The 60948-nt window shown below is 40.6% G+C and overlaps 2 protein-coding genes across 2 annotated transcripts in view; both read left to right on the forward strand.

Moving 5' to 3' along the window:
• LOC117480819 (neuronal acetylcholine receptor subunit beta-2-like) overlaps positions 1 to 10665 on the forward strand; it is an 18594-nt gene extending 7929 nt beyond the window's left edge. The window contains 6 exon segments of the mRNA XM_034128307.1: positions 88 to 197; positions 2566 to 3092; positions 4080 to 4450; positions 4453 to 4572; positions 8038 to 8180; positions 9722 to 10665. Of these exon segments, the coding sequence (XP_033984198.1) occupies positions 88 to 197; positions 2566 to 3092; positions 4080 to 4450; positions 4453 to 4572; positions 8038 to 8180; positions 9722 to 9737 (1287 nt within the window). The 3' untranslated portion in view covers positions 9738 to 10665.
• A 12705-nt stretch (positions 10666 to 23370) lies between these two features.
• Positions 23371 to 53955, forward strand: chrna6 (cholinergic receptor, nicotinic, alpha 6). The gene is made up of 8 exons (XM_034130643.1): positions 23371 to 23621; positions 36270 to 36409; positions 38727 to 38771; positions 42246 to 42355; positions 43917 to 44124; positions 46839 to 47450; positions 49395 to 49667; positions 53237 to 53955. The coding sequence occupies exons 1-8, from the start codon at positions 23564 to 23566 to the stop codon at positions 53360 to 53362; spliced, it is 1572 nt and encodes a 523-aa protein (XP_033986534.1). The 5' UTR covers positions 23371 to 23563; the 3' UTR covers positions 53363 to 53955.
• The last annotated feature ends 6993 nt before the right edge of the window (positions 53956 to 60948 follow it).

Consider the following 60948-nt stretch of genomic DNA (forward strand, 5'->3'; position numbering starts at 1 on the left):
TCTAGCGTGCCCAGTGCACACACACAGTGTTCAACATACAGTATGTGGGTGAGTCAGTGACATCATTTATTAACACTATCTCTGCAGGAGTGGAATGATTATAGGCTAAGATGGGACCCAGAGAAGTACGAAGGCATCAAGAAACTGAGAATACCATCCAAACACATCTGGCTTCCGGATATAGTGCTTTACAACAAGTAAGTATGTGCACGTCATCCAACGAAAGAGGAAACCAGTTTATTTGTTCATCTAGTTCTATTATGTTGTTCTAAAACCAGTTGAATGGAAAAGTAAATATAACATTTTCAGCCTGTGTGCATTTGTGTGTGGCAGCCTCTTATTAATGGATTACAGTATGGTATTAGTGGATTTACAGTATATCATTAAGAGGTTTTCCAAAATTGCCATCGGCCGTTAAAAGCAGAAAATCCACCGCCAAAATAAGCCTGTTTTTCTATAGGGATTTTGTAATTAAATGTTCAGCATTCTCTCTCTTCTAAGCCTAGTCTGTTTTTAGTTTTTTTTTGCTGAGGTGAAGGGGATTAGGAATTGCTTAATCAACGTCTGCTTTTAGACAATCATGGGGGAGAGTGTGGGTTTGTTTGATTATTATAATTGCAATGAAGCGAAAATAGATTTTCCTGGTCTCCGGAAAAATATCGTCCCCATACAACAGAACAGCATTATCAATTACGCCTCTAGGGAAATGTATTTTGCCCCAAATAGGTTTGTATTTGTGTTTTTATTCATCACATATAAGCTTTGATTTCAAAGTCTGCGGAAGTTTGTGTTTTGAGGCTGGGTGGATTGAAGAGTCATACAAAGACTTTACCCCCGTTTGTGTACTGTTGTAACTTTAATAACGGATCGTAACTTATTTTAAGCCATGCATTGATCTTTGCACGTTCAGCCACAGACTCATCCCTCCTCGGACAATCCTTTGTGCCTGTAGCCATCAGGCTGCACAACAAGGGGTCAACAATGTGACACAATTACTGGACATAAATACACACTTTCATGTAAAATATATCTAATATGTATATATGACCCAATATGTATACTGTATATGCTCATTTTCATTTTCATTCATTTCTTACTTCATAGTTTTTCATGATTTTAATTTGTATCTTTGATTTGATCTTTAATTGTATTAACCTGTGTGAATCTGTCCTGTTTTTCATCCTTGCCTTGTTGCTGTTGGAACTACTGAATTTCCCCAGGGTTATTAATAAAGGTCCATCTTATCTTATCTCATCTTGCTCAGCCTAGCCAACTATTTTTGTACTTTTGTTTCATTTTCATTGTTATGAATGTGATTGAAACTAGGGATGTCCCGATCACCTTTTTTTGCTCCCGATCCGATTCCGATCATTTGATTTTGACAATCTGCCGATACCGATTTTTCCCGATCCGATCTTTATGCAATGCATTAAGAGAAAAAAAAAAGGAGAAAAGCATTCAAGTTGTCCCTTAAACCCCACGTTCTCCACCACAGATAACGGCTGGTCATCCAACGCGATGAATTCAGCTATCTTGGCTGTTATTTTTTTGGCCTTTTCACTGTTCTGGGGCAGTTTCTCTTTCCTTTTAAAAGTCTCTGAAAGTGTCGGTTGTTTCAGTGCCGTTACCTGAGTGGCCGCTGTGTACTCGTCGTGTTGTTGGTGGTGTTTGTATTAGATTGGTCGTGTTGAACGTAGCTCTGTTCTTTCCACCACGCGGAGCCTCCGCCTTGCAAACATTGCATCTGGCTGTTACACTGCCTTCGCTTTCAATTTTATAATACTTCCAAACTCCTGACATTTTCTCTGTCCCGACTCCCGAGTCACCAGCTGAACGTAGCCTCTTGTTAGCTTACTGCTACTATTAGACACTGCGCCCACTCTGTTGCCAGATTTGAGAGAAATAAGCAACCAGGTCTATGAAAACAAGCCCAAAAGAAGCAACACATACATGATGTTGTGTAATTTTAAACCAAAACTAAGGCCTCAGGATGACTTTAAGACGTGAACATGGTCATTTTTGTTTTGTAACATTAAATAAAATAAGAAAAATATTTTATTAAAAAAAAAAAAATTCCGATCCCCAATTCTTTTCTCCCGATTCCGATCTTTTGAAAATCACGTGATCGGCTCCGATCCCCGATCACGTGATCGGATCGGGACATCTCTAATTGAAACTGCTACTGTAATCCGGGAGAAAGAACATCACCCTTGAAAACGTTAAAGATAATGCCCATTGAGCACTTTTCCATTGAAAATAGATGCAGTAGTGGTATAACGTCTCTAATTAGACGCTTGCATTAAGACAATATTTCACCAGGATTTGCCATAGTGGAGTTTTGTCTTCTTTTACATTGCGCTATTGATAGCATACCATCATCATCGAGCCTTAATAAGAAACCACATCCATATTTCTCATCCAGTATTGCAAATCCTGTAATTATTTTGAAAGTCACTGTTACTTTATTGACAGTTAGCTGACTTGAAATAGTTCATATTGAAAGTGTTGCATTTAAACTCTGATTTCACACACTCTAATCTTACATCTTCCCACAACCTCTTACAGTGTTGACGGTGTGTACGAAGTGTCCTTCTATTGCAACGCTGTGGTCTCCAACACAGGAGACATCTTCTGGCTTCCGCCCGCCATCTACAAGTCGGCCTGCGCCATCGAGGTGCAGAACTTCCCCTTCGACCAGCAGAACTGCACTCTCAAGTTCCGCTCGTGGACCTACGACCACACGGAGCTGGACCTGAGCCTCACGAGCGACTTCGCCAGCCGGGACGACTTCACGCCAAGCGGGGAGTGGGACATTGTCTCGCTCCCCGCGCGCAAAAACGAGGATCCCAATGACATCACCTACCTGGATATAACCTATGATTTTGTGATCAAGAGGAAGCCGCTGTTTTACACCATTAATCTGATCATCCCGTGTGTGCTGATCACGTCTCTGGCTATCCTGGTGTTCTACCTGCCGTCAGATTGTAGGGAGAAGAACACGCTGTGCATCTCAGTGCTACTGGCCCTCACTGTGTTCTTGCTGCTGATATCAAAGATAGTGCCACCCACCTCTCTTGCAGTGCCACTCATAGGTAAGTCATATTTGCGTGTGTCTGTGTGCAACAGTATATAGTTAGGGGTTTGAACTGTTAGTTCAAGATGCATTATTGGATATGTAAAGGGTGCCTATTATGCTTGTTGGGGGTTTCCCTTCCCTGTAGTGTGCAGACCATTTGCATGTTAATGGTCTGCAAAGGCTAAAATCCCAAATTTCCCAAAGTCTCTCTCCCACACACACTCTGCCTGAAACACCTCGTTTGGATTTCATTGTTTACTGCGGGGACATAGTGACATCACTATGTCACACGTGCACTTCTATTGGCTGGCACTCCAACATATTTTATGTTATATGCTAAGGGGCGGGACATATCCTACACATCTCGGAGCGGAAAGAGCGGTAAGAAATATTTCGGCTGATTTTGGTTGCCTCTGCATAGAGCTAGAAGGCCTAAAGATTGCCAAAGTAAAATTTACTGCAAATGTCAAACTAATAATTTTTTTAATGTATTATCGTAAAGAAAACACTTCTGCAAAGGTCCTTACAAACAATTATTTGTGTTGAGTGTGAAAAAACTGCAAGTACGATGAGTTAAGCGACAGACCTTTATTCATTATTATTACCCCTCAAGTATATCTGATATATACATATATCCCAAAAATAAGATTGGCTGCTTATTTCAACTAGCTATTGATACTATTTGCTGTTAAAGAAAACTCACATTAGAAATCTTAAAGGGCATAGTCCCTCCTTTTCTGATAAGCTGTGAAACAGACAACGACAACTTCACAGCAATCAAATAAATACTGGTAGAAGCCTTTACAATTGCTCAGTAAATATTAACAGTGTTGATGTTACAATTGGAGCCTCAGAGCAGCAAATGGGTCATTGTGAAATTGTTCTGTTGTTGCAATGATAGAATTAGTGGCCTCATACAGACAGACCTTTTTGACACTGAATGATATAAAATATAGGCCTTATTCATTTGTTCATGTTGGCATCTTGTCTTTCTCTCTCTAAGGTAAATACTTGATGTTCACCATGGTGCTGGTCACTTTCTCTATTGTGACCACCGTCTGTAACCTCAATGTGCATCACCGCTCCCCATCAACCCACCACATGCCAGAGTGGGTCAAACATTTCTTCTTAATCCGCCTCCCCGACATCCTCTTCATGAGGCGCCCAGGCTCTTCCAACAAATTTGATAAACTTCGCAAGAAGTACGCCACCAACCAGACTACCGTCGGGAAAACCAATTCCCAAAGCAGCACAGGCAAGAGGCAGTATTCCAACGTCAGACTTGGAGGGGTTCGAACAGATGCCAACTCTTTCTACGTGAATGAGGACTTGGCAAACAAGTTTTGCTGGAAGGTGGACGACGTCCCAGATGGGGTAGTGGGTTTTCAGACTTCCAGAAGCCCTTGGCTTCTCAGTGGGATGCAGATGTGGAGGAGGCAGTGGATGGAGTGAGATACATCGCCGAACACATGAGGACAGAAGACGACGATGACAGGGTGAGGAGATAAAGCTGTGGTTAAAAGAAACATATGAAGGATGATGAACAGGAAGAGATAGGATCAAAGGATGAAAGGAAAGGAGGACAGAATTCATTATTTGAAAGAAATAGGGAAGAAAAGACATAAAGAGCAGATAATAGAGATGGGTGATGACAAAGATGCAACAGGGAGGAACATCTGTACAAAAAATGAAGATGTTATCAGTGCCAGATAAGAAGACACGGAGCACACCATGTCTTAAATAATTTAGTATTTGCTTTTTGCCCTTCTGTGACATTATTTCAACCTCTCAATTATTTATTTTCTATTCTGAAAACCTCAGAAAACCCTTAAACACAAACTGACTGTCCAACCCTAACCCCAGAAATGTGGCTCCAGGCTTCTAAACCAAACTCCCACATTTAATAAATATTACAAACATTTTTTGCAGCTGTAAATGCTCATTGCAAATTCTTCATCAAGCTGCCTCCTTTCCTATCGTCTGCAGTCCGTTTAAAACTATTCCCCAATATGCATTAGGTTTCCTAGAGGCTTCCGTACTTGCATTATCCCTAATGTTACCAACTATTATTTGTTTTAATCAAGTTAACAGTCATTTGTTAGATGCCTGTAATGTCGTCCTATCGACTTGTTATTGAATTGTTTGCCATAAGCTGACATTGATGTATTTTATGTCCAGAGTTAAGCTGCATGATAGCGAAACACATCTTAGACCTTTGTCGTTTTAACTTTATATTAAGGTAAACTATTTGATTCATCTGATTTCTGGATTTTAAGTTTTTATTGGAACATAACAACGAGGCGGAAGCAATACCATCGGCGTCAATCATCGCTCAAAATGTTCCCCAAGCAATGTGCTCAAAGTTTAAATTATTTAAACTTTGAGCTCATTTTCTGCTGACCTTTGGATGCAAAACCATCATGTGACAGCTGTATGGAATGGCGCAAGCTAGCAGGGAACGTAACCATACAAATTAAACCAACTGGCTATTTTCTCCGCGCCAGACCTCGTGAGCTAAGAAAAAACCTTGTATCATGTGAATGCACCATAATCAAAAAAGAAGTAAGAAATCCTGGCCGTAATAAATATCTACATACTCTGCAACTTTAAAATGTATTAAACTTACTTACATTTAAGATGGTTATTATTGATAATTAGTGCCTAAAGGCGGCTTCAAAAGTGTTTTCAGGAGAATTTCAGGATGTCTATTTTAACTTATAACCCCACAACTGATGGCTGCATGGAAATAGGCTATTTACTGTACTGTACAGATGCTAAGCTATCATTGGGCAGCCGAGGGAGGGAGGGGTCTAGCCAACAATCAATTCTAAAATATGGAATGTGAGCACACAAACCTTTAGAGACCCTTCACTGAACTCACCTTCTTCCAGTGTTGTAGTCAAGTCACCAATTCACGAGTCCAAGTCACTCTCGAGTCACCACTCTTCGAGTCCGAGTCCAAGTCCGAGTCACCAAGGGAGAGTCGTAGTCGAGTCCGAGTCCAAGTCCGAGTCACCCAAGGAATGTCCGAGTCGAGTCCGAGTCCGAGTCATCATTACCTGTGTTCGAGTCCGAGTCCAAGTCCGAGTCACCCAAGGAGTGTCCGAGTCGAGTCCGAGTCCGAGTCATCATTACCTGTGTTCGAGTCCGAGTCCAAGTCCGAGTCACCTAAGAAGAGTCCAAGTCAAGTCCGAGTCACAAGTCTTCATGTATTAATCTTCGTGGATATATGTGTTGAAATGTAGCTGCTCCTCTACATTGCTTTTATCCTGTCATGTTATACTAATCTGTCTATTGAACTGCTGTGAAGCGAGTTTGGCTACAATTCTTGTAATAGGTGCTATACAAATATAAAGCTTATTACTAATATTAATATTATTATTATTATTATTATATATAAACTATGTTTAAAATGAGTTACCTTTTAGAGAAGTGATTATATTTGTATGCCAATATTTTCCTATGGTAAAGTTTTCGTTTTGCACTTTTATTTTGATAGTAATAAGATCGGGACTCTTATTTTGAAGGAACTTTTACCGGTTAAATCGGTTTACTGATAAAGATTTAGCCCCAGAAAGCACATGGCTACTTAGCATGCAAAATGACGTCATTCTGCATGTTAAGTAGCCATATGCTTTCGTGTTATCGGCTGAATCTTTATGTATTGATTAGATGACGTTACTCTGATGATAGTGTTCAAGACAGCCTATATGTCTGAACTCGATGTTTAGAGTAATGTGTTACGGAGCCTTCTCTTCAATATTGTTTCCACATAGAGCATTTTGCGCTGCTCTTTTCCAATGTGGAAGCAGAATGTGTGAAAGCATACAGCACGATGCGGGGTGTGTCTCTAGACATCTTTAGACTGGAATAGCGGGGCCCAGTACGTGAACTCGCCTCGCAGCCGGTGCACACGCCAGGATAGAGGACATCAGACTCCATAGAAAACTTGCTCGAGTCCGAGTCCGAGTCCAAGTCGGAGCGTCAATGTACAAGTCGAGTCCGAGTCATCATGGGGGGAAAAATTCACGAGTCCGAGTCCGAGTCCAAGTCAGCGTACGCGATAATTCACGAGTCCGAGTCCGAGTGCAAGTCATCGTGCGCGAGAATTCACGAGTCCAAGTCCGAGTCGCGTCAATCAGTGCGGGAGTCCGAGTCGAGTCACGAGTCCCGAAAATCGGCACTCGAGTCCGACTCGAGTCCGAGTCCAGGACTCGAGTACTCCATCTCTGCCTTCTTCTGACTCAAATATGTTTCCCCAAAGGTCTGTTCCTACTAGGGATGCTCCGATCGATCGGCCGCCGATCGATATCGGCCGATCGATGGGTGCTCTCTATAAATGTCGATCGGGAGAGCCGATCACATGACGTAAAATACATCAGACTTTTCTCTGTGCGCGGCAAAACAAGCTCGCCAAAATGGCTTCACCAGTCTGGCAGTATTTTAAGGTGTCCGAAAAAGACAGTAAAATAGCGGTATGCAACGTGTGTGAAGCAGAAATCCTGCAGCTCCGCCCGCTGTGACGGACCGGTGAGCGGAGCAGAACACACACTAAGAGTTAGACCTTACACACTTAGCTATTTGATCTACCTCTGGAACAAGCTAAACTAGTTATAAATATGTTTATTCTTCACTGTCGGGTCACTCATTACTGGATCAGTGAGCTGCATGAGACGATACTGACAGGCTGTCAGGGGAGAGAGAGAGAGAGAGAGAGGGAGAGAGGGAGAGAGAGAGAGAGAGGAAAAGAGGAAAAGAGAGCGCTTCCGCTAATTTCTCCCGTGTTATTCTCCAAAGTTAATGTAAACTTGAATAATGTCGGCTGATACTGATTCCGGCGATCGGCGATCGACGACAATATTGGCGATCGGAGCATCCCTAGTTCCTACACATACCACATAGTCTTGATTTGATCAGTCTTAACAACCTTTAACGATCGCATCTTGTTGATTTGGTTCCAGATCATACAAGACTGGAAGTACGTAGCCATGGTGATTGACCGTCTGTTCCTGTGGATCTTTATCCTGGTGTGTTTGACGGGAACGCTGGGGATCTTCATGCAGCCGCTGTTCCAAGGCCACAAACCCAACTCTGATGACACAGAGTGAGTCACATACACATGACGTTTGCTTTGCCAATAACCAATAGCATGACACTTCACTTTGTATTCTAGCAGTTTTTCTGGTAGCACGCCATATTTGAAGAGTTCATTTGCCAAACATATCAGGGTCATGTCATACTCAAAATGAATAATCAACACTAGTTTAATTGATATATCCTAGACCAGTGCTTCTCGAAGTGTGGTCCGCGTGAGTATATTGGTAAAATTTCACATTTGAAATAAATAAATACATTTAAGTTTTCCGCACTCTCGCGGGAATATCTCCGCAATGGAGCGAGCTTAAGTTTCAGCGCAACACCTTCGTCACACATGTTGCCACTTGTTTGTACCATTTTCAGGCAATTTGTAATCTGTTCTAGAAAAACGATGTGTTTTTTTTATTTATTTCAAGAAGCATATAAAACAAACAATGGATGTCTTTTATGAACATGTATCCATGCTGGAAGTAGATTTAGATGTGTTAGGAGTGAGATAGAGATTATTATCTAATATATGTATCCAATGAAGCATTGCATGAAGTCTGTTGATGATCAGAGGCTGTTGTTGGGGCTGCATAAACGTTTTTTTATTTTTGTTTTGTAGACAGACCATGCCCGATGGTCACCAAGGTTCATGTTTTAATAGCATTTTTACAAAAAAATGGCTTAGACCTCAGAGAGTTAAACTTGGGCCTGCGACCATAGTTTTACTGAAAATCCACAGCGGAGGTTTGTGTCGTACTACATGCGGTGTATTTTGCATATCTCTCAGTAGCCAACGATCTGTGAGTCTGTTGGCTCGGACATAAACTCCGTAATAAATGTAGTCTACATTTCATAAGAGGTGTAAAACCTGAGAGCATTTTAAATCGCATTTGAACTAAATGCTCATATAATCTGTAGTTGGATTTGTATTGTTGATTTAATGTGTGAACGAGGCGATATAGAGAAGGTCACGTTAAGCTGTAATTATTAGGCTCTAATTTGTTATATACTGTTGGAATGGTAAGCAGGCCTATTGTTTTGGGATATTTGTGAGTCAGGTGGTCCGCGAGTGTTTTTTTATTGGTTAAGTGGTCCTTGGTATGAAAAAGTTTGAGAAACACTGTCCTAGACCTATCAAAAAAAGCAAAAAGCTCTAATTGCCTCAGATTTCATTAGAAGAGTGGACGAGATCATGACGTTTTTTTTAACCTGTACTATTGTTGTCAACTTGTCGAAGCAGATCAATTGGCATTTGGTTAAGATACAGTATAGTAGAATCGTTTTGTATATATTCGGATCAGTGACTGTTCATGGCAGCCTTAAAAAGAAAGTAAAATAATGCTTTCACATTCTTCAGTTTCTTTTCTCGCTCAAACAATTAAGCCTTGGCAGAGTTAACAAACTGAATTTATATTTCAATCAAAACCATAGTCAACCCTGTATAAGTTATTTTGGTCATTTTTACTACTTCAATATTGCACTTATTTTGAAACTGTAATCTGAAATACATTATATCTGCATATCTGCTTCTATAAATCCTTTGTTTTTTTCCTTTTATAGGTATGGAGATTTCTAGGACGTTTGGAGATGAACTATAACAACTTGAACTGAGAAGCTGCACCAGGTCTAGCTCTGATCTGTTTTTTGCTGCTTGGATCCGACACATTGCAGGCAGTTGGTTGTTTCTGAAACAGTGGACCTCAAACAAACCGAATGATACAGGGACACTTTTATTTTTTTTACTGCATGGCTTTTATTTCTGACCAACTATGCATCCATCCAAACGCTGCCATCACCCCAGGCATGGCAATATTTTATTGACACTCTTCTAAAACCTAAAAAAGTATTCTGACAAGATTATAATATTGTCATTTAGCCGAGATTGCTCCCCATGCCATTTTTGAAACTACCTACAAGACAAGTACGGTCTATTTTTCCCAGCTCTGATTTTTCCCAATGTAAAGAAAAACTACAAAGCCAATGTAAAATGCTGTTAATTTGTCTGTGTTTCATTTTGACTAGTGTGCTGCTGAGGGAACAGTTGGAGCTCTTTACAGACATACAGAGGGTCATTACACATTACAGCTCCTATACGACCATGAGGTCTGTTCTCCCTTGCAGCTCTGTCGATGTGAAAATCAGACAATAAAAGACTTAACACAAATTGTTGGCACATTAAAGTGGATCCAAATGTCCTTTTCTTAAACCAAGCTTTATTGCTAAAACTCCACCCAAATATCCACCTTTTCTCGTCATATTATCTCTCGCTCTGTTCTTCCCATGTTCTGCTTTAGAGCCTCATCTGCACCAGCCACCTCCAAGGAGGGTCGTAATCATTGTCCTATTTTAAATAATGTGCATTCTCTTCTTGCTTTCTCTTTCCGTCTTTCACTTGCTTGGTTATATAATCACACATGTAGCTGTACAAGGCTACATACATTATCATGAAAAAAATGACACTGACTGTATTGAAATACATGTTAAATAAATGACTCTTTATTTTATGTGTTTGGCAAAGTTGTTTATTGTCACATGTTCCCCAGCTTCTTCCTCACATTTTGGATCGTACCAGTGGTTTTGCACAGCCAAGAACATCAATCAATCAATGTAATCAATACAACACTTTATTAATCCCAGGGGGAAATTCCATGTATTGACAGTTGCACTACATTAGATTACATGACATAGTTATATTGACATAAGTTCAATAAAGAATGTGCAATACAAGTTCTTGTAGCCAAAGAAACACAACGTTTTGGCCACAGCGTCTGAGGAACAGGAATAAGCACAGAGACACTGACTCAGGTTCATGATGAAGACTCAAGCTCATGGTGAAGACTCAGGCTCACACTGAAGACATGGTGAAGACTCAGGCTAATGGTGAAGACTCAGGCTCATGGTGAAGCCATGATGAAGACTCAGGCTCATGGTGAAGACATGATGAAGACTCAGGCTCATGGTGAAGACATGGTGAAGACTCAGGCTCACGGTGAAGACATGGTGAAGACTCAGGCTCATGGTGAAGACATGGTGAAGACTCAGGCTCACGGTGAAGACATGGTGAAGACTCAGGCTCACGGTGAAGACATGGTGAAGACTCAGGCTCACGGTGAAGACATGGTGAAGACTCAGGCTCACGGTGAAGACATGGTGAAGACTCAGGCTCACGGTGAAGATATGGTGAAGACTCAGGCTCACGGTGAAGACATGGTGAAGACTCAGGCTCACGGTGAAGACATGGTGAAGACTCAGGCTCACGGTGAAGACATGGTGAAGACTCAGGCTCATGGTGAAGACATGGTGAAGACTCAGGCTCACGGTGAAGCCATGATGAAGACTCAGGCTCATGGTGAAGACATGATGAAGACTCAGGCTCACGGTGAAGACATGGTGAAGACTCAGGCTCACGGTGAAGACATGGTGAAGACTCAGGCTCATGGTGAAGACATGGTGAAGACTCAGGCTCACGGTGAAGATATGGTGAAGACTCAGGCTCACGTGAAGACATGGTGAAGACTCAGGCTCACGGTGAAGACATGGTGAAGACTCAGGCTCATGGTGAAGACATGGTGAAGACTCAGGCTCACGGTGAAGATATGGTGAAGACTCAGGCTCACGGTGAAGACATGGTGAAGACTCAGGCTCACGGTGAAGACATGGTGAAGACTCAGGCTCATGGTGAAGACATGGTGAAGACTCAGGCTCACGGTGAAGATATGGTGAAGACTCAGGCTCACGGTGAAGACATGGTGAAGACTCAGGCTCATGGTGAAGACATGGTGAAGACTCAGGCTCACGGTGAAGACATGATGAAGACTCAGGCTCACGGTGAAGACATGATGAAGACTCATGGTGAAGACTCAGGCTCATGATGAAGACATGGTGAAGACTCAGGCTCACGGTGAAGATATGGTGAAGACTCAGGCTCACGGTGAAGACATGGTGAAGACTCAAGCTCACGGTGAAGACATGGTGAAGACTCAGGCTCACGGTGAAGACATGGTGAAGACTCAGGCTCACGGTGAAGACATGATGAAGACTCAGGCTCACGGTGAAGACATGATGAAGACTCATGGTGAAGACTCAGGCTCATGATGAAGACTCAGGCTCATGGTGAAGACATGATGGAGCTTTCAGTGCAATCCTTGTCAGCCCAAACAATCCGGAAGCCGACGAAGGAAACGTTGGAAACATTGTTGATGGAAACGTTGCCCGAACAGTCCGAAAGCCATTGATGGAATTATTATTGTCAGATATATCATGATGCAGCAATGTGTCAAAGCACATCAAACTAAACCCAAGATATGCCATCTGAGCCATTACCCAGAGATCGTACGTTGCGTGAATGCAAAAATCAGCAACTCAACGGCAAACAAGACAAATCTAATCTTTCTCTGCAAGAAAGTTTAGAGAGGGCACAGCTTAATAAGTTACTACTGGAATGTATTAACAAAACAAGTAAGATCAAACAAGAAAGCTTAAAGCTAATGGTACACATATAGCAGGTACAAGCTCCGTTCAATGCTGGCAGTAAAAAAGAAGTTATTACATTTTGGAGTTTAATATGTATCTTAAAATAGCTTTTGTAATTTGTTGATTTTCAAAATAATTGTTTAGCAGTGCAGCAGCACGTACAGAAAACACAGAAACAAGATTATTTAATGTACAGGAGGTGCATAGGATAGTTGCCCTTACAATTTAATCAAGGGGTATCCGACTGACGGGAATTTTGTCTCTATGCCCTCTTTTCCTGAACCACCGTTTTCCCTAGGCACACAAAAGGAGATTTAAAACCACTAACCCTGGTGAAAATAGGTCTGAGCATCATTTAACAAGCTTAAAATCTTTTTAGAATCCTATTCAGCTGTCTGGCCAGACTTACTCTTGAACACTGACATCAGGAGGGTAAATATAGTTGAACCACTCTCTCAGTAAGAGAGAGGAAGGGAGAAACTATTAGTGGAAGAGATATCATTTCATAGCTTTTGTGGATGGGATAACTGGCACTGTTAAAAGACTGCTGAGTCCTGACAGTACAGGATAAAAGGAGGTGCTCAGCATCTCAGAAGGGGGCAGACGGGGTTGGCAGAAAGTGGTGCAAGTATTTTTATACTTTTCAAATGTTGGTATAACAACACTAAAGTGTCATTTTTGACATGCGCTTCATCTGGGTGACCTCAAATACATTTAGAACATTCAGAACCCAAACTAGTTTTCATCATGTGTTGATCAAACAGCATCGGAAGACAAGCAGCTGTGTGTGCTTTGCGTCGGTGTGAGGTCTTCTGAATGTATAAGTGTAGCTCTGAAAAACATACTGTCTTGTTGAAAATGTGATTAAGGTAAGGATGTCATGAGTTAGACAATCTTGCAAATGATTGGCTAAAGGTCTGAGCACACTGGGGACAGCACCCACTATTTCTGATGTTCTGGTGTAGCTCACGAATATCCGGGCTAAGACCTTCTCCTATGTGCCCTGGGCGGTCCGATTAGGAACTTGAGATGCGAGAAAGAGCTGCAGTCGATTGACGACGTCCAAGACGAGTTTGTTTATCGGCTTTCCTGTGCAGCAATCTGTGGAGATTAATACAAATGTGTCCCCAAGTTTGCATTTCGGCCTATTCTTTTTATCATTTTTTGCTTTCTGCACGTTGTGTTTACCTGCATTCAAAAAGCTTGCCTAAACGTGATTGCCCTAATGTCTAATACAAAACGTCCCAGACCGTAGCCTGCAGTGCTGCCCCTGGCCAAATTGGGGCCCTGAGCGAAATTTTGTTATGGGACTCATGGTGGGGAAACTGTGGCGTGCATTATTGCGCTGGATAAGACTGTTTGTGTCCCCTGTGAAACCAAATGTCATAATTTAATTTACTCCCATAACTTCATAACGAATATCGAAACTACTTATTTTAACCTTTATCTTTTTTTGGAACCTTACCGTGTAGTCTCAATGCGTTTTTTTCTTCTTTTTTCTCTCTCTCAATTTCAATAACCAAATATTAAAAACCATTTCCCTCGAATTGTGTCGGAGGCAGCGATTGATTGGAAATCCATATGTGATCAATAACCTTCAATATCTTTGCTTGAAAAGGCAATAGATTTGTTACACTAAGCTGCTCCCCCACACACACACTTACACTTGAAATAAACCCCCTTTTAAGCCTTCGCTGGTTATCTAGCTGAAGTGGAATAAGGTTTGAATCCACATGCAGGGTTATAGCCTAAAGGACATTCTGGTTATTATGTGTCTATGTGTGTGGACGAGAAAGCCTCCTTCCTCAGTCTGACAGTAGAGTCGGCGCTCGCGAAACAGAGGGCCTCATCATATAACTTTGCGTGGGGCCTCAAGTTGGCCAGGGACGGCCCTGGCAGGCATGCATGTGTGTGACTGTGTGTTTGCCAGTGCATGTGGCCACATTTGTGAATGCCATCTGGCAACCAAAAGGTAATATCAGGTGAAAATAACATCGCCTTCCAACTGTCAGCAGCCTCTGAAGACTGAGCACACATTTACTTTTAATGTAGTACACACATAGATTATGATAAGATTTAACTGGCCAAAATCCTTTCTCTCAGCAAAAGGGAGGCACTGATTCCTCAAGTCAGCACATCAGCAAAAATACTAGGAGCCTCTGCTGCGGTGGACAGCTATCGACTAAGCGCATATTTACTGTTCCTCAGTTGTGTGTGTGTGTGTGTGTGTGTGTGTGTGTGTGTGTGTGTGTGTGTGTGTGTGTGTGTGTGTGTGTGTGTGTGTGTGTGTGTGTGTGTGTGTGTGTTATTTACCAGGTGTCCCACCCTATCAATATGAGTTGGACTGGAGCATAAATGTGACAGATGTGACAACGGTGTTTCTGGAGGAAAGGCCAGAGTGGAACAGAGCAGGCCAGTCATACTCTAGTATCAGATTGTGAAACGTAATATCCTTTTGTGAAACTTACATCAAAGACACATTGCTCAGGTGCTGTAGATGGTGGGCCTTTAAATGTGCATTTTAAAGATTAATATGACAGAATTAAATCTAAATATATGATATAGTTCTACATGGATTTGTTGGTTAATCTGCAGTACGATAGATTGTTGCAGGAACGAGTCCTAAAACCCGGAAGTGAGTTAGCATTTTACTACCGGTTCCCTCGTCTCAGAGTCAATGGGATTTCTCCATAGGATTTTGGAAAATAGCTGGAAATAAGGTCTGCGGTTGACACAAATTGAAGAGACGGATCACGCTTTGTTCTACGACATTAAATACATCAGCAGTGACCCCACTGGTGATTTTTGAAGAGTTTACGTGTCTGAAAAACGATGGTTGTTAACAAGTGGCTGAATAGGACTACAGAAGTTGTCGTACGTCATTACGCCGAACACGTAAACACTCCCGCTAAGTTTGTTTGCCCTGTTCTGCTTGAAAGCAAGTACCTGCGCTCTTGCAAACTGTTAAAACAAACGCTTCAACTTGTACACTTTTGAATCTCTATGTTTGAATATCGATCTTAAGTTGGCGTGACGTTGAAGTCGTGCGACCCTGCTGTAGTTAGTTTATAGCATAACGTTAGCATTTTTCTTCTGGCGATTCGATTTATGATTCGAAGATTCTAAAAGTAGGGTAGACATGTGGAGATTATCCGGCTGAACAAAACGTGCATTTATCAAACAGGTTCGTTTTCCACAGACCTTATTTCGAGCTATTTTCCAAAATCCTATGGAGAAATCCCATTGCTTTTTGTCGAGGGAACCCATGAGCAGTTTATTTCCGGGTCGGCCTAAAAAAAAACGTCATCCCTGCACCACTCTATTGGCTAACCTGCTACAGACACCCGCCTCCGTGGGGCGATTTCTCCATCACCCCAGAACTGAACGCTCCCTATTGGACAGCCGCCACTGTGAATAAACATACAGAGTTGTATCTATCTACTAATTTGACTCAATGCCAATAGGCTTAGTGTATTTGTGACAGGGCTTGCTTGCGAGGAAACATTTATTCATAAAACTATAGAAGATTAATTATTAATATTAATTAATATTAACTATTAATAAGTTAAAATCAGCAACATGTTTAAAATATTTAAAATGCTAAGAAGGTATTTTATAATTACATCATGTTTAGGTAAAAGCCATGTATTAAAGTCAGACTGTAAAAGTGTGGATCTGTGGTCGAGAAAACAGTGTCTGGGGATTGGCGCTAGTTTCCTTCCCCCGCTGCTCGTTGAGGAAACGCTACCTTCATTCCTGTGATTGTTTCTCCCCATTTATCAGGTAGGAGAGTTGTCAAGAGTTACTGTGACATTTTGAGTGAGTAAGGGGTTAAGTTTTGGCGAGTTTAGATAAGTGTGTGTGTGTGTGTGTTAGCCCATGTATGTATATAAGTTAGGTCCCACAAGAGCATAAACAAACACTGTGGAGGCGAGCGCCACCACTATTTTGCATCAGTGCAATTGTTAAGCAATATAAAAATGAGAGCCTGCAGCATAACAGCGCCTCCTGACCATGTTTCAAAGGTTAAAAGGGAAAAAGTTAGGCTCCTTAGCTAGCCGTACAGGTGAAGTCAGTAGGCTGTGGTCGCTGGTATCCTCCAAAGATGGACGACTTGCTGTTGATGACGTCATGTTCCCATTCCCTATTGTAATTTCCTAACCCTTTTTTTTAACTTGAACACACAGAGTTGTTATTTTGTTCTTACTTGTCTTCTCCTCATACTGACATACTGACTAATCTCCTCCAAAGAAATCCTCTCCAGCACTCACTTTAAACTGTTTTTGATCGCACATATCAACAGCACGTGAGGCCTCCAGCAACACAACCATATTTATGATGTTATGCTCTGCAATGTTCGCCAGTCTGCATCCTGGTGGATTATCCGACTCCCTGCGTAGCTAAAATGTCCTACGGTTTCTCTCTCAAATAAGCAGGGTTTTGTGGGGCACCCCTGCAGTCATCCAGCGGGCTCGTTCTGCTCCGTCTAGTCGCGCTGGAGCTCGAGGGTGGAACACACTCCTGCTCCTTCACACACACTCCAAGGAACCTGGACACGTGCCAGGCTCCATCTATGTGACCCATTCCTTTTTTCTCTCTTGCCTTTATTAACCTCCATTCCTTTCCTTCCCCTCCTCCGCTCTCTATGTCTGTTCTCTTCCACTCTCTTCCTCCCCCCACCTCGTTTTTCTTCAGTCTCTTGTAAATTGCGTGTGGAGAAATGGGAACTAAAAATACGCCAGTGATAAACCCAATTATCCGTACTTTTTCACGCTACACGCCCAAATAGCTTAGAACGCGGTACAGGCCGAGTGCCAGATACCAGCATGCTGTGTGGATACAGTGTGTGATTGTGCGCCTCCACCTGAGTGTTGTGTAATTTAAAAAAGCTTCAGCTCACTGCAGTTACCAGTGTGGAACTACAAATCAACTGGCCACAGCATTCACGCTGACTCTAAGAAATTGAAATTGATTTTTGACACAATTCTTATTCAGGACTAGAGGCGAAGTATGGTATATTCTTCAGAGGAGACTAGTGCAGAGAGAAACCGCCGAGATAAAGCAATAGGCTACTCCCTGATGACCCTGCAGTATTTTACTCTCGGAGTCTCCGCTGTGTCTTTGTGGCTCTTCTAGATATCGCCTGCTAAGCATGATGGCTTAAGTCAGCTTGTCCCATAGGATAACCCCCTTCAGGCAGCACACAATGTTTGATAGATATGTGTGTGTGTGTGTGTGTGTGTGTGTGTGTGTGTGTCGCTGTGTGTGCGTTTTTATGTTCGGCCTGCCGTCTGAAGATGACCAGAAAGGTCACCAGCACAGAAACACTGCACTGCAAAAATAAATTCAAGATGTAATTCAAATATCTTCTGAGACATTTCCTTTCAGATATGTGACTACAGTCTGCACACAGCTCTGATGCAGCGTCTTCGGCAGCTGAGTTTGAACCTTGTAAAAACATTCCCAGTGTTGACATTTGGTCTCTAATTATACTCCCATTTTGCTGCCACAGCAATGAATAAAAGATGCCCAGCTCTACAGACATTAATAAGTGCGATGCTCTTAGACAGCACTTATGATGTACTAACAGAGATTTGAGCTTGTTTAAGTATTCCTCTCGTCTGTGAGCTTGAGTACGTATGATACAAGGCGCACCCTCGCTTTCACAAGCTGTAACAGTCAAAGTGTTGCCAGACTGGTGAGCTGCCGCATTTATTTCAGATTTATACGTCAGTTTACAATCCCTGACTTGCAATCTCCTTGGGCTCAGACCTATGGTGCTCAGTGATGTGTGCATGTGAAAACTATCAAAAGCCACATATGGGGCCATTTTTCAGGACTTTAAACTAGCGGTCGGGGAGTTTTATATACAATTTGGGGCGTCCCCAATTTGATTCGTTGGACTTATAGTCAGCATAAGCTAACCCATTTTCTTTACTATATGTACCTGACCATATGACATTTCCTGTCCCAGAGGATATTAGTCTTTCAAGACCAGCTTGTGTGTGTTTCTGTGTGTATGTTTGGGCTCCAGTGTAAAATATGGTACCTGTAAATCATCTCTATGTTGGTGCACTGAGCTACTCCACAACAGCACGCTCACACTGTGCAGCTATAAGCTACGTGGGCAGAGTCAATCAAATTAATGCTTTCCTTAATCAGACAAATGAACAGATGTGTTTGTGTAGGTGTGTGTGTGTGCTCTTCCACCTGCATTTACTTTTGTGTGTACCTTAAGCTGATAATCCTTCGACGAAGAACAACATTACTTCTTTGGCAGACCTCATGTAATTTGATATATAGACACAACCAGATGTGTTGATATCATTTATACAACATCTTTACTGAGGTTGCTTTTCCTGGTGTGAATTTACACTTACAGTAACTTAGGTGTTGATTGCTTCTGTTTTTTTTCAATTTGATTTAGAATGAAAAACCTGGACAAAAGATCGCTCTCAGGTAAGGACTTTGGATTCCAAGGCTGCAATTAGGCCACCATTGAAATAGCCAATGTTTTGTTACCTTGAGAGGCAGCTGTATTTTTTACAAAATCAAAAGATCACATTCAAATCCTTGAAGCTGATTCCCGGTAATTCCCCAATAAGCAGGGCATGAACCCTCCTTCCCACCAACCGGGTCTCGGGCTTGATGAAATGAATGGTTATTTCATGTTTTGGACCTGGAAGATGTCCACGGTTTTGCCATTACGTAATTTCATAGCCCAGCGCTCCATGTAAATGACGTAATAAGGTGAGGCTACTGTATGTTCAAAGCAAAAATACCATCTCATGAAGTGGTTAGCGTGGCTTCTGCTATAGAATCAGTTATGTCAGAACTGGAGAGTATTTCCTCAGTGAAAGAATAGCAAAGATTGGCACTGAAGGTTTTATCTTGTTGAAAAAGCTGTTTTCACTCTTCTACCACCTGCCTCTCCAGTACATTGATTTACAGATGATGTGTCCAATCACCTGCCCTTTTCAAAATGTTTCCAATGGCGACTTTTCGAGTGTCTCAAGCATGAATATGGGGAGCCAGTTTGGAATTGATTGTCCTTCTCATGGACGATGACACCAAGTACTGCTCCCCTCCATATACAAATAATGAGTAACCTGCTCCACCATGTGATATATAGTAACCCGTCTCCATGGTGATTTATTGAAACACATCGGCATCCTTTTATATTTAGATATATTGAAAAGTGACTTGTTTTAAATACCTTTTTTTGAAGTATGCTTGGCAGTACATATTTCACACTTAATAACCAACAGCGTCAATACGATGCCCTATTAATATGTTATCTTGTCCCAGTGAAGCATTCTGCCTTACAACACTTTGAAAACATTATTAAAAACCCTTAGCATCTCTTCCTTAAGTAATATTTGGTGCAACAAACACAAATATATGACATTATGAGTAATGTATGCCGGGCCATAAGTGCAAAGCAATATCGATCAGAAAGATGTATTGATTCTCTTTTTTAATAAGCTTTACATTTTTTTACGACATCACCATTATGTGCAATAATCCGGAAAATGTTTTAGGGGGCGCGGCTTTGACTCTAAAAGCAGAAAGCATATTTGTAACTGTATTTCAGAAAATGCTCACAACCTCATTTGATCAAGTGATTAGGTAGAGGTATTATATAACCATGACATATTCCAGTTGTGTTATGAATTGAATCTAAGTGCAGCCATTATTAGATTACACTATTGTTTGGTGTGTGATTGATGCCTTTCCTGGATGCAGCAGCACTCAATTCATGCCTTCTGCTCTGTCCATATTGCAAAACCTTTTCTCTTCACTCCAACAACACTCCTTATGTCTTCTCTCTTCACCTAGGGACGACATGATATCTACTGTCCTTCCTCCTGGAAGCTTCCTGAAGCCTCCCATCACCTCCGCTCCATTAAACCCCACCTCAGAGAGACGATCACGCCAGGGAGAATAAAAAAAGCCCATCCAGATTTCATTACGTGGAGTTGAAAATAAAAGCATTTCTCTCGGGGGTCAGGGGATGTGGTGCTGCAGATATGCGGACGTGAATAATTCAAGATGGTCTAAAAGTTCTAGCGAGGGGAGATAGATCTTTTTATATGTTGTGTTTCACTTGAGGCAGAAAGAGGGCACCAGTGTACGCCGGGTGAATGAGAGCAGGTGCAGGGGGGGGGGGGGGGGGGGGGGGGGGAAGCATGTTGGAGGTATGTGAGGTGAAAGGAGAACGCAGAGGAAGAGCATGGAATGGCAAACATGCTTTGAGGAAGTAAGGACAATGCAGCAAAACCAGAAGAGGACAGATGTTGACAAATAAAGTTGGTGTATTGTTGGGTGGAAGAAGAGGAAGTCCAAATGGGGAGATGACGCTGTGGAGAGATAAGAGGATGACACTAATGGCTTTTGGGCTCAGTGCATGCAGCTTTTACGAGAAAAAACATGAATTAGAGATGGCGCAGGGCAGAGCGGCACAGTGCGTCACGCTAAACAACCCTGGCAGAAACATTGATTCTCGCCTAGTTCCTGCTCTAAACCGTCACACTAATAAGGCCGGCGAAGACAAGCGTGTCATGACGCCACACTGTGAGCTCAGCACTTGTCAGATGGCGACACCAGCAACAGCGAAAACACATTATCCCCGCCATGCTTACTCTGTTTTCCCCTCATCTATCCTTTTTATGCAGAGCTTGTCAGCCGGGATTAGACTCGGTAAACTCCTTCCAATATCTAAATAAGGAAGAGAGGAATGCGTGTTTTCATGCTTTTTACATGTGCTGAAATGAGAGGATAGAGATTTTTGTGACAAAACACAGACTTTGTTGTGAAGGTTGATCGTGTTTATCCTGGTGATTATGGCCTAAGGGTGAAGAGGAAGATCTGGCATCAAATGTGTGTGTGTGTGTGTGTGTGTGTGTGTGTGTGTGTGTGTGTGTGTGTGTGTGTGTGAGCATATTATACAAACACATATTCTCACAGGATATTTATATCGCACATCTGGTAGTTTTACCTGAGGCAAAACACCATCCTGTTTCATCTGTCTTTTTATTATCTTGTTAATTAACTAAACAAGATCAAATAAACTTAATTACAATTGATTATAATGAGTGTATTTCTTTCTCTTTTTTTGGCTAACCAGTGCCCTTATTGTAGATACAGACTTGAACGGATTAGAACCCGGGTCCTCCGCATGGGGACCAAACCCCAGGCAGCCAGCTCTACCAACTGAACTATACAGCGGTCCATAATGGGTGTATTTGATGGTTGGCACTGAGGTTTAGTGACTCATTGGTGGAAGTGGGTTTTTTATTAGGGGGATGTAGTGTGAAAAGGCATAAAAGAGAAAATATAGAGGATTTTATTTATTTGTTTTGCATTTGGAGAATATATAGTGGCCTTTTACTCTGATCATCTGCCTCTGCTGTACAGAAGAATACAATTCATTAATGAAACCATTTATAACTTAATGGAAAACTATTGACTATCTATCTTGATTGAATAATTCATACATGTTATTCATTGGTTAAGATACTATGACACTCAGAGAGCCAAAGGACATTTTCGGATTAAGAACTGAGGAGCCAACAAAGAAACTAAAGCTAGTTTTGGTAAACAAAATGAAAGCTACAATTCAGATCTTCCAATAAAAATCACTCTGTTATTAATTGTCAATTGAACAGCTCCAGATGTTTTCAATGTATAACATCACACGTTTCAGATTTACATGGCCAATTATTGATTGAACTAACATAGTCCGAAGAGGAGTTCTTAATTTAGGTGTGTTCCCCTTTAAACAGGGGGGCTGTGATGACTAGAGTTCCCCCAATGGAGCCTAATGTGTGTGCCCCCCCCCTCTTCCTGTCGTTGACTTTCCACCCACTTACAAAATATTCTGTGTGTGTGTTGACTCGGTTCGGTTCAGCTCAGCTCTGCTAAGCATCAGGCTACTTGCTTAATTGCTCTGTTTGATGACGTCAAACCAAGCAGGGAAGAAACCGCGGGCTGAAATTAAACTTAATCAGGGCCATCGGAGCACCTGCGGAACATTTATCACGGGATGAGCCTGTCAGTGAGACAGAAAGCACGGGTATAATTCGGAGCAGCTAAACTTTCCTCCAGCGCAGCGCAGTGCTGCAGTTTAGTGGCTGGGGAAAGACACGGCATGCTCCCTGTGCATTAAGTGATGTAAAGAGTATGCTTGAACTCATTAGAGTACGCTCAGTAACATCTTTTTTCAACATCTTATTGTCTCGTGGAGCAGCACATGTTGCAAAATGCTGATAATGTATGAAATACCCCTCTAAAGTAGGCACGCAGCTCATTTCAGCACCATGGACAACACACAATGTAAATTAGCGGCGCTGGCCGTGGTGCTGAGATCATAAAACCTGCGTTTTCCATAACACTACAACTTTCTAAATCAGCCGGAAATCTTCAAATTTCAAAATTCAAAAAATTCAAAATTACCCTATTTAAAAAATGATGGTTACTGATCTCTCTGGCTCTACCAAAAACACATTAAGGGGCATTTCAATATTACTAGTGGCTATTTTACATGTGCACATCTTGCCTTTAATTAGACGCCAAACATTCCTCCAGAATTTAGGCACAGGTAGTTTTGATCTGCATGAATGTTCTCCTATGATTCACGGGATGAAATGACTCCTATAATCCCACAGAGCAGTTGTTTAGGGCGGCTCCACGTCCGCGTGGATGCGCCAGAGGGGAGCTTTGCGCTCATGGGGGAGGGACGAGTCAGTCAAGTTCGGATCAGATCAGGAAGGAGCGCACCGGCAGAGCGAGACACACGGCACCAGGGGAGAGTCAGCGCGCGGTTGATTGTTTCATGCCATTACAGATTATTTCTACCGCTCATCCGTCTAACCAACAGCACTTTCTACTGTAAAAAAGTCGAGGATCCTCAAGCGACACGGAGGAGAGATGCAGCCGGCGGCGAGATGGACTTTGCGGCTTCTTATCGTGGGTTTGATGGCGCAAGGTAAGTAGGATTTATCCAATGTTGTCGTAAATATAATGTAGAGTTAAAGTTTTTTAGCAAACATTTTCTTAAAAGTGTAGTTAATTAGAGGTTAACGTTAGCCGGAGCAATTCACTTGATGTTTTTATGGTTCAATTAAACGCGATTCTATAAGTTTGTCTTCATATTGTTTTTGAATAAGTCCTGTGCGTAAAGCCAATTACGTTTTCCAGCCATTATCCGTTGTAATTCATCCTCAGTCGTAACTTTTTCAATTTATCACATTTTAATCATGACCAAATAGTCGAAATAAAAAAAAAGGTGTCGAAATAATTATAAATTCAAAGTTGTTTCCGATGTGTTGTTTTGCTCTCTCGACATGATGGCGTCATAAAGCTCATCCACGACTTAGTTTGGCGATAACAAGGCCAACAAAATGAAATGCAGAAGAATGCGGGAAATGCATTTTGATCAATGCAAATGTTGTTTTGAGGCTGGAGTCGTGTTTTCAGGAAACCACAACTGATTATAATTTGTTTACCGGATCTTGTTTCCCTGTGTGCGGGCTGCTCGCAGAGGGTGGAGGGTAATTCAGGGAGGGCCTGGGCAAACACTGGATTATTCAGACAGAGGGCAGAGAGGGGTTTCAGGCAGGGGGGATTTGACCGTCTGCAGGCATCTGATAATAATAACCCCTCATTGCCATGATGTGGACATTTGGATAAGTCTGGAAACCTTACTTTGCTTTAACCCAATTGTGCTAATGAAAAGTTGTACTGACTTGGCATTCACGTTTTTGCTGCTGTACTTCTTTATGTGAAGATTGAAGTGTATTAAAGGTCTTTGTGCGGATGTTTTGTCAAGTGGGGACATTTAGAGGTTATTTTGATGGATTACAAATAGTGATTAGCTGGTCTCGGACATGAGGAAATGTATATTATTTTGAATGACAAGGAAGAGATTGAATATTGATTGAACAAGGAAGGAAGGAAGGAAGGAAGGGATAGATTGAAAAATAAACGATTAACTGAAAGAAGAAGAAAAGGCAGGTCAAGGGGTTGGGAGAAGGAATTAAGGAAAGGATGAGAAGCAGTATGGGAAGGAAGGAAAGAAAAGACAGACGAAGAAAGAAACAACTAAATAAAACAACAAAAAAGAGAGGCATGGGGGGGGCTAAAGGAAATAATTACAAAGAGTAGGAAAGGAAGAAAGGAAGGAAGAGAGAGACAGATAGAGATATGAAAAAAATACAGAAAGAAGAAGGAAAGGATGACAAGGAGTAGGGAAGGAAGGAAGGAAGGAAGGAAGGAAGGAAGGAAGGAAGGAAGGAAGGAAGGAGGAAGGAAGGAGGAAGGAAGGAAGGAAGGAAGGAAGGAAGGAAGGAAGGAAGGAAGGAAGGAAGAAGGAAGGAAGGAAGGAAGGAAGGAAGGAAGGAAGGAAGGAAGGAAGGAAGGAAGGAAGGAAGAAGGAAAGAAGGAAGGAAGGAAGGAAGGAAGGAAGGAAGGAAGGAAGGAAGGGTCAGATGGATAAAGAAACGATTGATGGAATGAAGAATGAAAAACAAACAGGTGTAGGTGGTCTAGAAATGGAGGAAAGGATGGCAAGGAGTAGGGAAGAAAAGAGGTAAGGAAGGAAGAAAGGAAGGACATGACAAATGGAGAAATAAATGATTGATGGAAAGAAAGAGTACAGGCAGGTGGAGGGCTTATAGAAGGTATTAAAGAAAGTATGGCAAGGAGTTCGGAGGGAAGAGAGGGACAGAGGGAGAAAGAACAGGTTATTGGAAAGAGGGTGCAGGCAAAAGGCTGTGGTCAGCGTCCCTAAGGAATTAGGGAAAGGAAGGAGGAGATAAGGAAGGAAGGATCTGGTATCATAGAAACACACCCAGATTGTAATCAGTGACCAGCTGAGAGAGCTGGGCTGTGACCTGGAGCCACTCTGTGGAAGAGAGGCAGTGACGGTAATGATGCTGCGGCATTTCAAAGCAGTAACGTAAACATTTGCTCCGAAGGGCGTAAACAACAGCTTTCTGATTCATGCAAGGTGGCAGATAGGCTCTCTCATGGTTTATCGGCCTCCACACACACGCTTCATTCCATGCATGACCCTCTTGGCTGGGAGGGGTGTGTGTGATTATTATGTGTACAGTATGCATTTCTGTGTATGTGTTTTCTCTCTCTTTCTCAAGTTTGTTCAGTCATTTGTAAATGTTTTAGGAAAGTACTGGACTTAAATGTAAATGTGTGGAGTCCTTGCTAAAGACAAAGGGATTAGTGTGACCCTCTTTAAATTGGTGCATTTGGGCAGCTACAGTAGCTAATGTTAGCCAGTAAGCAGGCCAGGGGGTAGCTGTGTAGCCTTCAAAAACATTTACTCTGATGAGGACTTTCTTTGTGTGATGAAGTATCAAATGTTATGAGATCTCTATACATTTTCCTAAACCACAGTACAATTTAGAAAACTCATTGCATTACATTTACCAATTGTGTCGCCTCAATATCAAATAAAGTAGTCCTATTCTTACGAATGTAAGACCCTTTACATAAATACGATTCTTAATACATCATTTCAGATGTTTTGCATAATCAGAAATCTGAGTGCATATGTTTAGTTAAACATTTAAGACTCCCTTAACATTTTTAGAAGACTTACAAATCTCATTTTACTTTCACAAATATATTTACACAATCAAGAAATAAGCAGTTCCCTTAAAAACTCTTTATTTCCTACACATTTGACATACATTAATGAATAAATACTGTATATTTAGCAATGTCAACGTGACAAACACATGATGAGGAAACATTTATATTTGTTGAAAATGTTGTTGACTGAAAACATTTTAAAACACTGTTTGACCTAAAGTATTCACTTGTGACCACTAAGAGATGACTTTTCTGGTTACGTTTAGGCCACATGGTTCAAGTAAGATTGTCGTCTTGACTTTAAGCACACGTTTGTATTTTTGTAACTTAAATCTTAAATGTGGGAGACTTACCCTAATCAGTGGTGTGATAATCCATTGCTTTTTGTACATACATCCACTGCCTCACAATGACCTCTGCAATATGAGACCAGTTTCAACTGATGGACAACTACACATACATTTGCAAATTATTTGGGGTAGTCGCACAAAAACCCACTATCTTATATGACAGCATGCACAACAGACACATCCGTGCACACATTCCCTGTTTCAGTACGATCTCCAACAGACACACAGTTCACCTAAATTCAACTTTGACCATGAGGATGTGATACAGTGTTTCTTGATTGAAAAGTCCTTTCCCCTAGGGGTGAGTCATCACCATCTTAGAAACATTAACCTACCAGACAGCAAACTGCAGCATTGCTCTTACAGACTAAATACATTCTGTGATGGCTCTAATAAACATTTCCTAAACTGGGCTCCTGGGCTTAGGGTAGGAAACATTTTACAAACAGAATGTGACTTGAGCTTTAGCTGCAATTTGTTGTTATTTTTATATATGGTAAACAGTGCCTTCACACTACATGACTTCAAAGTCAAAGTAAATAGCATGGACAGATATATACATTATAAGTTGCCTCAGGTGTTTTCAAAATGTGCTTCTACTAATGTGTTACCTCAGCCTGTAGGTATATTCCTGTTACTGGACCTTGTTTTGAAATAGAGGCTGCTCTCTTAATGTATTTGAACACATGACCGATGATCCAGTCAATGAACTGTGGGGATGATGAGGTGTGCCTGTGTGTGTGTGTGTGTGTGTGTTTATGGTTCATGTGGACACGTGGAAACAAGGCTTATATCATAGTAACATTTATAGAGCAGAACACAGAGCAGTGTGGGCGTGGCTCAACTCAAACTGTCTCAGATAAATGGGAACACCTCATATTGCAGTACTTGCTTCATAATACACACATCCAGTGTTGGTCAACAGGAATACAACATTGTTTTCATCATAATTTAAACATAATGCCAATACAGGTTTCCCTTTTTAACCCATGGTTACATTTTAAAGGGGCCCTATAGTGCTAATTTTCAGGTTCTTTTTTGTATTTTGTGCCTCTTCTGTGACATGTTTCCATGCTTTAATGTTCAAAATGGTCTTTATTTGTCTCACACTGCCTGTTCTGCAGAGTCCAGTCTGCTCTGATTGGCCGGCTCTGTTGTGATTGGTCAACCGCAGGTCCCGCCCCAATGTGTTGAACAACAGTATGTGAACAATGTGTTAGAGCGCTAGACAATAGAAATGAGTGTTACATAGTGATGTCATTGTGTTATTTACACGCACAAAACCTATATAACACACAGGAAAGGTAAAACCCCAAAAGCAAAATTAACAGTTTTTTTTAATATTACAAGTTTTAGGAAATTGTATGTGTAATTATGCAAACGAAGCACCATAAGTTGCTCATTTGCATACTTTTGGCGCCATGTTTTATGGATTTATAAAATATGATGTAAATCAGGCTATGAATGATAGAAGAACACATCCTCTGTAAAAACCTTTAGAATATAGATAGAAATAAAACGTTGGGTGTATGTAAGTGCTGGTGAAATAAAATGATTGTTTCACAGTAAAAACAGAGAGCAAAACAAAGATTTTGCTTTTAGAATAAGTATTGTAAAGTCAATACATTTTCCAAACACTACAGGGGAAAAGGGACACATCTTTACCTAATCGATTTCACCATGACTTTCACCGTTTTTACTCACATCTACAAGTACTTAAGGTATTACAAGATAGCTCATTTAATGTAAAATAATATCTGTACCACCCCAAAGAAGAGACATGACCCCTCATTTCTCAAACTTTTGCTTCTCTCAAGGTTAAGATGACGTTTGTTGAACTCCAGAGGGAAGAAACATGGCCCTTTGGGGTCTCATTAACACCCAATAACCTCGAATTGAACATGGCCAAATGATACAAAACTACTGAAGAGATATTGAACGTACTAAGATTGAATGACTCTCTTACATGAAACATATTCAAATGAATGTAACCTACTTTTTGGGTGAACATGCCTTGAGGGAAACGTGCAATTTCTATTTAAATCGCTCATTCTTAACGTGAGGAGAAAGGTAATTCTCTTTCTTCATAAAAAAATGTGTGAGCTTGCAGATACGTGTCCGGTCTTCCTTGAATGTCATAAGGCTTCAAAGCACTGTATTATATCTATAGTATAGTATTCGTTTATTTGTCCCCGAGGGGGAAATGGGTTGCAGCACATCACAAGGCATACGTCACTAACAACAACATAGACACAGATTAAAAAGAACAGACGTAAAACAAAACGATATCGGCAGACATGACAAGGGGCCTAGGCCCTCATTTGCGAGAGGGGGGGACAGTGCCAGACCAGCTGGGTAAACAGTGCGTCCTAGCCATCATTGATTAAGGAGTTTGATGGCTTGTGGGACGAAAGATCTGTTCTTTTTAAACAGAATACATACATGTATTAGTAGTATATGTATGTGCTGCAAAAACACAGGAAGAAGAGAAAAATGGAAGCTTGTTTGCAGGTATTGACATATTGTAGTTGCGATGAGAGAGAGCATTCTGCTGTCGTAGGCATCACATCCTTTTTTCTATTCCATTTACTGGACACACACACACCATTACTCTCTCACACTCACAAACTCACACAGTCCTATCCCTTCCCCACTATCCTATCTTCTCTGGTTCTTTGCACCTGTCTCCACACTTTCTCTCTCACAAATCTCTCAGGTTCAGCTCCCTATTTCATCTGACTCGGTGTAATCTCAGTCCTCTCTTCCATCTTTCTCCATCTCTCTAAGTTTCTACCCCTTCCTTTAATCTCCTACAGTTGACTTGAGCTCATTTTCACGCAGCTTTTGCAGACACAAAAGAAAATACAGTACATGACGGAGTTGTTCATCGGAGAGCCATTACTTCTTTATACATTGTTTACCATACGGGTATTGTGCATGATGAAGATGTCAAAAGTGAATACACACTTCCGTGAATTCACCCCCGTCTTTCGCTTTCTTTTACCCCCCCCTGCACTCTCCTTTGAAAGCATTTGCATGCTCAGGGGAGAAGGTAGGCTAAATGGCTCTCACTCTCACAGTATCCTCTCAAACAGCGCATAAAATGGTCTCTTCTCCTCCATCACTCATTATATGTCCTTCTCCCCCTCCAGCCTCCTCTTCCTTCTCCTCACGCTCGCTCTTCATCATCCTCCTCAATGAAAGTCATTTCTCAAATGTTTTTTTTCAATGTTGACCTCCGACCTTCTTGTGTCGGCTGCATTAAATATCTCACGGGATCTATATTCTAACTAACTAGCTTTCTAAGTGTTTTTTTTAGAGATTCTTCACAGCTAGTAATTAATTGAGGCTGTACGTTTGAGTACATTAACTGTACATACTGCTGAGTTTACTTGGGTTAACCCTAACCCTAACCCATAAGCTGCAGCTGGCTTTTTTCAACTGAATTTCCAATACAGATTGAAAATATAAGCTCAACCAATAAACAAATTGAACAGCAAAGACAGCAAATCAATAAGCATATTTACGTCTATAGGAAAGAAATGCTGTAAAGCTTACACATGATTGATGTGCATTAAATAATACAAAAAATGTATGACAATATACTTTATTACGTATAAAACAGGACTTACATTATTTGTTAATAATAATATCCTTTTTTTATATCAAAGTGTTCTTAAAACTGCTTTAAAATTACATTGCCAATATAAACAGATCAATTAAATAACTTAAAGGGGACCTATCATGCAAAATGCACCTTTGTACGTCTTTTATACATGAATATGTGTCCCCGGTGTGTCAGGGAACTCACCAAGTGTCAGAAAACACAACCCTCTCTCTTTTCCTCCATACCCAAATCTCTAAAAACGGGGCTGCAACGGAGCTGATACAGACTGATACAGATTTGAAATTGTTCTGACGTCAGAAACGGGGTGCTCCGCCTATATGGGCAACTCTCCACCTATCAGGGGAATGAGAGGTTGCCGTGGCATGGTAACAGCATGGTAACATGACGCTCGTGTCTCACCCCCCTCCTTTGCAGGGGGGCGTGGTCAGCTGCAGCTCATTTGCCACAGAATCAGCCCCTGCAAAAACAGGGCTGGAATACAGCAAATAGAGCGAAATGAGGCATGGCTAAAATGCATGATCTGTTTAGTATTTTGAAAAAAAAACTTCACAGACATGTTTTATATAGGTATAGCCCTACAATATATTATTCAAATATATGATATAACTTTAAGTTATATCAGTTGCTAAATTCCACAAGCATGAATGGTGTCATTTTTCAAGTGGAGATGAATACATGACTAAATAAAAGCAGGTTTCACCATATACAAAACGTATACTTTACATACGATTTTTATATAATGATTGATACTTTATGTTATCACAAACTAACACTGCAGGCGAAACATAGCCAACTAAACCAACTGACAAAACTAGCTTGTTAATATATATCCCCTGTTTTGGACTAGAGGGTTAATCAGGTAATATGAAATAAAGTTGACCTGGCTGACATTAAATTCAAAATCTGCTTTAAAAAAAGGTGTAAGCTCCGAGATTCAAAAAAGGTGGAAAAGGTAATATGACTGCATGTGTTTCTAGCCCAAATAGACTTATCTTAATGATGCACACACCTTCGTAGATCTCAGCAAGTTGACTTGTGAGTAACATTTGAGTGTAAGTGAAACATTATAGTCAAAACTATGAATCTGTGATCCATGTTGTGATAGACCTTGCAACCGCCAATTTTGCTGGTGGATTCGCTGGTAGATTTTATCCTCTCTTGCTAGCTAATTAAAATTAACTATATGATTTGGTTTAAAAAACGTAATTCTAATAGCATCCAGGATCCGTAACACAACATACTGAATGCCCCTCAAACTAACAACCCTTGCTAGTTACTGATAGTAACATTAGCTTAATACTACTGTAGCTAGTAAGCTAGTTAACCGGACATGCTAACGACTACAGCCCAGGGGGTGGTCACACAGTCGTGAATGTGGGCGAATGACCACTGTCTTCTGGGGCAATATTTGCTTGAAAGCTAACCAAAAGTTAAGGTAGCTAATTTGTTTCGCTACTGGAATTGAAAGTTTGTGTTGCCACATTTGCTAGCAAAGAATTGAAATTAGCACAAAGCTAATGTTGGCTAATGTGTGACCGTGCCCTAACATATTCAAGACACACATAAAACACTGAGTATCTCTCTTACAACAGCACCGTAGTAAGTCTAGTAGATTGCTAGACTAGATTTGACAATTGCCATGTGGGAGGGATCTAGAAACCATTCATTTAGAAGAATGTTCATGTTTACTTAGTTAATAGCAGCAATGAATATAGCAAGATTCATTTGTGATCATGATTCATTTTAAAAGGGTTTATGTTGGTTTTATTTAGTCATCATGACTCAAATTATACACTTGTATTGAGACTTTTGTTTTCCATTAACTCTCGTCTAGGTAAATCATTTTTCACCCCAGCACCTTTGCCACATGATATGCTAATCCCAGTATGATGAAAGCAGCAAGTGCAAACTGGTGAGAGAGATTTGGCGACGTATAATTAGAAACATGGAAAGAGAGAGAGAAAATGTGACAAATCCAGATGAAAGCGGGTAGACCTGTAGCTCATTTTCTGTCTTAATTGGTTCTTTTATGGTTCTCAACGTAAAATGCATTTGACCATGTTAAATGTGTGCCTTTGTGTGCGTGTGTGACGTGTGGATTCTGTTTTGATCAAAAAGCTGGTTTAGTCGGTGGACGTGTACCAGAGAGCAGCTCTGCCTTTGTAATTATACCAACAATTAGAAGCAGCGCCATGACAGTTCATTTTAGTCTAATTTATCCATGTTTTGCTTTTATCCTCTAATTAAATGGACTCCTTCTATCCTTCGTTCTTCTTTTTTATTCTATTCCTTTTTCTTCCCCAAATAATACTGCTCCTGACTTGTCTAGTGGAATTTCTTTGCTTAACTTAGATCAGATGCGAAAGGATTGACACCATGCTCCCTTTACATACTATTTAGCATAGTTTAGCACATGCTAGGCAGCTAGCAGACAGAAGGCGATGAAGTCTGGATTTTCTTTTTTTTAATCTTCAGAGTGACATCTTAAGAAGGCTTTGCTTTCAGTCTCTCTTTTCCTCCTCTCATCTACTCTCCATAGGGCTGTCACCGGGAGTTCAGCACCAAATTGTTTCTGGTGTCATTGTTTTCTCATGAAGAGGGTTATCACTTGCCTTTAAGAAAGACATCTTGATGTAATAGGGTCAGCACTGTTTCATCATTAGGATTTCAAGGCCTCTCTTAAGAAGTCCATTTTAATTAAGATATTTTTCTCTCATGTGTCCCAAACTTAGTTTCAGTTGTTTAAGTCAAATAAGGATAGTATTTACAAAAGAGGACACAAACAAAACAACCTCAAGGCTGAAGTCTTTGAGGTGAAAACATTTCTGTAAAGTTCTATAAAAGCTAGACATCTTCTCAATGCTTCCAGTATTTTTTGATGCCGTTTGTTTTATTCCTGCCTTTTCATCACTTTTTGCCTGATCTCTTGACACATATTCCTGTGCCCAACGATGGTAAGAGTTACCCAGCAGTGAAGAATCTGGTATTGATCTAGATTTTTATAGAGAGTGAATGGGAGCGAGCGAGATTTTTGCAAATCAGCGTGAGAACTCTGGGAGCACTAGGGGTCTTGAAGGATGAAGAGTGGGCCGATCACTTTCACAAATGTCAGCAGTGGATAACCGTTGTGACTCAGTATGTAGCAAACTGTGTGGGGAACCCAACTTGTGGCTTTGATATGATGCACTTTGAAATTGTTGCGGCTTACACAACCAACAAAGACTGGTTCAGCTTGGTAGAGAATGCAGTGTAACTGTTATCTAGAGTACTAGTGTGTGGGCTTTAGGGGGATGTGTTGTCAGAAATATGATATAATAGTCAATTTGATGTTTTCATTGGCTTGTAATTACGTAAACCTGTAATGCTCAAAATGACATCCTGACATTTAGTTGTAATACATTTATTTTTGAGTAACGATCGGGTTCAAAACAAATTGCGCTTAGACATGCATTGCTTTCCCATGGCTAATTTAATATAAGGATGTGAAGCATGGGCAGTAGGATGTTTGTTTAACATTAGCATTACAAATATCTTAAAGCTCCCATGTCATGCTTTTCCGGTTATTACCCGTCCCCTTGTGTGTTATGAAGGTTTTTATGCATGTAAACGGTGTGCAGAGTCAAAACCCTCAAAGTACACCCTGTAGGGAGTAAAACTCTAACACAGAAAATACCTCCCCAAAACGCCTCGTTGGAGATACGTCATTGTCCATTTGATTCTTCCGGGTACGGGGTGACGTAACCCCGTACCCGGAACGAAATGGACCAATCCGTGGAGCCGTTACGTTACGTCCGCGGAGCCGTTACATTAAGCCCCCGCTGATTGGTCCAAATTGACCAATCCACGGACTTCCTCACACACACTCAGTGCAGGCAGCTCTGCTGATTTCTCCTCCCTGGCTGCAGGCTGATAACAAAAAATCGCATTTGGGATTGCAGCGAAATTCTCACTGCAGACCCATTCTCACAGCGTTTATCAACCTTTTTCTTACTCAATATCAAGCCACACTTATTGTTTTTACTTCGGCTGTGAGTTTGTGTGTGCTCAGGATGAGTTTGGCTGTGTTTCGCTATGTATCACTAACAAGGAAACCACACCTCCACGGAGCTCAGCGCGATTCACAACGTCCCGACCAATCAGAGCACACTGTGCTCACAGGGAGGGTGGGGGCTGGAGCTATTGGAGCTCCAACGAGCCGTTAAAGGCAGAGAGTGAAATTCAGTGAATACACGTAGTTTACAGAGATGCTGTATGAGAAACCAATGTGAGTTTGGAAAATTGCACAATATAAATCTATTCTAGTAGACCTCAACAATGGAATTATGATCAGTAGAAATGGCCATGACATGTCTCCTTTAATACAGCTCTGTTACTCTGTTAAAGAGGTCCTCTTGTGCTTTTTGGGATTTTCCCTTTCCTGTAGTGTGGTATAGGTTTTCTTGCGTGTAAATGGTCTGCAAAGGCAAAAATCCCAAAGTTCCTTCCAGAGGGAGTTTCTCTCCCACACACTCCGTCTGAAACACCTCCATTGTAGTCCTTTGTTTACTTAAGTGACAGTGACATGACACCACTATGTAACACTCACGCTTCTATTGGCTGGCGCTCAAACACACTACAGGCTAAGGGGCAGGACAAGCGGTTCATCAATCACAACAGATCCGGCCAGCTAACCAATCAGAGCAGACTGGGCCCTGGTTTCAGACAGAGGGTTAAAAGAGGTGCTGCAGCACAGGAAGTATGAGACAAATAAAGAGCTTTTTGAATTAAAGCAGGTAAACAAGTCACAATCGCGGAACAACATATAATTATTAAACCTGAAAATAAGCAGAATACTGTAAAGGATGGTATACATGAGATTAGCTTTCAAACATTAACAAAGGTCGCTGTAAATCCCTCATATGCTTTCTGAACCCCAGTGGGAATGGTGGAATACACCACTCAAAATGGAAAAAATACAATACAAATGGTGGTTACCGGATGTAACTCAATGGCTGTTGGTGACAAAGGGCTTTAATAGCCTCAAAACACAAAAGTTTACTAATTTAAAAATGTATAATAAATGTAGTAACTATGGCACAGAGTTTAGAAACAACCCTGGGTTGGGATCTATGTCACATATCACTGAGGATTTAGTTTAAAGGAAAAATAAGTGAATTTCAGATTGGCGGAAAACACTTTTCCTCGCCTGTGCTAAGAAAAAGCCAACTTTCAGCATTTCATGCCTATCCTCAGGCAACAGTCTTCAACTCCTCTGCACTAAGTTAAAATAGCTTGCTGTGCATTCTGTTGGGTAGACATGCTGATATTGTGCCTCAGGCCTCTCTTTCCTAGATAATTAGTAAACAAGGCCCTTTTCCTATTTTCGTTATGTATACAACCATACCACCAATCCAGTCCAACAAACACATACCTATATTTAGAAATAAATTATGATGAATTGTGCACTCGTGAATGGACCTACTCAGCCGCCAACACCAACCTAGAAAAGAGGACATGTTTGTCACTGTGGTTAGTTTAGTTAATGTTCAAATACCACCTGTACATAATGCTACCTGTCTGTCATTACATGAAGCAGCCAGCAAAGGATCCTGAAGTCCAGATGACAGAGTATCTACTTATTCAGGCTGGACATGGGTGCTTCCTGCTCTGAAGAGTTGTCAATGCTGTGCCAAGTCCTACAAAGTAACGCCAAAAACTCATGTCACAGACTTTTTCAAAGTAGACTTTTAACTTGGATGATCTGAGCAGAGGAGCTGTAATCCTAAGAGACCTCTTTATAGATGATTCATGAAATATTTTTAAACATTCACCTACAAACTCAAAAGAGCTAGTGATGTGTGGCATCAAAACTGAAAGAGGCGGGTGTCTCTTTTTCTCACAGTTCTGTGATTGATTAGCCAGCCTTTCAGACTTCTTAGAGGCAATTACATTTCTACTGAACTTTCTTTCACTTCTTTTTCTTTCAGTCTCTTCTTTCCTTCCATTTATCAACATCCAGTCTCTGATCACTTTCTCTGCCCCTCTCTACCCTTTCTGTCTGTTGCAGGCTGCTTCTCATCCAAGGCAGAGGACCGGCTCTTCAGGAAACTCTTCAGAAGATATAACCAGTTCATCCGACCAGTGGAGAATGTGTCTGACCCCGTTACTGTGGAGTTTGAGGTCTCCATCTCGCAGCTGGTCAAAGTTGTAAGCTTTACATCCAAACACATATTTTGTAATCATAACTTGTACGCAAAGCTTGTAAAGACTCAACAATATGTCAAGGTGTTTAAACCTTGTGCCTTCATTTTTATATCTCTTTGGCTTTGCTAATGCATATGATATTGATTTTGGCGAGGGAAAATTCAACCTCAGCTCCTTAAGTAAGTCTATAACTTAATGTGCTCGTGTTTGGCACACACAAACACGAGCACATTTCCCCCATGTTAGCTTCACTCCACTGGCTGCCCATTCATTCGAGGATTCATTTTAAAACTCTTTTATTTACTTTTAAAGCCCTCAATGGCCTGGCCCCTCCCTACCTCTCTGAGCTGTTACACAGCTACACGCCCACTCGCACTCTCAGGTCAGCTGATCAGTTGCTCCTGAGTGCCAAAAACAAAGTCAAAGCTCAGAGGGGACGGTGCTTTCTCTGCTGCCGCCCTAAACTGTGGAACGACCTGCCCTTGCTAATCAGACAGGCTCCCACACTGTCTGTTTTTAAATCCCGTCTAATCCTACTATTAAAACCACCGTTTTGGAACCCATTGCTAATGTTGCGTAACATTATGCATTCCAATATATTAGGCTTTCAAACTAGAGTCCAGGCTTGAAAATGGTAATTTTAAAGAGGCCCTTATGTGCTCTTTGGGGTTTTTCGTTTCCTGTATTCTGTTATCAATGGTCTCCAAATGCTAAAATCCCAAAGTTCTCTTTAGAGGGAGTTTCTCTACCATACACAGCCAGTAACGCCTCCATTAGACTTCTACTTTCCTAACAAAGTGACATCACTACTGTATGTTACACTCACGCTTCTATGTGCTAGCACTTCAACACATTTTACCTGATAGGCTAAGAGGCGGGACATCTCTATGCGGTGGACCACAACAGAGCCAGCCAGCTAACCAATCAGAGCAGTCTGGTTTCAGACAGAGGGTGAAAAGAGGTGCTGCAGCACAGGCAGTATGAGAACAATAAAGAGCTTTTTGAACAGTATAGCATATAAACATGTCACAGAAGAAGCACAACATACAGATATGAATCTGAAAATGAGCATACGTATATGTGATCTTTAACTTTTATTCATAAAACAATTCAAGGGCATACTGTCATCAAACCGCAATTAAAATTGTAACATTTCTGAAATTCAGAGGAGAATACCATTAATATATAGTGTTTGTAGTGTAATAGTTTGTAAACAGTTTTTTTCTCCATGAAAAACAACTGTGGCATTAATGATTATGTTATTGGCAAAATATCCCTAACTGGCATTCAAAAGGTCACACTTGAGTGTTAAAACACTTGGAAGTATGATCAGGACTTTTGTTGATTTTACATTTAAATTCATTTGCAGTTTTAAGAAACATGAACCATGTAACTCCTTTTGGACATCAGAGCAACCTATACAACGGTTGTTCAAGCTTGCAAGAGCAAAAGTGAATGTAACAAACGTGTTGTTGCATTAATAGCATCCTCTCAACAGTACATGAGAGTCTGTGTGAACTGAAAGACGTCTTCCAACAAGCGCCCTGATCATATTTACTACCTTTGATACAGAAAAGGCAAAAGATAAGCCGTGGAACGAGAGAAGTGAAAGCAGAAAGTGAATACAATCTTTATTTAGTCTGCTCAATTTCACGGATTCTGAAAATGTCACACGGTGTTGTTATACGCTGTTGTTTTGCCTTTGCAATGTTACGTTTAATGCGGGTGGGGGGAAGTGGGTTTCGCTGTAGATCCCCACGGTGAAAGAGGTTTTCAGCTCAAAATGGAAATCCTCAGATTAAGAGGAAATTGCCTGCAGGAGCCTTTTTCAGGCTGGGGCTGATATGTAGCTATATCGGCTTGCTGGGCTAGGTGAGATTAATCTAAAGGTGAGTGTGTATGGATGTGTCATAGTGTGTGTGTCTCTGCACATATGTTCACAAATCTGCTTGTGCACAGTGTATCTGCTGACGCAGGCCTGTATGTGATTTATGTGGAGTTCTGAGAATCAACTGACTGCAAATCAAACTGAACCAGGGTCACGGAGAGAGGTGGAGAGGAAGTGACATCTGTAACCCCTCCATCTTTTATTACTCAACCGTTTCAGTCCACCAACTCCCGCTCTAGAGGACAACGATTAGAGGATCAATCTCATTTATTTTTGAAAATGTTGTGAATTGTTGTTTTTTTCGGGTTACATTTTTGTTTACCTTTTTTTAAATTCCATATGGTGCTCACTCTTTATTCCCATCTGCAGTACAAACAACACACTCCCCCTCTTTCACACACACTCTCTTCCTTCTTCTTCTTGTCTTTCCAGGATGAGGTGAACCAGATCATGGAAACAAATCTATGGCTCAGACATGTAAGTACAACACACACACACACACACACACACACACACACACACACACACACACACACACCACACACACACACACACACACACACACACACACACACACACACACACACACACACACACACACACACACACACACACACATACATACCTACACATACAGAGATAGCGATAAGTGAAGAGTGAGAAAGGTGTTAACACTCAACTATACATTCTGAACAGACATCAATATGGGATGCCCCACTCTCTCCCTGTGTTTGTGTGTGTGTGTGTGTGTGTGTGTGTGTGTGTGTGTGTGTGTGTGTGTGTGTGAGAACGTCATATATCGCTGAAGTAAAAAATAAAGCAGGTGAGGTAAAACAAGAAACCAAGGCTAACCAAGGAAGACATTTGAATGCAATGGGCTATTGATCAATGCTAGCATCATGGTTAGTCACGCTCTGTCTCTTATCGGATCAATAACCACGGACCCTGACCTCCTGACCCCCCCAAACCCTGCCTCCCCAACCATAAATCCAAATAGCACATGTTGCCTCTGTCCCCCAAACCACCAATTTAGCTCGACTAAATATGTATCTCTCTTTGACAAATATTTATAATTAAAGCCGCTTTTCATATTAAATATTGACCTTTTTTAACATTGACTCGTTGCCGCCAAACAGCTGCTGGATGCTGATGAGATTTAACGGTTGATAACATGATACTGTGATCTCTGCGCACTCCAATTAAAACGCATTGAAAGGCCTGTATGGGCTGATCTTATTTGTTGTTTGTAATGGCTGAGCTGTTTATTTATAACAAGGCATCACTAATGAATAAGCTGTGTCAACACCACCGTCACTGATACATACTTTGAATCGCAGCCAGGGGGGGTTTACAGTGCTAGCCATTTCAAAAAGTCCCCCCTTGATGAATTTATCGCGTCTGTACCACAGTAACACTGCAGGGGATTCCTTCTGTAGCAGCATGCAGTGTTTCTAAATGTGTTCACTGTATACTCAAAACAAGCTTTACTGACTACTTTTATGACATCGATCAGACAACTACATTTAAACAATGCAAAAATAATGCAGAGTATAGGAATACTTTACCTGCCTCTTCGCTATAAGAATGTATTATTTCAATTTCTTTCCATTTTTGCTCATATTCCTCCTTTATTCCATGTCTGGAGAGCAGAGGCCTGTACTACGAAGCTGGTTCAACCTAACCTGGATATGTTTGAGTTAGCCGGTTGGCCCAATCCAAAACATACGCGCTCTCGCTAAACTGTACTACGACGCTGGTTATCAAGTGGATCGCTCAAGCCAGCCGTGTCCTATCTAGTTAGGTGCGCGTTCACATGAAAGGGGTGGTATTTGGAGCATTCGACCAATCTCAAACATGGACAAGCGTACTGACAGCGCAGCGTCATACTTCCTGAATGAAAAGTGAACTTTAATATTAGTCAAATATGAAGAAGTTAAACTTTAAACATCCATGACTTAAACACTTTATCCAGGATAAAAGCCACATAGCTGCACCTGCAAGGTGAATACAGCTGTTAAAAGAAAAAGTGTTTGAATGCGTACATTAACAGGTTTATGAAATCACTGCCCCGTCCAAGACACGAGTGGATCTGACTTTAATTAGGAGAATTTGACTCGAGTGTTTCGTCAACTTAATGTGTTGCTTAAAATAATACTTCTGCATACAGTATGTGACACTGTGAGTGTTGCACGGCCAGATACGGCTCAAGAAGCTGACTCAAATAAGGAAATATATGATACATTATGATGTGATATGATATGAATGATAATGGGACACATCGACGTCTGCACTCACAGTGCCGCGGACTGTACTTAATGTTACTCTGATCCGGTTACTTATGTCGTGGCAGATATTTAAGTAAGCTTTCCTAACGCTAATATTATAATAGTCAGATTGCTCTGAAGATGGGAGGGGATATTCTATTAATTTTCACGTTCACACAGTCAGTTGATTTTGGCCGGCCGTCTTTCCTGCAACGGCAGTTTTTCTGTATTTCCTCTATCCTGTAATATGAATTGATCGCTTTAAACTCCGCACACGGAGCTCTGATTGGTCAGCAGGCAGTGCTTTCACTGAGTTGATCTCTTAGCCTGCCACCTAACCTGCTCCGGAGCAGGTTAGCCGCTCAGCATAAGTTACCATGGAAATCTAGCCTGCTAAAAAGAGAACCAGCGTCGTAGGACCGGAAAGCCCGAGATTTCCCTGAAGTTAGCCGGCTAAGCGAAAATCCAGCTTCGTAGTACAGGCCTCTGGTTTGACTATCATGTTTGTTATGGCCTTATCTCCTAATAGCCTTTGTAGAGTCCCTAACTTATTCTGTATCAGTGGTCTTTTTTATGTTTTTTGAAAACTCCTTAGTCACTTTCTCAATTATTGACAATTATAGTCATGTGTTGGGAAAATACTGAATGTTCCTTCTATATCAGAGTAGCACATGATAACAGAGGCCCTACGTAGCTGTGTACGTAGCCGGATGTATGACAACATGGATGACGCTCATGAGACACTGTGTTGAAGTTATGATAACTATGTTCCTAAGATTGCACGATGACACAGCCCCTAGAGAGATAGGCATATGACTGTCATGTTTATTGCTTACGCAGGCCTTAGCTAATCTTAACTAATGTCAAAATACTGCTTTGAACCAGTATTCTTCCATCTTGTTGACTGTAACAATCTCTTGTATAAACATGTCAAGGACTCTATTCGGGGAACTATTTATGTACTAAGATACATAGGGAATATGTGGGGTTTTTGTGACTCGCTGTATGCATTTATCATTGCCATGATCAAATAACCATATAAAAAAAGATCGACCAATAAGGAATCCCATCTCTAGCCAATCATATAGCTCACGATAAAAATCCAGTGTAGCATGAAGTGGTTAATTAAACAGCTCCCAGGTCATAACTGGATATTAATCTGCCTTTGCTAATGAATGAATTCATCTTGAATGGCATGCAAATAGCCAAGACTAATGGATCCGCGGCTCATGAAATTTTACCCGCAGGTATGTTGACAGCATAGCAAGTGTTCTTCTGTCAGTGAGCATTAACTCCTCTCCTCTCTGAGCTGCTTTGTTCAGCTGTATTGTAGATGTGTTGTTATTTGCTTACTGAAGCTTTGTGATTCTTTTCATAGTGAGGCATTGCATTAAAGAAATACATGTTTGCTTGTTACGACTTTGAACAAGCAATGAAAGCCCTCAGGTACTCCTTGAAACTCTGTCGATGGGCGATTCCTTGCGACATTATCCCTATTTGGCACTACTGTAAAACATCAAAGGAAGTTCTGCTTGAGGTATAAATATGTATTCCAAAATATTCCCACAAAGGGGAATGTCTCCAGTGAATAATACCGTCTGCAGTGTACAATGAAAAATGCAAAACAGATGGTTGGCTCGGCAGTGTGCTCTACAGTAAATGAGGTTTCTCTTCTTCTCTCTCTCAGATTTGGAATGACTACAAGCTGCGGTGGATGCCCAGGGAGTTTGACGGGATTGAGTTCATTAGAGTTCCATCCAACAAGATCTGGAGACCCGACATCGTGCTCTACAACAAGTGAGATTGTCAAACCATTATCATCATCATTATCATTAGTTTGTTCACTCTTATTGCAATCACTATTAGAGATTGAATACCTGAAAATCAATAGGTTGGTTTTCAAAAAGAGTCTTCTTATTACCAAAGCCAATAATTGCTGTTGCCTAGTTAGGAGCACAATTAGAATCAGCAGGATGTTATTGTACTGCAAATCAGGCATCTCCACTTTGAAAATCCCAGGAAAACTAGTACGTTGGCATAGACATCAGTGTTAAAATGCTAATTCACCCGTGTGATTGGTTATGGAAAATGTAATGGCCCCTGCCACCATTTCAGGGCAGGGGCCATTACATTGTATGGAGTTGACAGTGTCAACAAATACATGACAGATCAGAATATGCTCAAGTGAAACATTTTGTAACGTTCAAACGAGCCCTGACAGAAAACAACCCCAAATGTGTCTTTCTGGCAGGAAAACTTGAGTTGCTAACGTCACCGAAATATTACATAAGTGCCCAATTCTTTGGAGCCCAAATGTCCAGAGATGGAAGAAGTAGTCAACTTATTTTACTTAAGTAAAACCAAAATACCAAATTGAAGAAATACTGTTACAAGCAAAAGTCCTGCATTCAATACTTTATGTAAAAGTACTCATTATGTGTAATATTCCATTTCAGAATCATACATGTAACTACTAGATCATGTTGTTGGTGTATTTATGTCTTCATCGCGGCTGGTAAAGGAGGAGCTCATTGTCATTACTGTGTACTGTATACTTCTACTGGATATCTTAACCTATAATTATATATTATGTAATAGATTTGATTGATAATGTGTTTTTTGTATTTTCTAAAATCTAAATCGGTATAGTTACTCAAGCTGTCAGGTAAAGTAAAAAGAAGTAAAAAAGTACAATACTGACTCTAAAATGTAGTGGAGTGGAATCATAAAGTAGGGTAAAATGAAAACATTGAGGTAAAGTAAAAAGGAATCAAAATTGTACAGTACTTGAGTAAATGTTATATATTTCATTCAACTACTTCTAATGTCTTTTATACCTCTAGCTGCTGTACGGTGCAACTGACTGCTCTGTAATTACAACACGATTGTCTGTTGTTCAGGGTCAGTTTATGCTGTGCTCCAGTCTTTCAGGCTAATTTATTCTATCCTCAATATCAACTCATAATGTTAATCAAAGGCAATTTTGTATTTCTCAATGATGCATAATGTGGCTTCATTGTCCTCTGTCTTTTAATCCTAATCTCTTCTTTCTTGCCTCCATTAACTCCTCTTTATATTTTCTCCCCCGCTCTTTTGTTCCCCGCCTTCATTTTCTCCTCGCCTTTGTCTGGCGTCTCTGCCTCCTTCTTTGTATCCTATGCAAAACCCACATACGCTTGTATCATATCGCCTCATATCTCTCCTTCCATTGGACTCCTTCCGCTTGATTACACACACACACACACACACACACACACACACACACACACACACACACACACACACACACACACACACACACACACACACACACACACACACACACACACACACACACACACACACACACGTCATGCAGCGCTGTAGGTGATTTCCTGGTTGAGGATAAGACCAAGGCTCTGCTGAAGTTTGATGGTACCATCACCTGGGTCCCTCCAGCCATTTTTAAGTCTTCCTGTCCCATGGACATCACCTACTTCCCCTTCGACTATCAGAACTGCTCCATGAAGTTCGGCTCCTGGACTTATGACAAAGCCAAGATTGACCTGGTACTAATCGGGTCTAAGGTCAGTGTTTGTGATTGTGTTCCAAGTCTGGCGTTACGATCAACAATTTATATATTTCATTTTTTGCTTCATTCTGTCCTACCTCAAAGAAAAGCACTCTTACATTATTCTGTTAGATACTGCATGCATCAACCGTAGGGATCATATATTAGGTTTCATTAAAGGTGCACTAACAATTTGGACGGAAAAGGTAAATTAATTTGTTATATTGAGAGCACTACCTTTGAAAGCCTGTGAAAACAGTTAGATGTTTTCAGTCAACATGTTCTCATACCCAATTCAAACAACAACTTTGTCAGACCTTTTGTCATCATTTCTTTATGTACTTGGTAACCGTTTGGCATCAAACATATTACTTGGTTAGCTTAAGGTTAAAATAAATAACCTTCAGTTGTTACTAGTAGTTCTTGCTAAGTTAGTTTAATCATAATTACTGTGAGGCAGCTCTGTATGTCAAGAACTGATGCTAGAGGAAAACATCTAGCATACTAGTTTAACAGGTAGGACCACTACACAAATCCCATGTTTAAAGTGTTGGGAGTAGTGATATGAAGACTAAAACGTGTCTTACAGAATCAGTTCCTTTAAAGTGGACCTATCATGCTATATTTGAACAATATATTGTAGGGCCATACCTATATAAAGTATATAAATATATATTTTTTTTCAAAATACCAAACAAATCCTGCATTTTAGCCATGCCTCATTTCGCTCTATTTGCTCTTTCCAGCACTGGGGCTGATTCTGTGAGCTGCAGCTGACCACGCCCCCCTGCAGGAGAGGGGAGCGTGCTTTGAGATCAGCTGCTGGGCTCTCAGAAGAGGGGGAGAAAAAGAGATCTCCGTCCTCCGTGTTTTATTCTTATATGATTATATAGAGTCGTTATTCATTTGTTTTAAAGCTCAATAAATAACAAAGAAGACCTTTGACCGGCACTTTTCTAATTTTGTCCGGAAGATTGAAACTTTAACGGACATCTTGACCGGCAAAAAATAATCTAACTGAAACTCTGCCACACGGTCCCCTCGTTCCTTGGAAGAGGCGGAGAGGTGGGTGTTTGTCATCTGCTGGTGGACTAACCGGAGAGAATTACAGTGCTTGCCTCGACGGGGAGGGATTGCATTGAATTAAAGCAGCGGGAGCAAACGCTTGCCTCGGGGAGGGAGAAAAAAAGCCACAGCGGAGAATAAACAGAAGGGCAACCATGGCAACCATGCGCGGGAAGTCTTCTTCGCTGCTTTTGTGGCAGACTACAGCGCCACTTACAGACCTGGCATATGTACTACAGCGTCTCCAGCTCTTTCGAGCGGCAATGGCCGGCCGTGGCCCAACCCCACATTCCCCTGATAGGTGGAGAGTTGGCCATATAGGCAGAGCTCCTCGTTCCTGACGTCAGAGAAATTTCAAATCTGTATCAGTCTGTATCAGATCCGTTGCAGCCCTGTTTTTAGAGATTTGGGTATGAAGGAAAAGAGAGAGGGTTATGTTTTCTGACACTTGGTGAGTTCCCTGACACACCGGGGACACATATTCATGTTTAAAAGACGTACAAAAGTGCATTTTGCATGATAGGTCCCCTTTAAGTTTAAACACGTAAGTGCATTGCAAGGTTTTCTATCATGTTTCATGATTAATCTAATCCTGTCCTTTACTTTTCGTTATCATGTAAATACTGGACATATATAAAAATACGCTCTGAGATTCTTAAAACAAAAAAGGCAACTTTTTGGTGTTACAGTTTTTACCACTTAAAGATGCAGTGTAAGCAAAACCCACGGTAAAATTGAGTGGGAAAAACGTAAAAAGTTGATACAAGTTGGGAGTGAGAATAGGTCGAGAATAAGATAAATAAAATTACACTGTAGTTTAAAGAGGCCCTATTATCTGTTTCCTCTACTGTGTTATATAGGTTTTTATTCATGTAAATGATCTGCAAAGGCTAAAATCACAAAGTTCCCTCCAGAGGGAGTTTTTCTCCTACAAGCCTGAAACACCTCCATTGGACTCCTTTGTTTGCTTCAGTAACATAATGACATCACTATGTAACACTAACGCTTCTATTGGATAGCACCCCAAAACGTTTTATGTGATTTGCTAGGGGGCGTGACATTTCCGACACATCTTTAAGCGGTTGACCAGTCAAAACAGAGCCGGCCAGCTAACGAATCAGAGCAGGCTGGGCTCTGGTTTCAGACAGAGGGTGAAAAGAGGTGCTGCAGCACAGGAAGTATGAGAAAGATAAAGACCTTTTTGAACATTTAATCATGTGATCATGTAACAGTAAAGGCTCAAAACACAAATATGAACCTAAACATTGCATAATATGTCCTCTTGAACAATCTTTTGCCTACTTGGAGGGCTTCTTGTGGATAATAAGTGGCTTCATTTGCATTGATGTCTTATTTCCCTCTTCACTTTCTATTACTGTAACATTCCTGTAAGACCTGTAAACATCGCAAGACGGCCTTATTATCTGTAAACTACAGTGATCGCGCCCTCTTGCAGCGACTTACAGTCTGTGGGGTGCATGTGGACATGAAACCCAGGTGAAAGTCAGTTTGTTTTGCATATTCTCACAAATCCATATTCATAAGGATTAACCATACCATATTTATTGTATTGTTGATGGTGGCCTTTTCAAAATGGTAAGTTGACTCTGAATGTTGTTCGGATCATTTCAGGAATTGATTTTAAGATCTCTATCCATCACTTAGGTGAACCTGAAAGACTTCTGGGAGAGTGGCGAGTGGGAAATCATTGACGCTCCTGGCTACAAGCATGATATCAAGTACAACTGCTGTGAGGAGATCTACCCAGACATCACCTACTCCTTCTACATCAGGCGCTTGCCACTCTTCTACACCATCAACCTCATCATCCCCTGCCTCCTCATCTCTTTCCTCACAGTGCTGGTTTTCTATCTCCCGTCCGACTGTGGTGAGAAGGTCACGCTCTGTATCTCCGTCCTGCTCTCCCTCACTGTGTTCCTGCTCGTTATCACCGAGACCATCCCCTCCACGTCGCTGGTCATCCCGCTCATTGGAGAGTACCTGCTCTTTACTATGATTTTTGTCACGCTCAGCATCGTCATCACCGTGTTCGTGCTGAACGTTCACTACCGCACGCCAATGACCCACACTATGCCGGATTGGGTGCGCTCGGTGTTTCTCAGAGTGCTACCGAGGATCATGCTGATGCGGAGACCGATTGACGAGGACAGCAAGACTGGGGGGTTGGACAGCAGTGGGGAGGCAGGAGGAGCTGGAGGGGGAGGAGGAGGCGGAGGAGGGAAAGGAGGGAAGAAGAGGAAGAATAGCTTGCTGCAGGTAAGGCGTCCCCTTCACTTGAACTCTATGCACACCATGTTCATACTTTATTGGTTTCTGTCGTCCAAATAAATTGTACCTCAGAATCCAATGCGAGAGACCAATGTGTTTTATTATTATTTTATTTTATTTTAACATTTGTGAGACAAATTTGATTTAGTTCCATTGGTGCCAAAGATCACGCTAATTCCTAACGGGGCAAACAAAGAAAAGACAATATCATGAAGCTAATGCTTAGCTACCTACAGCACAATCATTACTGTCCGATCCTCATACTTTCTTTGTTTTGCCATCAGTACCTTCCATTCCCGATTCCAAGCTGTTCTGCCAACACCTGACACAATCTTTATTTCTTCTGCATCTCTTTATACTTGACTGTTTGCCGTGAAGTGCTTTATGCGGGGCGACAAAGAGAATCACCTTGTCAGATCTTATTTTCGATGACAACAATAGTTTATTTAACATTCTAGTAATGTAGTCTAGACAGAGGCAATAGCTCTAGGAAACCGTTTTCTAATTACATTTTGTATTAGCATTATCTTATAAAAAACAAAGGTTGAAAGAGTATTCAATCAGCTTTGTTACACCAAGTAGTCCTGACATTGCTCAATGCACGGGTCAGTCGCACCAACCCGGTCCCTTATGAGAGCTGAACCGCCCAACATGAAAATATTTGAGTAGTTCAGCCACCCGTACCTAAACCAACGGCAGTCTTTATGGGTTGTAGTTGCACAAGACTGAGGACTGTTTATACTGAACAAACAGTTGTGCATGGTGAGTGTGTGTATTAGTGTGTTTAAGAGAGAAATAGGGACAGAGAGGAAGAGGAAAGGTGGAAAGTGACAACAAATATAAAATAATCGTCTTAGTCTTTTTTCATTAACGATATTGCGTAATGATGTCGTCGCAGTTGGTGTTGTAGATAACGCTTTCTTCTTTTCGTCATCACGTCTTAAAAATCCAAAAAGATGGCATTGATAAACATACTGTCATAGTTTTGAAATGACGCAGAGCTACAGCACTGCAGGAAGGCCAAATAGAGGCCAGAAGAAGTGGAACTCACATCGAACATTTGTTATTGAACATTTTACACTTAAGGCATTGTCTCTCAGAAGGCATTCACCTTACACGTTTTATAAAGAATAACAAATAGAGCTACATAAAGCTGTTTTAACCCTGGATCCTTTCCCACATTCACACAGTAACTATCAGGGGGTGAGGTGGGTGTGTGGGCCTCATATACTTGCCCATGAATAATCTGTAATCATTTATTTTTTAACATATTTAAAGTGAGCTAACTACCATCCATCATAGATGAGGAAGAGCTAGGTGGGCTTTGACTAAATCCTGCAGTTTCAGCACTGGAAGACTAAATGCATTAAAAAACGATGTCAAGTGCTTTTCAGCTGTTGGACAGGGAACCATCATGGAGGTTATGGATTTTGCTTGATTTCAAGCACTTACACTACAGCGGGAAAAGTTGCAAGGGTAGGTAACTGAACATTTTCCTAAAGTTATAATCAAAACATATCTCTAGACAAAATATATCCGCCCATTTGGGAATCAGATTACCAGAGTGCCTCTGACGTTTGATAGCTTCCTTGTCAGACCATACAATAGTCTTCCATCTTCAAATGCTCTTCTAAATCCCTTTGGGCAACTCATATCCTGTAAGTACTGGCAGGTACATCCACTAAAAAACGTTTCTGTTCTGGTAAAGAATTTGGACACAGTCTGATCTAATAAAGACTTTATGATCATTGCTGAACTCTCTGAGGAAGCACTTATTAAACTCTGTACTCTGAAAGAAACAAGTCTCTCCTTCATACACCTACTGCACAGATGTATCCCATGTATGTTTTATATGAAATGATTCTTTGATTGTTGACTGTGTGCCGAAGCAGATGTCCAACTCTTTATGCAAACTCTGGCTGTGATCCCTAGCAGGTCGGAGGAGGCTCCCTCAACTGCTTGGAGTTCGGGGACAGTAAGTTCTCGTCCGTGGACGGCTGCACTGGGAAGAAATGCACTTGCCCCTGCCAGCATGGGAAGGAGACCCCAGATACACCAGACTTGGGGAAGATAACACGTCAGCTGAGTCCAACAAGCATCAGCACGGTGGTGGCCTTTTCTGTGCTGTCGCCTGAGGTCAAACAGGCCATCGAGAGCGTCAAGTACATCGCTGAGAACATGAGGAGTCGCAACAAGGCCAAAGAAGTGAGTCATTCTTTTCTATCACTGTACAGAGTGCTGCTGGAATGAGTCCCTAAACCTGGGAAGTAGTCCGCGTTTGTGCACTTCCAGTTTCCTGTTCTACAAGTCATTGGGTTATTTGGTTCATGACTGAAATAAGGACTTATGAGGCTGATTCCGTGCAGATGGGCAGAATAGAAGGAAGGACGCAGCAAAGAGCAAACTAATTAAAACCAAAAACAAAGAAAACTGAATCATTTTGAACAATGACGCATTTTACTCAAGTTTGGTGACTTCAGACTGGAGTAAAAATCAAAACAGGCTCACTAATAATGCCAATTTAAATATTGACTATGTCAGATAGCGCTCAGCTCTTCACAAAACGACTGAGGGCATCTTGGCAAAGATGGTGGTTCTCAGGAGACCATTAGACTGGGAAAGAAAAGCTCCCTAAAAAACAGGGCATAGCACTGAAAATACCGTTGTCTGTTTGGGCACAATGCAGTTCCAATTGATGACATTTATCTCATCGTAATATTGGATTACAATGCAGTGGCTGTGTCCTATCAATGCCATTGTTTTTATTTAAAATGCTTCAACAACATGACATTTGTATCAGACACAAGTACTGGCACAAACAAAAAATAGGACTCAAGAGCACAAAAAAAGAGAGAAAATATGCACACATTTTTTAAGTTAATCTTCTTAATAAACAAGTCGATTTTAGAAAGGATAATACGAGATATGTAATATTAAAATATAGTTGTTTTACCAGGGGAGCAAAAGTTGTGAAAGACATTCAGAGTCATGCTTTAACAATACCCTGCAGGCAACCTTTGTTTGTTAGGTATTAGTAACTCATACACGCTGACAAAGGGGAATGAAACAGGAAAAAAACGTTCATGAAAGTCCAAAGCATGCACTGCAGGGCTTTTCTCGAATCCCGAAGGTCAGTAGTCATGAATATGAAAAACATCTCAACAACACTCTGTGAACTCCTTAACTGCAGAGTCACGATCAGGGTCATCACTGCTGGTAAAAAATACAATGACAGAATCGTCTTCTAACTTAAGGATATGACACCTCTCCTGTTGGCTTTTTGCACAAATTAGTGTACAAGACAAATAAAATGCAAGAGGACGCCCCTCTGATTAATCTGATTAAACGGCATTGCCCCCAGCAAACATTTCAGGCCAGGTTCAATGTTGAGAATGCTCTCTAACATTAATGGTAAAATGTGTTCCTGATAAAAGAAAATCAAATAAACCATGTTAATAATGGGGATAATTAATCCATTAAACTGTAAATATCAGCATTGAAAAGGAGATGTTTATAACTGTCTATACGTCTATACGTCCATTTACTATTTGTTGTAATTGGTTTCATTATTTATGATGGCACTAAAGATCAAAGACCCAACCACGAGCCTGCAAAACCTTAAAGGGGAATCCTGGTTTGATGCAACATAGCTCTTGGACCATGACGATAATAACTAATATTGCATCAGGCAATACAGTAATAAGATTTCAACAAAAACAGATACATTGCCTTTTTCATGGCAGACATGTTGACTGGTTGTAAAAGGAAAAGACCAGGTGTAATTAATAACACAAATAATTGCTCTCATCCAATAAATCCCAGTGATCCAGCATGCATATCAGGCAGAAGACATGTTGACAGAGGTGTTAATGACAGCATTGAGTGTGTCGCAGTAAAATAAATGGCAGTGTGACAGAGAGCCAGCAGGCACAATAACATGACTCTGATACTGAAACCACTAAATGGATTTTAGCTATCCCTAATTTGATTATTCACACCTTTCATGTCATAATATCTGCTGTAATATGGGTCTATCAGGCAGATGTTAGACGAAGCCTCACGATAGCCAAACATGTCTTTAGACAAAACATACATCACATTTTACAAGACATTTTCCTATAGATTATTATTGAAATCAGTTTTAAAGTTACGAGAGTCTGGTTAAACTATTGTCTTGTTTACAACCTGTCTTATCTATGAACAAGAGAATAGACCATTCCCACATACAAAATAAATCTACTGTCATAGTTTAAAGGTGGGGTAGGTAAGTTTGAGAAACCGGCTCGAGATACACTTTTTGTTATATTCCATGGAATGCTCTTAACATCCCGATAAAAATACACTGATAGATGCTACTCCACTTATTCAGCCCTTAAACAAATGACAGCCAACTGGTATACGGAGAAAGTTAACACTAGGGTGACATGTGACTGGATTTTAACATGCATTAACTGTTATAGATCTTGATTTTCATTTGTGAAACCTAAATGCTAAGTATTAAAATACAGCACCATTTCATTTACGAGGGGTTGTCTTTCATGATGCTGGCTACAAATGGTGTATTACAATGGGAGCATGTGTAACTGTAAAGGTCTAAACTGTGGCGTGCAGCAAGGTAGATGTCTTGGACCACTACTGTTATCTATCTTTACAAATGATTTGCCATATGGTTTACATGAAGAAATTATACCACCATATGCACATGCTTCTACACTGTATTGGCAGCCAATACTAATGGACAAGAGATACTACTAAGTTAGTTGGTACATAACATCAGATCCAAATGCACTTTTCTGGGATCTAGTCATAAACGTATCTATGCCTATTCTGTGTCTCTAGTTTGCCAGGTAACGTATACAAAAGGAGGGTATGGTTAAATAACTGTGGGATAATAGGGGCAAATGGTCCAAGGTCAAATTTGAACTCCGGTCCCCAACATGAAGACCAAGTGTACATGGGCCTCCAGCTCTACCCACTGACGAAGCCCTATTCTTGAAGTGTATCGAATTTAAAGTAGAAAATGTGCTTATTATGCAGTCTCATTGTAAATACAACTTGACAATTGTGAGCTTTACCATTACCATAGGACATACAGTTGTTGTGAGTTGTTGTGTAAACGTTTTTGATTAACACAGGAAATAAATATCCAAGTGTTCCTATACTTTATATAAACCTACAGCTGCAAAGCAAACTCAGAAAGTGTGTTGATGAATAATGCATTTCTGCAAAAGAGAGCTGTAATGTCATTCTGTGCGGATCCTAACCTGCTCCATAAGTTCACAGTAGTCTAAGTTGGAACCAAATCATTTTAGATTTGAGAGCTCTGCCTCCTCTCTTTCCCTCTATTATAAATACAGTGGGTGAAATCTCCCAATGGGGGGAAGCAGCCCTTTGATATGCACAACTTGTGGCTCGATCAGCTTTGTCAAAACGCCTGTCGTTTCTTCTGACACTGTGGTTTGAATGTGATCATCACAGAAATGCCCTGCTGTGTAAATAATGTATCAGATTTCTGTTCCTTCACAAGAAATCTTTAACTCTGATTTGTCTTTTCTTCTTTTCCCTTCTATCAACTGTTTCTTGTTATCCTCACCTCATCCCATCGACTTCCACCAACCTCCTACTCTGAGAGTTTGAATCAAGTGTTTCCTCGCACCTCTACTGTCTTGCTTTTTTAAAAACCCTCTCCTCACATTTCATCTTTCATTTGTCACCGCCGACACTTTTCTCATGTCTTCTCTCATCCGCTGTTTTGTCCCCTCACCTGCTCACAGGTGGAGGATGACTGGAAGTACGTCGCCATGGTGATCGATAGGATCTTCCTTTGGGTGTTTGTGACCGTATGTGTCCTGGGAACTGTGGGCCTCTTCCTCCAGCCGCTTTGTGGCTTCGTTTCATAACTTCTAAACTAACAGGGTTCACTGTCGCCCTGTGTCGAACAATCCTGAACTATTGACGAACTTTTAGTTCTCAGTTGACCAATCAGAAGACAGAGTCCTAAAGCACACATTGGTGTGCAAGTTTTGCTTCTTGCCTTTTGCAAAAATATCGAAACAGTGACGTTGGGTTTACAGTTTTGGCACTGGCTGGTAAAGTGCTTAACAAAAACAAAGGTTCTAATACCTAATTTTTATATATTTTAAGGCTGCTTTACCTTAACAATCATTATCATTAACCTTTAGAATACCTTATAAAGCCTTTGGATGAACTTCAAAGAAATCAAGGGGGTAATGCGTTCTACAAAGTGTGCTCTTTTAACAAAGTTGACCATTTTTAACAAGAAAATAAAACATTTAAAAAATATATCTAGTTCATTGATCACAGCTTTTAAATGTATCTCTGTAATCTGTAATGTTTTGCTAGGTTTGTCTGAATGTGTAACAACATGTTGTAGAGCCCAGAGATTATTAAACAGCAACAATAGGCAGTGACTGTGATTTGGTTCTTGTTAGCAATGTGTAGCATCACGCTATCATCACACAGAAATGGTTTCTATTGCATAGAAAAAAGTGGTAATTTACTTTTGATTCATTATTTACTGCGTTTAAGCCTTGTAGTGTTGATTAAGCCAGCCAGGACTCCTGAAAATGACGTTGTCACTTACATTTTAAGGGGTACATATTTTGTCCCAGATTACTTTTGTTTTGGTATCACAGATACAATACTAATGAGTGAATGGACGGAGGACAGGGTGGATTGGTGGGTAATGTTCAGAAAGGTGTCCGAGTCCCGTGTCGTTGACATTTGAGGTCAAAAGTCAACGACACGGGAAGCCGAACTGGAAACTTTCTACATCCAGTTGACGGGACACAAACTCTTCAACACGGCTTCTTTCCCCCGCTGAGCTGACGGATGACTGTCATGCCCACTCCCCAGTCTGATCCATCAAACTGCTCACTGTCAGAGCCAATCGCATTCGCTGCCACCTTTGTGTCATTCACAATTAGAGCTCCGATTCCTGGTGCGCTTGGCAGCAGTTTTGACAAGTAAGGGGAGGCTGTTTTTTTCTCCTACTGATTAGAAAACCATGTGTTCATAAATGTTCTTTCTGATTGATGTTCCACACGTTAATTGGTTGGCCTGGTAAATATTGGATTAAATGCTACTTGATTAGCTGTCCCTGAAATAGCATTTCATCTATTAATTCACAAGAAGATTCTATCAACCAATATTATGGCTATTAATTTAAGCTCTCTTTTTCTCTTGTCACTTTTGGATTACGTTTACCATTACAAACCAATGCAAGAAACATGCATGACAGAAATTTAGATTGCTTTGACCACAAGAATATTATCGTTAGATTACAGCACTATAAATGTTCTGCTTCATTTCCTGAATTTCATTTATCCCCATTTGTATTGTTATATGATTAAGAAATGCACACCTCATGCTGAAGGGAGCAAACAGGTTTGTACAAGTGATACCTTTCTTTTGTCTTTGAAATAAAATCAATATTTGTTCAAATAAAGTTACAGTTTTACTGGCAGCAGTTAAATAAACTCAACTTGTGCATTTAAACAAACACTTTCATGTTCATGGGAGACATGGTTGTGCACATACATAAACACAGGACGTTTGCCATGATATTTATTTTGCCATTATGCACAAAACAGCCACAGTTGCGTCGTCAAATTAAAACCTGAACATGTTAGTGGTATTCAGACATCATTTCATTGTTGAGATAAAATGCATCGTTTTGCATGACATTCCCACATAACCACATTTATCTCTCAGAGGTTCGTTCTCCCAGCTGTTGGTTACATGTTGAGTTTGTAATGAGTAAGTGATTAACTGCAGTATCTCCAAGCTCCATGTCCTTATCTATTAATAACACATATGCACCCATTTTGCAATAAAAACAGAACACTTGGATAAAGCTATTGACATATTTTGTCTACTTTTGGTACAATACTTTTTCGACATTTAAATCCTCTTGTACAAAAAATCAAGGTCTATAAAGAGATGATTCCACATTTCTTCAGAAGAACTTGACTGAGAGAGTTGGTTTTCTTACTGCTTTGGTCAATGATGGACGTGTGAATCAAATAAATGTGAGTGTATTTTCAACTTAAAGTGAGAACCTCAAAATTCAATCAAATCCTTGCCGACGTGTTATGCTCATTGTGTGCTATTGTAAAGTAAATGATATACGGTGTGTCTGTAACCACTTCCTCTGTTCACTCATTTACTACTAGCAAATTAACACAATAATGGTTCGGAGCTGCTCAACAGTCATTTTAAAATGTTACCATTTTGGGACTGGCTAAAAGGAAAAAAAACATGCAATTATCTTTTTTCACTTGCAAGGTAAGGAGAGCAACTATATAGTTTAGACATTTGGCACAATTAACACTAAATAAAATGGTTAATTATAGTGATTACAGATGCAGATTGACACACTTTAAATTCAATTATCACTTCAGAGAAAGCACTCCAGCGCCTGTCCATGAGGCTCCAGAACATGTCAAACCCAGTATTAACCAAACACAAATTCATTCGGACTCCTCATGTTCTTCCAGCTGTTCTTTCTGGGCATCTCTTTGGAGGACGTTATAGACCTCTTTCTCTGCCTTGAGACCAGTTCATCCATCTTTTTGTGATTCTAAGGGTAATAATCCAACACATCCATCAGCTCCTGGATCAGCGCCAGCTCTTCTTTCAGCATGAGACCTTTTTCTTTGTCTAAAGTTCTGGATCATGGGTATTTTTGCTCGTGCACATTACTTCCAGGTCTGCTCTTTCTCAAAATCATTGTTGAGGAACTCTAACTTTGGATTGTTTCTCTTTGGTCTCTGTGTCCAGCCTGGTAGAGTAATCTTCTCCTCCTGGCAGTCAATGTACCGCTCTTCATCCTGGAGGTGAGTCTTTAACACCTCGACCTGGGTATTTAGAGCCTTGTTTTATGTCCCGCTGTCCTTCAGCTGCCTGGCCCAGGTTTTGAAGCCTAAAGATAACCTGTTCAGCTTTAAAGTCATGGTTCAGTTGTTGTTTGTCTCTGATCCAAGTTTGTGGTCCCTGTTCTAATTTCAAAGTGGTCAAACTGTACGTTATTAATACTCGCATTACTAATTCAGTGTAATAAATTGATGGTGAATTCATTCTATTAGATGTGCCAATGTTCATTCATGATTATACTAATGGCAACCCTGTGTTAACAACAATAAATCAACCTTGAACCTACTTGTAGCTCCAATAACATAACAAAAAAGTAAAAAGCGAACACACACATTGAAAACCCATCCTCCAACCCGACCATCCTCCTTGAATTCCTCCATTGAAGACATAAATCTCTAATGCAAAATAGCTGGGTATGAATCGTTATTCATGCGAGACATGACGGCACGTGCAAACGCACAGACTTTGGAGGAGATCAGAGAGCCGTTTGACTCACTGGATAATCTCTTCTATGGTATGTTATGGTGCCATCAGAGCATGAAGCACACGGCTGTAGCCCAGAGGCTGAGAGGCCTCAGTGAGGAACAGTGCCAGGGAGCAGGGACAGCTAGCAGGGACATGAAGGCTGGTCTAGAAGAGGACACTCTGTACATGCCGTGTGGGACTAAATGCCACATTACACAACTAATTGTTGCCCAGTGGATATAGAGCTAATAAAACGTCCACATTTAAATGCTATCCCTGTTTTTATATTCTTCACCAAGAAATATTTTAGGTATTTATTTGATATTGGCTGAACAGTGGTAACAGTAATATTGTCTCAATTTTGATAACAGTGTAGAACAAGACTGGTGAAGCAGTGTTTTCAGGACTTAGTGTTGCCCTGCTGTCTGTAATTATTAGTAAGTGAGTGGGTTTATTTGTTTCTCCGGTGTTCGGTGTAAATGTGTATGATGGATTAAGAACTGTCAGAGTGTCTCCACTACTGTTTTGCAATGCTTTTACAATAACAAACGAAACAACAGAGCAGCCTCTCTAAAATACGCATAATGAACAAATATTCTGCATGCTAAATGTGTCTGATGACTCATAGAGTCACAAGGGAGAGGAATGACTTCATATGAGGTGATAAAGGCACAAAGCGCAATATCCTGAACCGCCCCCTGAGGCTTGCAATCATGCAAACATTGTGTGTGTGTGTGTGTGTGTGTGTGTGTGTGTGTGTGTGTGTGTGTGTGTGTGTGTGTGTGTGTGTGTGTGTGTGTGTGTGTATGTGTATGTGTATGTGTGTGTGTGTGTGTGTGTGTGTGTGTGTGTGTGTATGTGTATGTGTGTGTGTGTGTGTGTGTGTGTGTGTGTGTGTGTGTGTATGTGTATGTGTATGTGTGTGTGTGTGTGTGTGTGTGTGTGTGTGTGTGTGTGTGTGTGTGTGTGTGTGTGTGTGTGTGAGAGAGAGGGACATTCAATGATTTGTTGTTCCTTCAATTGTCTTACTTATGCTTTGACAACACATTCTGTTTGATTTGTCATTGCAATCAAACTAATTGAAATTACATTTAAGAAAGAGGGGGGGGTTGTAAGACAACATTTGAATAAAGGGAAGCAGAAAACACTATGTATGTACTATGTAAAAATACAGGAATAAAAACAACATGAGCAGGACATTTCATTTGATTTATATTATGTAAATGCACACTAGGTTCGGTGAAGCCTGTTCTGAATGTGTTGTATAAGTCTCACAAACCTGTATTAACCATAATTCTAATATTTAAAAAATGTATAATGCTCAATTTCAGCTTCATATATGTATGTTGTGCTTCTACTGTGACATGTTTACATGGTTTAATGTTCAAAAAGGTCTTTATTTTTCTTATACTGCCATTTACATGCACACAAACTTATATAACACACTACAGGAAAGGAAAACCCCAAAAAGCATAATTAGGGCCTCTTTTAAAATAGAGCTGAGTTACTCTACTGAGAAATATACATATTAGCTTTTCGTCCAAAAACCAACAATAAATTAAGTGAAAATAAAAACTATTTCAAATGATATGACGTTGATGACGTTCTTGGGTTCTGACAGCTGATGGAAAATAACTAAATATACTCTGATATAAATAAGTCATTTACTTTGTTTACAATTGTGAAGTCACACCCTGAACATGAAACAGAATGTGTGTATATGGCAACCCAACCCCCCAGCCCCGCCACACACACCGAATACGATGACTTACTCTATTACTACAGTTAAATCCAGAAGAAGCTTCGAGAGGTGAACAACATAAATGGAGCAGCGTACAACAGCAGAGTGCCATGTTCAAAAGAAGGCTCTTAGTAAGGGAGATCAAATTAAATTGGGATGTCAAACAGATCTTGAATATCATTGTAAGGGGTGATTCATGTTCTATTTTCCATAAGATTTGCAAAACTGAACGAAGCTCAATCCTAATAGGAAATATTATCATATGTAATACGAATTTACATCTGAGTCCCTTTTTGAAAATTGCATATTCAATCATGTCACATGACTCTATGAAAAGCCAAGTTGGTTCAGTGTGACTGGTTTAATATTTATATACAGTACTTAATTAGTTTTCATGCTGCTGAGGATTTATGATGAAATGTATATTTGATGAAGAGTTTGCACAGGGTGAATAAGAAGGCACATCTGACAAAATGAATGAGAGGGGTGATCACTATGTTGAAAATTGTGTTAACTGTCCTAATTTTAGCATTGCAATAAAACAAGTGCACAGATATATGAGACCAAATTGTGTTATCTAAAGCTCGAATGCTCTCGGAGAGATTGTTCATGCTGATATAGTGGATGACAGAGAGTGTAAAACAGCTGAGCATCAGTTTCAAATTAATTTTTGAACGGTTGGTTTCATTATGTAAACACTTGAGTCAAATGGTGTTAGGAGTTACGAGGGTGCCAGAAATGCACTGCTCGATCCACTTGAGAACAAACACAGTTCATCAATTGCTCTCAATTTGTAAAGTTATTAGTATCATAAACAAACACACCCATATACCAACACAAACAACATCATGCAGACAATATATACATATTCAAACCTCACTTTTTTACATCTTTTTGAATCCTGTGTTGCTGATATACAACACATATTATTAATTTGACCAATTTTGGAAAGAAAGCTATTAAATCCCACAGTGGCAAACCCAAGGAGTAAATGATCTTTCTGATGCAAAAACAGCAAAGTCTTGATGTCCTTCCAAAACTTGAAATACACATACAACTTGCCTGGCTCTTCTTTTTTCACATATATTACAACTACGGACTGACATGCGCACATATATGAAGCACCTTGGAATAATCCTCCACCAACACACCCAATGGCTAAGGGAGTAGGGGAGAGTGGGGTAAGATGAGCCAGTGGGTGAGTTGACCCACCCCTTTTATTGAGTTAACTGTGCACATTTGTTGTCATGTGACCATACATTCAGGAAGCACCCATCATTTATATTTGGCTGTGATGGAGATAAGCACATGGTAAAGTGGTAAATATGTTTTTGTTCACAATAAAACATGTTTTGCTTATCAAAGTACATGTCAGGTATAATCACTGTTGTTTCAAAGTACATTTTTCCTAGGTCTAAAAATATGTATCATACATGTTACTTGTTTAGCAATGTGTAAAACCATGTAAATTAACATCTTGGCAGCCTGTAACACAGATTAAAAAAGCTATACACAGGCTACTGATTGGAATAGAATATGGAATAGTATCTCTTCAACATCACGTTATCACAATCACCAATTGATGTAGTACGAAATGATACACAGATATGATCTGTCAACCAGGAAATGCTGTCATCTGAGGATTATCCCAAGCCCCATACGCCTCCTGTGTAACCAAAAAGACAGCAGTTAATCAGTTCTGGAGACAAGTGATTGACAAAGTATATGAGCTCATTGGAGTAGAGATGCCATTATTAAACCATCAGAAAACAGTGCTTTTTTAAATCCGTATATTGACTTGTTATTTACTTGTATAAAAGTGTGTCTATGTATATGTCCTTACTTTTTTCAGCTGCATTTATGAGGGTGTTTCTGACTTTTTCCTCTGTGGGACTAGCATTTGCTTGTGGGCTACTGGAGGAGGAAGAGGTAGAGGAAAAGAAGAAAGGCAGATATGCCGTCCACAGCAGCAGAGAAATGTTCCTTTGATGGCTGGCGGAGGCAGGAAATCACAAGATGTAATGCTCAATGTTAAACTGAGCAACTCTCACAGGCACACTTCAGACAGAACAGTGGGAGGTAGATGTAGAACAACGCTGCATACTGAAGATGTATGCGATCTTACTGCAAAAATATATTATACTGAGTGGGTGGTGCCTCCAAATGCAACAATCCCATGTATAAGCAAGTCATTTGATAACGCATCACAATGTGACCATTTTAGGGATAAAAACACAGATATCAATAACCTTGGAATTAAGGAGTTAGACAAAGGGTTTATTCATAAGAGTTTAAGTGAATATTACAATTTTCAAGCTGCAGCAATCGATGCCCCCACAGTGTTTTCAAGTTGGACTTTGGTTGGTCCCGCTGTTGCAAGGCAAT

The sequence above is a fragment of the Trematomus bernacchii genome, unplaced genomic scaffold (genome assembly GCF_902827165.1).
Source record: "Trematomus bernacchii unplaced genomic scaffold, fTreBer1.1, whole genome shotgun sequence".
Lineage (NCBI taxonomy): Eukaryota > Metazoa > Chordata > Actinopteri > Perciformes > Nototheniidae > Trematomus > Trematomus bernacchii.

What these genes read in the sequence shown, in the direction of transcription:
- chrna6 (XM_034130643.1), top strand. Translation starts at nt 23,564, where the DNA reads ATGCAGCCGGCGGCGAGATGGACTTTGCGGCTTCTTATCGTGGGTTTG. An exon ending in TGGTACTAATCGGGTCTAAG is followed by an intron (nt 44,125 to 46,838) that starts GTCAGTGTTTGT and finishes TCCATCACTTAG; the next exon opens with GTGAACCTGAAAGACTTCTG. An exon ending in GTCGCAACAAGGCCAAAGAA is followed by an intron (nt 49,668 to 53,236) that starts GTGAGTCATTCT and finishes ACCTGCTCACAG; the next exon opens with GTGGAGGATGACTGGAAGTA.